Source organism: Lathyrus oleraceus, chromosome 3 (genome assembly GCF_024323335.1).
Source record: "Lathyrus oleraceus cultivar Zhongwan6 chromosome 3, CAAS_Psat_ZW6_1.0, whole genome shotgun sequence".
Taxonomy (NCBI): Eukaryota; Viridiplantae; Streptophyta; class Magnoliopsida; order Fabales; family Fabaceae; genus Lathyrus; species Lathyrus oleraceus.
In genome coordinates, this window is record NC_066581.1 from 15,953,364 (window position 1) to 16,005,642 (window position 52,279).

General features: G+C 34.9%; 2 protein-coding genes and 1 pseudogene across 2 annotated transcripts; 2 read left to right on the top strand and 1 right to left on the bottom strand.

The window, feature by feature from the left end:
* The first annotated feature begins 10,267 nt into the window (after positions 1 to 10,267).
* On the top strand, positions 10,268 to 12,239 carry LOC127132154 (BTB/POZ domain-containing protein POB1). The gene is made up of 4 exons (XM_051061039.1): positions 10,268 to 10,618; positions 10,698 to 10,761; positions 10,861 to 11,140; positions 11,262 to 12,239. Exons 1-4 carry the CDS (start codon positions 10,535 to 10,537, stop codon positions 12,076 to 12,078), a joined length of 1,245 nt encoding a protein of 414 aa, XP_050916996.1. The 5' UTR covers positions 10,268 to 10,534; the 3' UTR covers positions 12,079 to 12,239.
* Positions 12,240 to 20,764: 8,525 nt separating this feature from the next.
* Positions 20,765 to 20,864, bottom strand: LOC127133731 (uncharacterized; annotated as a pseudogene).
* An 18,776-nt stretch (positions 20,865 to 39,640) lies between these two features.
* On the top strand, positions 39,641 to 41,902 carry LOC127132156 (BTB/POZ domain-containing protein POB1). Its single transcript, XM_051061040.1, has 5 exons — positions 39,641 to 39,946; positions 40,102 to 40,226; positions 40,311 to 40,374; positions 40,477 to 40,756; positions 40,887 to 41,902. Exons 1-5 carry the CDS (start codon positions 39,715 to 39,717, stop codon positions 41,701 to 41,703), a joined length of 1,518 nt encoding a protein of 505 aa, XP_050916997.1. The 5' UTR covers positions 39,641 to 39,714; the 3' UTR covers positions 41,704 to 41,902.
* The last annotated feature ends 10,377 nt before the right edge of the window (positions 41,903 to 52,279 follow it).

Sequence of the window (52,279 nt, forward strand, 5' to 3'; positions counted from 1 at the left end):
AGAGCTCCACCTATATTGACGGGTGATCAAATTTTTGAAAAGGTGAAAGATTTGGATACTCAGTTTGGCAAGCCTTTTGCCCACACACTTGTCAAAAGTGGGTGGAAGAAGAGGTCAGTTTTTTTTGAATTGCCGTATTGGAAGTCCTTGTATGTGAGACATTTTCTTGATGTTATGCATATTGAAAAAAATGTATTTGAAAGTGTTATTGGCACGTTACTCAATATACAAGGAAAGTCTAAGGATGGCCTTAAGGCAAGAAAGGACTTGATAGCGATGGGAATAAGAACTGAATTAGGACCCTTGAAGAAAGGAAAACAAACATATCTACCTCCTGCTGCTTATACTCTATCTAGAAAGGAGAAAAAAACATTGTGTAAGTTTCTAAGTGAAGTTAAAGTTCCAGAAGGGTACTCTTCAGATATTAGAAGACTTGTGTCTATAAAAGACCTCAAGTTAAAGAGTTTAAAGACCCATGATTGCCATGTTATAATGGAACATTTTCTCCCAATAGGTATACGTTCTATTCTTCCAGAAAAAGTAAGAAGCTCTATAACTAAGTTGTGTTCTTTCTTCAAGTCAATTTGCAGTAAGGTGATCAATCCTGCGATCTTACCAATGTTGCAAAAAGAAATCGTTATTACTTTGTGTGAGCTTGAAATGTTTTTTCCTCCATCATTTTTTGACATAATGGTACATCTAGTTGTTCATCTTGTGAAAGAGACACAATTGTGTGGACCAGCTTATATGAGATGGATGTACCCTGTTGAACGTTATATGAAAATATTAAAAGGGTACGTGAAGAACCGAAGTCGACCAGAAGGTTGTATGGTTGAAAGATACATTGTTGAAGAAGCGATTGAGTTTTGTACTGAATATTTGTCTAATGTTCAGTCAATCGGACTCCCCAAGTCTCAGCTTGTCGAAAAGAAAGAAGGAAAAAATCTAATTGGAAATAAAATCGTGGCAGTATCAAGGGTCGAACGGGATCAAGTGCATTTGTATGTTCTGCACAATGAGAATGAGGTTGAGCCGTATGTTGAAATTCACAAGGATGTTCTCCGAGGTTTAAATCCCAATAGAAATGAAAATTGGATAGTACGAGAGCACAATCGATGTTTTATACCTTGGTTTAAGGATCATATTTATTCAAAGTATTATTTAGATCCCGCTTCAATAACAGAAAGGTTGAGATGCTTAGCATATGGTCCAAGTTTCCATGTTTTTTCTTATAGCGCATACGCGATTAATGGATACACATTTTATACCAAAGAACAAGATGATAAAAGTACTATGCAGAATAGTGGTGTCACCGTGGTAGCTGAAGCAATGCACATATCAAGTGTGAAGGACTTAAACCCCAAATTTGCAAATCTGTCGTATTTTGGTGTTATCGAGCGCATTTGGGTGTTTGATTATGAGAAGTTTCAGATTCCTATATTTGGTTGCAAGTGGGTTGAAAATAATAACGGCATTCGAATGGATAAGTCAGGATTTTTGCAAGTGGATCTTAATAGGGTGGGATACAAAGATGAGTCTTTTATTCTATCCTCTCAAGCTAGACAAGTGTTCTATGTCAATGATCCGAAAAGTACGAAATGGTCTATAGTTCTTTTTTCCAACAAAGTAATTGATGAAAACACTGGAGATCAAGGTGATATTGATGTTGAGATTGAATCGTTTACCAGAAATGATCAAGATGAGAATATTATATCAAATGATTCATATATTAGAAATGATCATAATGAGGGTATTTGGATCAATCCAACCGTCCGTGTTGTTAAGAGACATGTAGAACATATTCCAACCAAGAAAAGAAAGAGAACTTAGTGAAAAAGGTACAGGTCAAATGATTTTAATTGTTTTCTTTATTACAGGTAAAATGACTTTTATGATTTTAATTGTTTTTACATTTGTCATCTGATTTTAATTGTTTTCTTTATTACAGGTAAAATGGCTATTATGAAGTCAATCATTCGTGCAAGAGACAAGGGTGTAAAATTTGAAGTACATTGGAGTGCTGAAGACCAACTAATTTTTTTTCATCAGGCTTGTGTCTCAATAGAGGATGGGTATCTACCTAAAGTTACTTTTGTAGTGGTCCAAAAGAGACATCACACCCGTCTCTTTCCTGTCAACCCCAAAGAGACCGATAGAAGTGGAAATATTATGCCAGGTTTTTTCAATATATTTCTCAACGCAGCTGGTATATATTATCATTTGAATTTATCACTTTTTGCTGATTTTGTTGTTCTAAATTGTCAAAGGAACCGTGGTAGACACCAGCATTTGTCACCCTAGGGAATTTGTTTTTTACCTTAACAGCCATGCAGGAATTCAGGTAATATTAGCTATGTCATTTAACTTTATGCCATTGTTTACTATTTGTTGCTCAATCGCCTTTTGACAGTTCTGTGTTATTTGCATTTGGACGTGTTCTTTTTGCAGGGGACTAGTCGACCAACGCATTATCATGTGCTGTATGATGAAAATAAATTCACTGCAGACCAGCTACAGAGTTTGACCAATAACTTGTGCTACACGTAATGATATGATTTGCTTTTTTAATCTTAATTAATGTTTTCTAAACTTGTACTGTCTTCATTTAATTTTAGAAGCCTTCTGATACTATTTTTTTCCATTCAGTTATGCGAGGTGTACTCGATCTGTCTCAATAGGTTTGTTACTCGATTCCCTTTGCTTGTTTTTGTTTTAGGCTATACAAAACTTTAGTTTAACAAAAATGTTATCTTGTATGCAGTTCCTCCTGCCTATTATGCACACTTGCTATTATTCATCATGGGTGGATGGACGTTATTTTGTTTAGTATTGGTTAGAACTACTAGACAGCTTTTGGATACAGTGGTCACTGGGTGTTGGTTGCTATGGATCTTTCGAGACTAATAGTATATATTGTTGTTGTACTTTTACTAAATCATGAATATGTTGTTGTATATTGTTGATCAAAGAATCATATATTAATGTTGTATATATGAAGGATTAATGTTGTATATAAATGGATTCATGTTGTATATATCAATGGATTAATGGTGTATAACATTGGATTAAAGGATGAATTCAATATGAATTTTACACTTTTGCAGCATGCGAACAGGTTACCAATTAAATATCCACTGTTTTTCAAACAAATTTTTTTAAAATAACTAACACTTTAGAGGGCGCTTTTTCCTGAAAGCGCCCTCTAAACACTTTACATTGACAACTTTAGAGGGCGTTTTTTCCTGAAAGCGCCCTCTAAACACTTTACATTGACAACTTTAGAGGGCGCTTTTTCCTGAAAGCGCCCTCTAAACACTTTACATTGACAACTTTAGAGGGCGCTTTTTCCAGAAAGCGCCCTCTAAGGTGTCCCTTTATGGACCACTCCAGAGGGCGCTTTTTTCTGAAAGCGCACTATAATGTGGCCACTTTAGACAGCGCTTTCTCCAGGAAAATAAAGCGCTGTCTTTACCTATGCCAGCGCCACTTTAGAGGGCGCTTAAAAGCGCTGTTATAGGCCAAAATAAGCGCCCTCTTTTCCCTTATTTGGCGTAGTGAGAATTTACCTTGGCACCTTGTACTTTTAAATTTTTAATATTGTGTAAGTGATTCAAGGTGGTGGAACAGTGATGAATCTGTTTAAGGGATTTTTTTTAATTGGTGGTGATGGATATCGTCGGCGAGTGCACAGAGGTACGAAGGCCGGTTTGTGGAGGAGGTTTGCGTGACAACATTTCCGGCGTGATTTGCAAAGGCGATGTTGTTGTGGTGGTGGTGTTCGCGGTTTTGAAGGTTAGGAAGGTGATTTCACGATTTTCCTTTTTTTTTATCCTTCTACTCTAATTTCATTTTCCTATTTTTCATATTATGTGATTCGATGTTGATTATCGGTCATTAACAATGTAGAAGTTTTGTTGATGATGTTAGGGTATTGTTGTTTCTTGTTTCTACGGGTTCTATAGATAATTGTTGTTGGCAAATTCAAGGTTAATTGTAAGGGTAATAGAGGATGAAAGTTTTAATGGTTGAAGGATGTAGTATGGAGGAAGTTTTTGAGATAGATGGTAATTCTATGGTGGGTTGTGTTTGAAGCGATTTTAATTGAAACTGGAAGTTTTGAAAGCGAGTTGATTTTGTTGCTTGAGACAAACTAAATATGTTGGTGTTTCTGTGTGAATTTGAACTTGTTGTGATTATGTGGTATTATTGTTGATGCCTATTTGTTAATGTTCTATGTTGTTATGGTTTCAAGGCATGATGGTGACTATGTTAGCTTGTTGAACAAATCTGGTTTGTGTGTAATGAGATCATTAGAGTGTGTAAGGGTTTTGTGATTGTTTTACAAGAAAAAAGTCACAGGAATTAATCCATGTGGATGAGTATGAGTATGTACCACTACAATAAATAATGCTTTTTATGACGAAACTAACACCTCGAACAATAGAAAAATGAGGGTATAGGTACTAGGAGAGTCAGGTTTCATTTTTTAAAATAAATAACCATTTACCTCAGGTTTTAAGAAAAGCGAGGGAATAGAGCTATAAGGGAGCTCGCTTCGACACCCCGGCCTTTGCACTTTATTTTTTCCTAGTTGTTTAGTTAGTATTTCTCACTTGACGTCTTTCCAAGTTCCATTTTTATCATTGTTATTTTTTTTATTAGTATTGAAGGTTTTTTTTATCAAATCTCATTGCAACCGTGGCGCAAATACTTCAAAGCATATGATTAGTCCTAACAACTGTAGCTGCATGATTTTCATCAATCTCATTGCGCATAGACACAAGCCTTTCTACCACATAAGAAGCAAAGGCTTCAAAATTGGCATCTTATGCAGTCATGTGCTCTTGCATGAGACAAAATATCTCCATTTGAGCAGCCTCAAAGGCGTCTCGCCTTAGACAATCTTCCTCATAACGCCTATCTTGCCTAAGTTGCATGTTTTTAAGCATAGTCATGATGGAAGATGGATCACCAAAATCAGAACTAAAGTTATTACCATGAGCATTCTCATGAGCATCATCTTGCATAAAAGCATCACCTTGAGGACCATTATGAGAAGTACCAATTGGTTGATCATCAACCACATGTATCTCAGAAGATTCATCACCAAACTCAACAGGGTCATCAAAATTCTATATCTTCTTACCATTCTTGCCCATACAGAAGTCATACACTCGAGAATTTTCATCCCAAAAGTATCTCATGGTGGTTAGAGTACGTTGGGAGAACTCTTGATCCATACTTAGAGATTTGTACTGAAGATTTGACATCCCAATGTTAAAATAGTTCAAGCTCTTAGCAATCATGGAGACTTAACAGAATGAAGTTCCTTTATTGTAGTCCTTGATGGAAAACATTTGTGACACAAAGTAATTTGCCTAATTAATTCGAATTTTCTTTAGAAGAATATAGACAAGATGAATTTCAGCATTGTCAATTCTTGAGAACCCATTATTCTTTGGGCGGAACACATGAGAAACAAGCCACAACAAAATCCTAGAAACCATCTTCAAATGACTGGTTATTACATGATCATAGCAATCATCAGAACGAGGAGCTTTAAGAAGCTCATTCAAATGAATGTTCCACTTAAAGTCGTGATTAAGGTTGGTATCTGTCACCAACGACTCAACATCACTACCAACAATAATGATACCAAACATATACTTCCAAAGATCATCAGTAAAATAATAAACTGTGTTACCTATTGTAATCTTGAAGGATGAGACATGTCTATCATTCTACTTACCTAAAGTATCTTTTTATAAAGAAAATGAAAAAAAAAATGTTTTGATAATATGTTTTAATATTAAATTGCCTTTTTATTTTAATCTTATCCTTTACTGTATTTTTTCCATTTTTTATTTGTTTCAATCCTTATAGTTTAGACCAATGTTTAAAAAATCCTATCGAACTGGCCGGTTTAATCGGTTGGACTGGAAATCGGAGATGAATCCGATTGGATCAATTTTTTAAAACTGCTAGTGGATCAAAACCGAAAAAACTGGATTGAACCGTCCAAAATCATTCGAACAAAAAAATCAGAGTCGATTTAGTAAAACCGTTTGGTTCAAAAAATGCATCAAATTAACCATTTAAAACAAAAATAATATGTAAATAACAAAACTTAACATACATTCTAAATCACAAAAAAAAAAATCGTATTTTTTCACAATCATACAAGCTTTTATGTGTTGTCACTCCATTATAGTTCGTTCAAGTCAATATTGTTTGTTGTTATCAAGTAAGATTTATTTGTCATAGTTCAACTCAAATTCGTTTTTTTTTATTTAATGAAGTATATTATTTTATTATTTTTGATATTTTATCTTATTTAATTTAGGTATTCTTAATTATTTATACCTTATTTTAGTTATTATATTTTATTATTTTAATTTTTGTTTGAATTAGTTTAACTTAGTTTATTGTAATTCTTTAATTTGATCAAATTATTCTTAAATGAATCTTGAAATAAAATATAGAACTATGTTATATTATTATATGTATTATCAATATTATTGTATTAAATTTGTAATAAATTTTTGAATATTTATTTTATAAAGTTGTGAAGATATGATTATGTATGATATATTTATGAAATTTAGTTTTAAATTATTAGTTTATTTAATAAATGGTTCGACCGTAGGTTTAACCGGTTAAACAAATTGAACATTAAACCGCAAGTTTCACCGGTTCAATCTCCGATCTAATTTTTAAAATATTGGTCTAGAAATATAATCACACACTTGTTATACAAAATAACCTTTATATATATATATATATATATATATATATATATATATATATATATATATATATATATATATATATATATATATATATATATATATATATATATATATATATATATATATATATATTTGTCATCACCAGTGTTCGATCCACTAAAATGACTAATTTGATTCTGGAATAAGTTCTAACATCAAGTAGTTCTTATTCCTTCCTAATCGTAATCGTGTGGATCGAATTGTGATCCTTCCTACTAAGTCTAACGATTAAATATATTTTTAATCACACTAAAATTATGACTTTTTAATTTATTATCAACAAAAAAACTTATTAAATTTTAATCTTAGTTTTGTTAATTTTTTTTTAAATAAATATTTCTAGTTATTATATTTAATACTTATAAAAAAATAGGAACATAATTGAATAAAAATTTGTGTATCTACGATTTTAAATATTTTTGAGAATTTAAAATGTATTCAATTGTATAGAATAATTATGCACTGTCAGTGTAAAAAGTTTTACACTGTCGATTCGTCGCCATCATCTATCTGTATTACTTTATAGATTTTTAAAATAAAAATAAATTTTATTTCAATATCCAACGGCCATGATTAACTCTGAATTACTTATATTACTACAAAAACACAAGGGTTCCGTCTGAAACATTGTTCATTCCTTTATGGAAGCTTCTCCAATCTTGCGTATTGAATTTTTTTAAATAATGTTTCTCGCGTATCTCAAAATTACAACTATGATCTTTCATTTTTTAATTGATTGAAAAACTAATTAATATATATATATATATATATATATATATATATATATATATATATATATATATATATATATATATATATATATATATATATATATTGAAAAACTAATATATTTAGATTATATATAAATCAAATATATTAAATATTTAGTAAATTTAAGAAATAAACTGTTTCTTATAAAAAATATTGAAGATAATATTTTGTTTATTACTAAAAAATAATTCTATCTAAATATATTTAAATTATTAGACGATAATAATTTCTTCCTCTAAATTATATATTTTGAATTTGAATCCATCACTAAAAAACAAATATTTTTAATCTAACCAAGAGACGAATTTTAATTTACCATCAATATAAAACATTTTACATTTCCAAATAATCAAAACTATCATTTTAATAGACCAAGAACTCCAATAAAAAAAAAAGTAAAAGATACAAAAAGAAGGGGGCTAAAACCTGACCCTAAGTATAGTTTGTGAATCTAAACAAAAAAAAAAGCCTATTTTGTTGTGAACAATGAAACGAACAAGAAAAGGAGAGGGAACTCCCCATTGAAGAAGCGATTGACAAGAATAATCATAGGAGCAAGCTTGTCACACAAGCAACTCCTAGCATAGAGAAAAACCAGTTCTAGAGTTTTGTTGTCCGAGAACAATGGAAGAAGAGATTATTAGTGGATTCCTAACTAGAACAATAGATGGTGCACATTGAAGGAAGGTTACAACCTCTTTAGCCAATGATCAGTAGGGATTTTATTCAGATATAATCTCCAAACTAAAAAAGCTTTAGAGGGGGTGAAGTGAGCATTCCATAAGTGGTTAGGCCAATAAAAAATAGGATAAGAGATAGACTTGAAGACCACAACATCCTTCAAAGTCAAAAAACCAGAGCTGGAATGAAGCCAAACAAGAGAGTCAACAACAGGTTCCAAAGGCAGAATGACTTGACTCGCAAGCAAATGCAGATTAGGAACCAAATTTAGCACAATATCAAGGAAGTTCCATCTCCCATCAAGTATAAAATCCGACTATGAAGAAAATGTTGGTGTCATATGTTTTTTTTTTGGGATGTTTTGGATATGATACGAGGATGTGTTGGCGGCATAATTTTTTTATTAATTAATTAATTGTATTAAAATAAATTTAAAAAAACATCCAACACATAGAAGATAGATGAATTGGTGACTGTTCATAAGGATTCTATATTGTTGCCAATTCAATTGAATATATTACTTGCAGTCGTCAATTTGATTGGGTAGGGAACTTACTTTTTCAAAGCTATCTCAAATTAGATTGGCTAATGCTCTTAGTTTTTTTAAGTTGTCACCTATTGGATTGATTAGTTCTTTGCGTTGCTGTTTTTTGTTTAATATTTTGTAAATTTATCCAGAAAATTGGGTATTTTAAAAAGGCTTAGTATACATTTTAGTCATTTAACTTAATTTAATATTTCGCTTTAGTCCCTTAACTAAAAAACGATACAAGTTAGTTACTTAAATTCATTTATGTTATCCTATTTAGTCCATTCCATCAATTTTTAGCCAAAAAACATTAAACTTTGGTGACGTGACGTGACAGCAACGCCATTGACACAAATCTGAGTCAGTATATGTAGTTAAAAACTGATACATTATTTAAATTGTAGGTATTTTATTTTGGGAGGTTAAATTTAATTAGGAGATTAAATCGGAATATTAAATTAAGTTAAAAGACTTGCCGACTAACTAGTCCTTTTAAAAAATTATCTTTCAAACAAACAAAACTATCATTTATATTTTTTTAATGAATTGTAATAATTTCAAATAGTCTTTTTTTTAATTTAACCATTATGCTTAATTAATAGATTTTAACGGTGATGCAATAACATTTAAAAAATATTTTACACTGTCATCCAATAAAAATATATCATTTTGTCATATTATATAATTTAAAATTTTTAATATAATTTAATATAATAGATAATCTTCGTTGATAGACACTGTAAAATTAATTTATCAAATGCATCACCCATTTTCTTAATAATATATAATTTTTTTCTACTATTATTTCGTATTAGTCAAAGATTAAATTTTGTTTACCAAAAGTATAATACCTTTTTAGCATTTTCATTAAATAAAAATTGCAAAAATAAATCAATATTTGTAGAAATAATTCAAAACAATGGTTTGATTCAATGTAGCGGTAAACAAATTCTAGATGAATCAAGTCTAGACCAAAAAAAATGTGAATTATGTCATAAAGTAAAACAAAGTTGTAGACAAAATTTCAGTATAAATAGAGAAACAGTTGAACGTTATTTTCATCACTACTCATAGTTAGAGAGAGTTATACCTTCACTCATCATCCTCTTTCCCATTATCAATCAAAGAATGAACACTATCAACAACAACACCAATTTAGTTGAGTCTTCAATCGTGAATGGAGGTTCTGAGGACGCTGATCTTCGCTTTGCCTTCGACTTTTTCTCAGATAAAATCATTCAACTCGAAATCATGAAGGATCTCATTGATGTTTTCCCTAATGTCGAGAGTTGCTCCACAAGTGTGGATCCGAATAGCCGCAACAAAAGAAGAAGGGAGGACATACAGAAAGACAATGGTATACTATACACTAATATTTTACGAAATTATTTTTGATGTCTTGTTGTTGTTTATATATTTTTATTCATTTCATCTTCTAGAATTGGTAGTCTATGCTTTTTTACCTAGTTTCTCAGATTTATGATTTTTTTTATTGTAAGAAAGCCACAGTTCAAGTCATGGGGAAACATCTTGCAGTTGTTTTCACCATGTTTATCAGAATCTATAATGTTTTGACACCGATTGTGTGGTAGAAATTGTAAATTGTGGTCGTAACTTGATTCAATTGCTTCGGTGGCAACACAGTCTTGAGCTGAAAAACACTTTTCTTTTGCTTGGTAGCTATAAATTTGAAGTTTTCAGTTCTAATCACTGTGTTAATATAGGTGATGAGGCTGCCAATTCCCCGGATGTTGCAGATTATCACATGGACTTGTTTACCGTACTTAAAGTAAGAACACTGCATGTTAGCTCTGCGGTCCTGGCTGGGAAGAGTATGTTCTTCTACAAGGTATGTGTCTTTTCTTTATTAGTTAGATTTGAATATTTTTGGTAATTTTGTTTTCTTAGTTATGCGTATTATTTTGCAGCTCTTCTCTAACGGGATGAGGGAGTCGCAACAGACACACGTCACCCTGAGAATCGAAGCATCTGGTATAACATATATCAAAAGCTTTTTAGATTATTTGCTTAAACAGATTTGTTTTCTCCAATAGTTTGCTTAGTAATGCTGATTTATTTTGCATGTGACAGAGGAAGCTCCAATCATGGAGCTTTTGAACTTTATGTATAGAAGTTCTCTGAGTGCAACCTCCCCGCCTAACTTGCTGGACATTTTGATGGCAGCGGACAAGTTTGAGGTGGCGTCCTGCATGAGATACTGCATTCGGGTATTGTTGAGCATACCCATGACAGTGGAGTCTGCATTGCTCTACTTAGAACTCCCTTTCAATGTGCGAAAGGCTAATGTTGTTCGCCCATTGATTATAGCAGCAAAACAGTATCTCGCTACTCGGTACAAGAACATCACAAAGTATGTTTCATTTTGAGTAGAATGTTCAAATGATTTTTTTTAGGATATAGTTGATATATTTATAATTGTCTCTTGAATTTTTGCCGATTTTTTGAATGCTAATAAGTCTGATTTTGAGCAGGCATCAGGAGGAGCTGATGGGACTGCCAATTGCTGGGGTGGTGGCATTATTATCCAGTGATGAGCTGCAGGTTGCATCTGAGGATGTAGTGTTCGACTTCGTGCTGAAATGGGCTCGAACCCAGTACCCTAGTCTTGAAGAGAGGAGAGAAATTTTCAGATCAAAACTTATCCACTTCATCCGCTTCCCGTACATGACCTGCGACAAGCTGAGGACGGTCCTAACTTGCAACGACGTCGACCATAGAGTGACTTCTAAACTAGTATTTGATGCCTTGTATTTCAAGAATGAGGTACCACACGTGCAAAAGATACTAGCTGCGAAATCGGCTTCCACTGGCCGTCGCTTCGTTGAGCGGTCATACAAGTACCGTCCTGTTAAGGTTGTGGAATTTGAACTTCCACACCAACATTGCGTGGTTTACTTAAACCTGAAACGGGAGGAGTGTGCCAACTTGTTCCCCTCTAGCCGCATCTGTTCACAAGACTTCCATTTAGGCGGTCAGAGGTTTTTCTTGTCAGCGCACTGCAATATGAACCAGCGGAGCTTCTACCATTGCTTCGACTTGTTCTTGTGCATGCATGAGAAAGACTCTTCCAACATCACTATCGGCTATAAATTTGATGTTCGGTCAAGGTCATCCTTAGAATACATCAACAAGCATAAAGGAAACTTTGTATTTACTGGGGGAAGAGCAGTCGGTTACCGGAACTTTTTTGGCATACCATGGACATCATTCATGGCGGAAGACAGCCTCTTCTTTATTAACGGAATCCTCCATCTTAGAGTAGAGCTCTCCGTCTTAGAGCAGAGCTAGCTGGATTTCAATAATCTTGTAGTTTGATATCTCTGATATTTTGTTGCACCTTTATTTGTTTCTCTTTTAACTCTCTGTAATTATTTAGTTGTAAATTTATGACAATTTATTCTTGGTGGCTAGTGATACATATTTCACAGTCAAAAATGTCTTTGCAATCTAGCTATGGCTTGACAAAACTTGTCCTTGTATGATGTATATTTGGACGATTGAATTCAATTTTGTAAATTTGTTTGGTTGAATTTTAATTTTATTTGAAATTAATTTTCTTTTTGATATTTTTATTCGATCAAGAGACTTTTGATTCAGAATTTAGTGTAACTCTTAAATATATTGTAAACTAGATTTAGACTCACATGTTGTGATGTGTGGTTTTTAATTATTTTTAATTTATTTTGTATCCAGTTATAATTATATTAAAAAAATTTATTTAGTAAATATGGACAATAAATTTATATTATAATAATTTTATTATGAATTCTAATTGAGATGTGAACCGCAAATTAAAAAAATATATTTGTAAGTTGAGAATGCCATATATAATTTTATTTTACAATTTTAAATAATTTTAAGAGATATCTTTAACGGTTTATTTTTTATTTTGATTCTAATATTTTTTTATTTTATATTTTTCTCTATTTTAGATACTTAATTATAAGTTGTTAAAGATATATATTCATTTCTAGTCTTAAATAAAAAATTAAACTTTATTTTAAATTATTATTGAATAAAGTATTTAATAGAATTACAAATTTATATGTATAATTTAAAATTTAAATTTTAGAAATTGAGAATTTTGCTATTTTTTTATACTTTATTTGTGTGATATTATAAGAAAGCTATAGAAAAAACATATAGATTCAGTAGAGAGGGTTGTATTCTTTATTATATTTTTAGATCAATTGAGAATAATTTAATTTAGAGAAATTCTTGAATATATACTTTAATATTAAAATTATTTTTCAAGGATTTCTTTTCTGGCTATGATTTTAAGAAAACAAAAAATATTTTAAAGTGTGTGGATATGCTCATCTCTTTTACTTTTTAAATTTTGAATAATATATTTAATTGAAATAATTGTAAAGGTTGAATCCCAAATTATTATATACAATAAAAGAATATATGTAATATATCATATTTAAATTTTTGCAATGTGATTTTAAAATTAAAATATAAAAAAATAATTATATATGTTTGAAAAAATACTTTTAATAATTTAGTTCTTATATTTGTAAATTCATATATTTTTTTTAAATTTAATATTATTTAATTTATTTATATACTTTTTATGTTAAATATATAATTTTTAAAATACATTAAATATAATTAATTTTATCTCTATTTTTATTAATTTTAATTTTATCTCTTTTTTATGCACTATTTTTTTTATCTTATAATATAATATGTTCTATCTATTTTTTAAAGCTTTTTAATTTATTTAATTTTCATTTTAAAATTAAATGTTAAACAAAATAAAATATTTAAATATTTGTATTTGTTATTTTAAAATATATGATGAAGAAGTTCTATGCCATTTATTTTTTTTAATTGAAAAATTCTAAAATTATTTTAGAGATATTAAGTCAAAAAAATTAAAATATGTTTTTTTTTTCATTTTTATAATACAAAAAGTATTGTAAGACAAATATGGATAGTATTTTATAAACCTTTTTAAAATAATATATATGAGAAACTTAGTTGTATATTGAAAAATTATTCGATGAGGTTTAAAAAAAAAATAATATTTATGTTATAATGTATTTTATTAAAAATAATAATAAATTTATTGTGAGTAAATTATATGATATTTTTTGAAATAAACAAATTTAACAATTAAATATCAAACTATTATATTTTTGCATTTATTAAGATTTGAACTCAAGACATTTTATGGAGAATAATAATATATTTTGACCTTTTGAAAATGGAAGATGGATTTTGAGAGATAGGGACATGGAAAAATAAATTATGTGACATAAAAGAAGTTGTAAGATAATTTGATGGACTGGATTTAATAAATATAAACTCTTTTTTTTTAGTAATTTTAATTTTATCTCTTTGTTATGCACTTATCTTTTTTTATGTGATAATATAATATATTTTATCTCTTTTTTTAATAATTAATTTAATTTTTATTTTAAATTAAATGTTAAATAATATTAGTATTTTTAATTGTAAAATATATGATGTATGTCTTTAGTTTTTTTAGATTGAAAGATTCTAAAATTATTTCAGAGATACTAAGTAAAAAAAATTAAAATATTTTTTTCATTCTTATAATAAAAAAATTATTGTAAGACAATTATGAATAGTATTCTATAAACTTTATAAAAACAATATATACGAACAAGTTAGTTGTATATTGAAAAATTATTTGTTGAGATATAATAAAAATTTAATTATATTTGTCTTATAATGCATTTTATTAAAAAATAATAATGATAAATTTATTATGAGTAAATTTATATGATCTTTTTTGAAATAAACAAATTTAATAATCAAATGTCAGATTATTAAATTTTTATATTTGTTAAGATTCGAATTCAAAATATTTTATAAAGAGTAGCAGTATGTTTTGATTTTTAAAAATTAAAAAGAGATTTTGAAAGATACCATGGAAAAATAAATAATGTGACATAAAAAAGTTAAAATATTATAAAATAATTTAATGCATTGAATTTAATAAATATAAATCAATAGAAGTTGCTTTTGATGACTTGTGGTTAAAGGGATCTCTAGTGGCAAATTTAATCCTTATACAAAGATAAACATAGATATTAGCGGGTTGGGATTTTGTGACTTTAGGGAAGAAAAATCACCATAATCCATGAAATCCACACAATCTATTAAGAATAACTACAGAGATTTTAGCAAAGCATGCATGTTAAAAATAAAATCAGTACATATATTATAGATTCAGATATGGCAATGCTTGTCCTAGATTTTACAATCATTTCTTTTCATTAAAATATAAGTTTTAACATGCATTCCGTTTTCTTCCAATATATCATTCTTTAGGCATCCAATCTATTTTTGTTATTTTTCAAAACTGATACTTTGATATCCATAAATCTTTACCTATATATATAAAAGGTGTTAGAAAGTAAAATTGAGTAAAAGTAAATAATTAAGAAAATCATGTTACTTTAGATGAAGAATTCTCGGAAGATTTTGTTTATTGGTGATTTTGATAAACAAATCACGATCAAAAGGATAAAATAAATGAATAAAAATAAAAATAAAATTGGGTAAAATTGCGTTTAATTAAAGTGAGACACAAGTTCATATATTTTTTACAAATTATTTATTTCTTTGACTCAAGTGTGTGAATTCTAAAGAGAATAGAATGGAAATGTCACTACGCCAAAAACTGGAATAGACAGCGCACCTTAGAGGGCGCTTTATTACAAAAGCGCACTCTAAAGTGAAGCGAAAAAATAAGGAGCGAACAACTGGAATAGACAGCGCACTTTAGAGGGCGCTTTTGTAATAAAGCGCCCTCTAAGGTGAAGCGAAAAAATAAGGAGGAGATAGAGGGACAACAATACAGGCCGCTTTTTAGAAAGCGCCCTCTAAGGTTACCCTTAGAGGGCGCTTTTAAAAAAACGCTCTATAAGTCCATGTGCATTTCCAGTTTATAAAGCGCTTTTGGAAAGCCTTAGAGAGCGCTTTCATAAGCGCCCTCTTAGGCCCCCTTTAGAGGGCGCTTTTTTTCCACAAGCGCCCTCTAAGGTCCCCTTTAGTAAACATTAAAATTATAACATACTGCGCGTTTTGTTATTTCACTCTCTGTTATTTTCGTTCTTTTTCACGTTAGGGTTCTCACTGCTATGATTTTCGCTACTTCTAAGGCGTTCTCCTTCCACCTCTGTTAGATCTACGACGTTTCCTCCTTCTATCAATTCGTTGTTAGCTGTTCGATTTTGACACCATAGGTATTTTTCTAATCTTCATATTACACCATAGGTATCTACGACGTTTCCTCCTTCTATTAATTCATATCATATTATTCCGAGATTTAGACGCATGTTTCGAGTGATGTAGCAATATTTGGAGTCGGTGCTGTTCAGGTTCGACCGAAAGGAAACTAAATTTGTAACGTTCCAAATTTATTAGACCATAATCTGAACAATATTTACATGTCATTTAGGTTCTTGCTACGATTTTAACTTTGTGGTTAGCAGACAAATCTGGTCGCCGGCTTTTACTTATTGTGAGTCTGAGTTTTTTCGATAATTTTTGCATTCACATTACTATTTGTTTAGAGGGTAATAAGAGATTAATCAAAATCTCCTATTGCAGGTTTCTTCATCTGCAATGGCTTTGAGTCTTTTGGTTGTTTCAATATCATTCTACTTGAAGGTAATAATAATTTTTTTGTTTGTTATATTTTTTGAACATTTTTTTGTTGTTTATTTTTATATATACATAATACATTAACTAGATATTACACATGCATTCATGCATAAATGTTCAGAAATTTGTAACACAGATTCACAGGATTATATATCAGTAAATTCTTCTTTATATTTTTGGTTTTTTATATGGATAATATATTTTATGTTGAATTTGCTCTCAGGAATATATATCACCAGATTCTGATTTATATGCGACATTGAGCCTCGTATCGGTGGCTGGAGTTGTGGTGTGTAAATACAACTTTATTACACAAATGATGGTTTCTATTGTTTGTTTCCCTAACTTCATTATTATAAACTTTCAATTTCTTTCAGGTCATGGTTATTGCATTCTCTCTGGGATTAGGAGCAATGTCATGGATTATAATGTCTGAGGTACAATTTTCTTCAATAATAATATGCATGACAACCCTATATGAACAAACCTTTGTTGTAATATAATGTGATAGTTGATGTGTTGAATATATTTTACATAATAGATTCTTCCGATTAACATCAAAGGCCTAGCTGGAAGTTTTGCAACACTTGCCAATTGGTTCTTTTCCTGGTTGGTTACATTAACAGCAAATTTGCTCTTGGATTGGAGTTCGGGAGGTTTGTGTGCATTGCCTATGTTAATTTTCTATAAATATCTATTGTTTCTAACCAGAAGCTTCCTATGTTTTTATCAGGAACCTTCACAATATATACTGCAGTGTATGTTTTCACAGCAGGATTTGTTGCCATTTGGGTCCCCGAGACAAAGGGAAAAACTCTTGAAGAAATACAACAGTTTTTCAGATGAAGTTTCCTTTCGAGTAGCACTTCAGCTAGTGTTCACTCATGTATTCACATTCATATTTTTTTTTCTGAATCAACTCAATTCATTTTTGTGCTCTTTGGTCTTGTTAAATATGAAAAATACCAAAACAGTGTGATTTTCTAATCTAGCAGCATACTTGCATTTTTGTTGTAATTGATTGATTATAAACAAATAAATGAAAGAGAGTGGTTATTATACATTTCAATTAGAGTAGCAGTGGTTTCGGTTCATGACATTTCAAATAGCAAGAGGATCATATAAACAATAAGCATATATCAGTATTTGTATTTTAATATTATAAAAGCATAAAAAGAACCTTTAGTTGCTCTTGTGAATTATAACAAGCAGTTGTATGCCATTTTCTTCTGGTTACCTCTTGTGGCTGCAACATAACCTGAAATGAGAATATGGTCACAGAGACATGTGATGCATGTAAATGTTAAATAACCACCCACTTTAGAGGGTGCTTTCCAAAATAAGCGCCCTCTAAACCCTTTAAATTTCCACTTTAGATGGCGCTTTCCAGTAAAAGCGCCCTCTAAACCCTTAAAGGTTCCACTTTAGAGGGCGCTTTCTAGTAAAAGCGCCCTCTAAACCCTTAAAAGTTTCCACTTTAGAGGGCGCTTTCTTTAAAAAGCGCCCTCTAAAGTGGCCCTTAAAGGGCTTAAAGAGCCACTTTAGAGAGCGCTTTCACCAGGAAAAAAAGCGCTGTCTTTACCTATGCCAGCGCCAGATTAGAGGGCGCTTTAAAGCGCTGTTATAGGCCAAAAAAAGCGCCCTCTTTTCCCTTATTTGGCGTAGTGTGTGAACCCTTGTTGGAAAACAAATTTACTTATATGTTATGTACATCAATAATTGTCAGAAATAATCACCCCTCTAGAATTCGACATATATCTTGTTACGTGGGCTTCTGTGTTTTGATGTGTCTTTGATTCTTAAATTGCCTTAAACTTCCAACACACTTGAAATTGTATTCAAGTTCTCTAAGTGACTCTATGGAAAAGTTTTTTTGTCGAATCTTATGATTTGGTGTCGAAAGTCATACCTTAGCTACTGATAACACGAAATTATATCACATTTTAAGACTTAATTCAATTAGATTATATTATCATTTACTTTAGTATATCTCATTTTATCAGATATTATGCAGTATTTCCTTGCTATGTATGTCAGGTATCCATTTTGAAGCAAAAGTGAAAAAGGGAAGAAAAGAAGGTGTAAAAAGGAATAAAAAGGAAACAAATAACAAAGACCAAGCCCAGCCCAAAGAAAGTGCACGTTATGCCTGTGACGGGCGTCACAAGGGTTGTGACGAGCGTCACACTAAAAGCACTCCTGTGACGAGCGTCACACATGGTGTGACGAACGTCACACCAGTCCTCTATATTTTTGGCGCAAGGAACTCAACTGACCACGTTGAAAGCTATTTCCACGCACGCTTAACCCTCGGAACGAGACCACGCACACGGAAACCCTTGAAAAGCAGTTACACCAGCAGCTGTATAAATAGCAGCTAATTGGGAAGTTTCAAAACGGCCGGTTTTTCCACGCTCATATTGCCGAAGCTCTGCCAAATTTTCTTGTCACACCTTTTGCTTATTTTTTCCTTTCCAGCACTTAACATTGTTTATTTTATTTATTTCTTTTGCAAGCTTTACATTCTTTTTTTCCCTTGTAAAATTTACCTTTCCCGTTTCAGCTTCTAGATATTTTTCGCATAATAGTTTCTACACCGGAAACTATTGTGCAACTTTATACTGGATTTAACCTTACGTTATATTCCAGTTTTAATTCCTTGATTTAATTTACTGTTTAATTGAAGAATCCAAGAACAAATCCTACCGGCTTGTGGTGGAGTGTTCAAGACTATTGTATTACGCATTCAGGTTCTTTAATCATTATTTAATATTTTGTTTTATTATTTATCTATATTATCTGCCTGGAATGAGTCTGTTTATGCATGATATAAATTCTTATTTGTTTAGCATGTCTGGCTAATTTGCCTAGGTATCGGTATGTAAAGTAAGCAGAATAAGGGATCAAGACTGAGTCGGTCTATCTAAACTTAAAATCAAAATCAATCTTTTTACGGTCTCAACTTACAGGTTTAATAACAAGATTTTTTACAAAAGTAAAAGACATAAAGAAGTTAAAATCAATAGAGCGAGAGTTTGAGATTTTAACTGGACAGTGTAAGTTAGGCATTAATTCTAGATCAGGGCGAGAGCAAGTTTTAGAGTTAATTAAATTCTGACCTTTTCCAAAAAGTATTTTTAAAGATTGAATGTGAGGACGAGAGTTAAGCATTTGGATTTAATTATATAACCTAAGTCAACAGAGCGAGAGTTTGAGATAAGGGTGTTTAAAACGGTCAGTATTTTCTTAAAAAGAGTTTCTGCAACTTTATTGCTTTCAAAATATGGTTTTTGACTTAATTATAAGTGACAGCAACATTAATATAAAATCATGGTTTATTCAACAGAGCGAGAGTTTGAGATAGAACCTTTAACCAATAAAGTTAACCGAAACGATTCATTTTAAAACCAAGAAGCCGACAAAGACTTGATTCCCTAGTTTTGACGAACTACATACCGATATCCGTTTTATTAATATTTAATCTAGATATTAGTTTAGCCCTTAGTTTTTCCCCAAACAATCAAACATTTTCACCTTAGATTTACGTAGTAACCTTAGATAACGGTATATCGATTCATAAGTCCCTGTGGGATCGATATCTTTTAAAACTACGCGATAGAACTGTGCACTTGCAGTTTGTATCCCATTCTCGACTCACACAGTCGAGCGATCAAGTTTTTGGCGCCGTTGCCGGGGACTTTTATTCAATCGATATCGTAACTCTTCCGTTACGCTGTAGAGACTAAGGTTTCTTTTCCCTCTATTTTCTTTCTTTCGTTGATTTGTATGCCACGCACTCGCTCTCAAGGCGAACCGCTCTATTTACGAATCAACGATATCGAACTATATCTCCGAGTCTTACGACGAATTCAGGAATATCGTGCTGAAAACAATCTCCCTCCTATAGACCTTCCTGATCTCAAAGATTTTCCTTCTTTAACCGAGATGGCAGAACCAGCTCGTGCTCTTAGAGATTACGCCGCTCCATCGCAAGATGAACCGCATTCAAGTATTGCTCCGCCCGCAATCGAAGCAAACAACTTTGAACTTAAACCTTCGTTGTTGCAGGCTGTGCAACAGAACCAATTCTCTGGAAATCTTACCGAAGATCCAAACCTTCATTTATCCGTATTTGTCCAATACGCTGATACTGTTAAAGCTAATGGTGTCACTTCAGAGGCAATTCGACTTCGTCTTTTTCCTTTCTCATTAAGAGATAGCGCTAGAAGATGGCTTCAATCTCTTCCTTCCAACTCAGTCACCACATGGAACGAGTTGAAGAAAGTTTTTCTTGCCCGATATTTTCCACCAAGCAAAACAGCTATGTTAAGAGCCCAGATAAACGGATTTAAACAGAAAGACAACGAGTCTCTTTTCGAAGCATGGGAAAGATACAAAGACATGATGAGACTTTGCCCACACCATGGTTTGGAAGACTGGTTAGTAATTCACACATTTTATAATGGTCTCTTATACAATACAAGGTTAACAATAGACGCCGCTGCAGGTGGTGCACTAATGAACAAACCTTACGCTGATGCTTACCAGCTTATCGAGAGCATGGCCCAAAACCACTATCAGTGGGGAACCGAACGAACAACGGTGGAAAAACCTCAACCGAAAACTGGCATGTACGAGATAAGTAACCTTGATCACGTCAATGCAAAAGTGGATGCTTTGGTCCAGAAAATTGAAAGTTTAAACGTATCACCTCCAGCCGCCGTGGTTGCTGTAACTCAGAATTGCGAGGTCTGTGGAATCCAAGGCCACACTCCTGCGGAATGTCAACTCTTGACTGGAATCCAAACAGAGCAAGTAAACTATGCTCAAGGAAGCCCCTATTCGAATATCTATAACCCAAATTGGAAGAACCATCCAAACTTCTCGTATAAGAGTAATAATGCTTTATACGCACCTGGACAGTCTCCAAATCAAGCCCCATCTATACCTCCGGGATATCAGAAACCGAATCCTAACAATAATACCCCTAGAAAATCCAACTTGGAAATCATGATGGAAAACTTTATAGCTTCCCAACAACAAACCAATAAAGATTTCTTAAACCAGAACATACACACTGGCGAACAACTTAAACAACTAGCAAGCAAAGTAGATGCCCTGGCTACCCATAACAAAATGCTGGAAACGCAAATATCTCAAGTAGCTCAACAACAAGCACCTACTGCTGCACCAACTGGTACATTCCCTGGACAGCCCCAACCCAATCCGAGAAGCCAAGCTCATGCAATTATATTAAGAAGTGGAACGGAAGTGGAAGGACCGTCTGACCCAAGGATAGAAAACCAAAACCCTAAGAAATCTACTGAGGAAAGTGAACCTAAGGAAAAGGAAGAGAGTAATAAGGAAACCCTAGAAAAGAAGGAACCTTATGTACCTCCACCACCTTACAAACCACCTATACCTTACCCTCAAAGGCTTGTTAAAACCAAAGATGTAGGCCAATTTAGAAAATTTGTTGATCTCCTTAAACAATTAAACGTTACAATTCCGTTTACCGAAGCTATTACGCAGATGCCTTCATATGCTAAATTCTTAAAAGAAATTCTTTCTAATAAAAGGAAACTTGAGGATAGCGAAACCGTTACACTCCCTGCCGAATGTAGCGCTATAATCCAAAACATGCCCCCTAAACTCAAGGATTCGGGTAGTTTCTCTATACCCTGTCACATAGGAAAATTTGTCATCGACAAAGCCTTATGCGATTTAGGAGCCGGAATTAGCGTTATGCCTTTATCCATATGTAAGAAACTGGAAATGGGAGAATTAAGACCGACCAAAATGTCTGTGCAATTAGCAGATCGTTCCATCAAATATCCTGTAGGAATCCTTGAAAACGTTCCCGTACGCATAGGTCAGTTTTACATTCCCACTGACTTCACAATTATGGACATTAGAGAAGATGATACGACACCTATTATACTAGGAAGACCATTCTTAGCAACTGCCGGTGCAATCATAGACGTAAAACGAGGACGACTCACCTTCGAAGTAGGTGAAGAGAAAATTGAATTCATTCTTTCCCAATTCTTGAAAGCACCTGCAATAGAAGATACATGTTACTTCATGGATATCATCGATGAATGCATAAAAGAAGCAGAGTCAGGAGAAGACAAAGCATCAGACTATCTTTTAGAGGACAAATCTAAACAATGCCTAGCAATAACACCGGATCCTACGCAGTGTCTTAACAAACCAACCCCTGATTTGAAAACACTTCCCAAAAATCTGAGATATGAATTCCTAGACTTAGAACTTGAACGACCTGTGATAGTTAATGCAGATCTAGGAAGACTCGAAACAGAAAAACTCCTACATATCTTAAGAAAATATCCAACCGCACTAGGATACCACATCACCGATCTTAAAGGAATAAGCCCTTCTATTTGTATGCACCGCATCATGTTAGAAGAAGACTGTAAAACCTCTAGGGAACACCAGAGAAGACTAAATCCGATCCTAAGTGAGGTAGTAAAGAAAGAAATAACCAAGTTATTAGAAGCAGGTATTATATATCCTATATCTGATAGCAAATGGGTTAGTCCTGTACACGTTGTACCAAAGAAAGGAGGCATAACCGTTATTGAAAACGAAAAAGGAGAAACAATAACTAAACGAATCGAATCGGGATGGAGAATGTGCATTGATTATAGGAAACTAAACAAAGCAACCCGAAAAGATCATTTCCCTTTACCATTCATTGACCAAATGTTAGAACGATTAGCTAAACATTCACATTTCTGTTATTTAGACGGTTATTCAGGCTTCTTTCAAATACCAATTCACCCTGATGACCAAGAAAAGACAACATTCACATGCCCTTTTGGTACCTTCGCGTATAGACGAATGCCGTTTGGTCTGTGTAATGCCCCTGCAACTTTTCAAAGATGCATGATGGCAATATTCGCCGACTTTCTCGAAAACATCATGGAAGTATTTATGGATGACTTTTCTGTATACGGACAAAGTTTCGAAGAATGCCTTGAAAACCTGGAAAGAGTTCTGGAGCGATGTGTAAAAGTAAACTTAGTACTTAATTGGGAAAAGTGCCACTTTATGGTACAAGAAGGAATTGTTTTAGGACACATCATCTCGAACAGAGGAATCGAAGTAGACAAAGCCAAAATAGAGGTAATCGAAAATCTTCAACCCCCAAGAACTGTGAGAGAAGTACGAAGTTTTTTAGGACACGCCGGTTTTTACCGACGATTCATCAAAGACTTCTCTAAGATAACTAAACCCTTAACCGGACTGTTGATGAAAGATGCTGAATTCATATTCGACGATAACTGTTTAAAAGCATTTCAAACTCTTAAACAAGCATTGATCTCCGCACCCATTATGCAGACACCAGACTGGAATGAACCATTCGAAATAATGTGCGATGCCAGTGACTATGCTGTAGGTGCTGTTTTAGGACAAAGAAAGGATAAAAAGCTTCACGTTATATACTACGCTAGCAGAACCCTGGATGAAGCGCAAATGAATTATGCCACAACCGAGAAAGAACTCCTAGCAGTGGTATTTGCGCTAGATAAATTTCGTTCTTACCTGGTAGGAGCCAAAATAATAGTTTACACCGATCACGCTGCTATCAGGTACCTTTTAACAAAAAAAGATGCTAAACCTAGACTCCTAAGATGGATCTTGTTACTACAAGAATTCGACTTAGAAATCAAGGACAAGAAAGGAACTGAAAACGTAGTAGCAGACCACCTCTCTAGACTTGAGAACCTTGAACCGGAAAGAACATCCATTAATGATGATTTCTCGTATGATAAACTCATAGCTACTTTGGAAGAGAACAACTCCGACATGCAAGTAGAAACCACCTTAGCTATATCTGTCACACCATGGTACGCTGATCTAGTCAATTATTTAGCTGCCGGAATAGTTCCACCTACTTTATCTTACCAGCAGAAGAAACGATTCTTCCACGACATAAAACACTATTACTGGGATGACCCCTTACTTTTCAAAAGAGGCCCCGATGGTATTTTCCGTCGATGTATACCCGAAGAAGAGGTAGAAAATATAATCCAACACTGTCACTCTGCGCCTTATGGTGGACACACAAGTACATCCAAGACCTGCTCTAAAATCCTACAAGCTGGCTTTTATTGGCCTACTATATGGAAGGACGTACATGCGGCTATTAAGGAGTGTGACAGATGTCAACGCACGGGAAACATATCTAGACGTGACGAGATGCCACAAAAAGGTATTTTGGAAGTAGAGATTTTTGACGTGTGGGGGATAGACTTCATGGGACCCTTCCCATCCTCTTTCGGTAACAAATACATACTCGTGGCAGTTGACTACGTATCAAAATGGATCGAAGCTATAGCTTCTCCAACAAATGACACCCGAGTAGTAACTAGACTCTTTAAAAATATAATATTTCCGAGATTTGGCATCCCAAGAATAGTAGTCAGTGATGGTGGATCACACTTTATATCCAAGGTACTCGAAAAACTACTACTTAAATATGGAGTGAGACATAGGATAGCAACACCTTACCACCCTCAAACCAGTGGACAAGTGGAAGTATCTAACAGAGAAATCAAGCAAATACTAGAAAAAACGGTCGCCACTTCAAGGAAAGATTGGTCATTGAAATTACCAGAAGCTTTGTGGGCATACCGAACTGCTTATAAAACTCCCATAGGGACGACCCCATTTAGGCTCATTTATGGAAAATCCTGTCACCTCCCGGTAGAATTAGAACATAAAGCCTATTGGGCTATTAGAAATTTAAATTTGAATTATAAAGCCGCCGGTGAAAAGAGAATCCTTGACATAAACGAATTAGAGGAACTCAGAAGAGACGCCTATGAAAATGCCAAAATCTATAAAGAAAGAACAAAACAATGGCATGACAAGCGTATATCAAGGAAAATCTTCAAGCAAGGCGACGCAGTACTTTTATTTAACTCTAGACTAAAGTTATTCCCGGGAAAACTACGATCCAGATGGTCAGGACCTTTTCATATCACTAAAATCTTTCCCAGTGGAGCGGTAGAAATAAAAGGACAATCTACAGAACCGTTCACCGTAAACGGGCAACGTCTGAAACATTATCACTATGCGGAAACCAACGAGGATTCGCAAATTCTACACTTAGACGAAACGCCCCCAGGACTCATAGACTATATTTAACAGTTTATTTGTCGAGCTTGCGACATTTAAACAAAGCGCTTAGTGGGAGACAACCCACAAATTAATTTGTTATTTTATTATTCTATCATTATTATCATTTCCCTATTTTTCTCTTAATTATTCTTTTAATTTCTATTTAGTATTCATTATTGATTTATTAAAAAAAAGAAAAAAAAATATATATATATAATAATAATAATTCTTTTCTTCTTTCGGCATTTGGCCAAATCCTGACTTAAACTCATGTTTCTTTTCTCTAGCTAACACTAACCAGATGGGACATTCTGATCGTATGGGTATCAAGTTCAGAGGAATGGCTCAGAAACAAAAGTTTGAAGAACTAGCCGCTAGAGAGATGCTACCTAGTTTATATGCTGATGATTGGGCTATGACTGCCCTTGGACTGAGACAGAGTGTCCTGTTTTTACTGAATCAGATAGGATGGGAGACCTCCCCTATCCTGAGACATTTCACCACCTACCGGAGACTCACACTAGAATTCCTTAGTTCATTAATCTATCTACCCAGCCACGGAAAAGGAATTAGCAGAGGTTTTATCCAGTTCAGAATGTTCAATATGGAGTACCAATTTAATATTAGAGACTTCACCAACCTTTTGGGTTTTCCTACCTCCTTTGATACATTCACTGTAAGCCAGGAAGAACTTTTTGAATATAGAGAGCTTGAACACTTTTGGGGTAAGCTGACTGGAAATGATGAGCCCGAAGAACATGAGTTTCTCTCTGGAAACATACATAACCCGGCTTTCCGCTATTTCCATAAGATCCTGACCCACACTTTATTTGGGAAGAAGCCAAATAGTACTTCAGTTTCACGTGATGAACTCTTCATCATATTTTGTGCTTCCCAGAACCGTCCAGTAAACGGTGCTACTTTTATGTTAGCTAATTTGGACCACCTTATCCAGGATGAGCGAGCACCCATTAGAATAGGCGGTTTGATCACTATGATAGGTAATGCTATTGGATTACGTCAGCCTATGCTTGACCTTAGCCCTTTTTGTGGCATTACTACTATGAGTATACCCTTCCTCTTCAACACTATGTTTATAGCAAACATAGGGTCTGATGAGTTTGAGCTTATTATTGATAACCAGGTTCTCTGCCTATTCACCATGCCCGATCCTAGAACTAGTGTTCATAACCAAAGGAACTGGCTCTATAACCTGAATGAAACCCCAACTCCTGCTGGATCCACTGAATCCATCCAGGACTATGAGATTTGTGATGACTATGAGCACTATGTTGACCATATCTCTCAGGCTGAATCTGACCCTCAGACACCTTCCGGCTACTATGATATTGATCCTCCTCCTCAGCCTGTCCTGACCGAAGAATCGGCCATGCCTGATCTCCGACATCATATGCCAGGAACAGATATTAAAACCGTCATTGAAGCTTTGATGTCAGAACAAGACGCCCTCAGGGAAGATTTCCACAACTTGAGACATGAAATCCTAGAATACATGAGCAGCACGGCAAGTCAGTTACGTATGTTACGGCATCGTGTTAACTCTTTTGCTCCTCCGGCCAGAGATCCGAAGATAGATGGAATTTAGTTATTTCTTTCTAAGTTATTTAGTTTTAGGCTAGATTTTTCATTAATGTTATTTGAATTCATGCTCGCATTTATTTTCCTTTCATTTCATTGTTTTCCCTTCCTGTATTACATTATGTTAATTTTATTAAAGCTTTTATTTTATGCAATGGCTATGTTCTCTACTGTCCTACTGTTACTCAGAATGAATTACTATTATGAGAAATAGAATAGCATGCAACACAAATTAATTAGCTAAATTAAATAGAACAATCTAAAAACCAAATAAAACAAAATAATCAAAATAAATTCATCCCCAGATTAATTATGTGAAGCGCTGCTGAATGCCCTGCCAAAAAGAAATGTGTGACGAGCGTCACACACTCCATGACGAACGGCACGCATAACTCCTGTTACGACCGTCACACCCTTGTGACGAGCGTAACGCCCTTCAGACATGTGAACGTTAGGGAGCCGTTGGAGACGAACGTTACACCTTTAATTTTTTACCTTCCCCACTCACTTTTCATTTAACCACACTTAATTACTCTTCAACCACTTTTTCTTTCTATCTTCCAACCCTTCTCCTATAAATACCTACCAAAACTTCCTTCATTCACCACAAAACAATTCTCTCCTATCAAATACACTTCTTTTTCTTTCCAAATCACCCCTTCAAAAATTCATCACATGGCGGGAAATCAAAATTTCGGAAATATCATCTTCCGATCCGGAGATGACAACTATCAGCAAGAGCAATTCGAACGTTTCCAACAGCGAGGCGTCGCTTCCACCAGGTACCCCGATTTAACTTGTTTACAACAATTAGGATTACTCCAAGGTATCGAATGGATGCTCCGCCTAGCCGACTTAACCTTCCTTTGCACTCATAATCAACCCACCTACCCATCCCTAACCTTAGAATTCTTAAGTTCATACGACTACACCACTCCCGCCGGTGAAGACGAATTTTTAACCGGTACCGCAACCTTCCGTATGTTCAACACTGAGTACTCCTTAACCCAAAACCAATTGAGTACCATGTTACAATTTCCCATAGAAGGTCAGGTACACCCCATAATCCCTCCAAACTCAAACTGGAACACAGTTGGCGTTTTTGGCCTTTTTAAGAAAATTACCGGTATAGATACCTACAACTGGGAAGAACTCCTTCTCTCCCATATACATAACCCCACTATCCGGTACTTCATCCGCATCTTGCAAAACACAATTTTTGGAAGACCAAACAACAGCAAGGTCAACTCAAAGGAGCTATTTTTCCTCCAATGCGTCTTCGAACCGGATACTCAGGTAAACGCCGCCTCTTTTCTCTTTCATCATATCCGCACCTTGTGTGCTAGAGGCCGGCAACCCTTTATAATTGGTGGATTAATAACATCCATAGCACTTGGCCTGAACCTAGGGGATAAACTCCAAACTTTAGAATCCCTACCTCCCCTGTCTATGGATATCAGCTATTGCCGCTCCAGCCGCCTGATTAAAAACAGAGTAGGCGGAGGATATTATCTTATGGTGAACAACCAGGTTGTCCCAAGCGTTGTTCTACCAAATATCGCCCTAACTGATGTCACAAACCCCGACCGCCACCTCTATGATTTAAACGCTCCTGAAACCACCGAGCCTTTACAAACAAACCCACAAACAGATGAGTTTGAAGAAATGGAACAAGGTGATCATCCTCCTACACAACATTCAGCCCCGCTCAACCCTTCCGGTAATGCAACTGGCCCATCCTCCCAACGTCGTCGACGAAGAAGGCCTGCAACCAACGACGACATTATGGATGCTATCGATGGTATGCAGGCACAGAATGCAGAGATGATGCAGATGATGCGTCAAATGCAACAGCAACAGGATGCCCGGAATGCCATAACCGACCAGCGGTTTACTGAATTGTTCAGCAGGTTCGACAACTTAGACATACGTCAAAGATCACCAGGTCCTAGAACCAGAGGCGGAAGGCAGCCTTAGTTGTTATTTTCTTTGCATTTCCATTTTGTATTTCTTTCCCTTAAAACATTGAGGACAATGTTTAGTTCAAGTATGGGGGGGAAACAATATTCTTCCTATTTCCATTCTTCAAGTATGTTATTTTCCCTTTCATTGTTATTTCCCTTTCTTATTATGAAAAAAAATAAAAAATTATTATAATATATATTTATTTTAAGTCAAGTCCCTAGTGTGAAAAATTCTATTATCTATTCCCCTCAATTTTCTTGAGCCATAACAAAAAAATTTTTTTTAACACACCCAATAAGTATAAAGGTTGCTTACTTTATAAAACTTGAGTGAAATCAAAACAAAATCATTACCATAACAACGCTCTGAGAACCTCAATATGTTAGATCAGGATAAGTACCTATTATACCGATTCCTTGAACTTTTAGTTCTATGGCAACCCCAAGTAGTTTATACAGAAGTCAGCACCGTCTTAATAGCAAACTACGTGGAGAGCCGATGAATATAAGTGAATGATCCCCAAAGTAACATAAAATATATGAATATATCAAGAAATGCACTAAGTAAATTAGGTGATCCTTACCAGATCATTTAATCTAAAGGTTGCAGATCATGCAAAAGCACAATACGAAAGATCCATTATGAGTTGGTTCAGTAGGAATCTGGTACTGAACTTGGTAGGGCGGACTACGGTTCGATCCCCCGCAATTTGCAATGGACTGAATAATGAAGTTATCCGACTTATGTACCAGAACTTCTAGCTAAAAGCGGATCATAATCACTAACCGGTTACTCCACTATGTGCGCGAAAAGATAAAGGGCTTAATGTGATTTCGCTAGAATGAAAACGGGTAAAAAAAAAAAAAAAGACCAAAGGAACCAGGATAGCTATCATAGGGTACTTGAACTGATTTACATAAGGTAGGGTTATCTAAGTTGTAACGGTAGTTGTTGATGTCAAGATTAAACTCAAAGTCCTCCTAAACAAAAACCCATTTGCAACCTAGTACGAATTGATGTGTGCTTTGAAATTTCATCTGGCTAAAACTTTTAACAAGTTCTATACTGAATTTTGCTTGAGGACAAGCAAAGATTTAAGTATGGGGGAGTTTGATAACACGAAATTATATCACATTTTAAGACTTAATTCAATTAGATTATATTATCATTTACTTTAGTATATCTCATTTTATCAGATATTATGCAGTATTTCCTTGCTATGTATGTCAGGTATCCATTTTGAAGCAAAAGTGAAAAAGGGAAGAAAAGGAGGTGTAAAAAGGAATAAAAAGGAAACAAATAACAAAGACCAAGCCCAGCCCAAAGAAAGTGCACGTTATGCCTGTGACGGGCGTCACAAGGGTTGTGATGAGCGTCACACTAAAAGCACTCCTGTGACGAGCGTCACACATGGTGTGACGAACGTCACACCAGTCCTCTATATTTTTGGCGCAAGGAACTCAACTGACCACGTTGAAAGCTATTTCCACGCACGCTTAACCCTCGGAACGAGACCACGCACACGGAAACCCTTGAAAAACAGTTACACCAGCAGCTGTATAAATAGCAGCTAATTGGGAAGTTTCAAAACGGCCGGTTTTTCCACGCTCATATTGCCGAAGCTCTGCCAAATTTTCTTGTCACACCTTTTGCTTATTTTTTCCTTTCCAGCACTTAACATTGTTTATTTTATTTATTTCTTTTGCAAGCTTTACATTCTTTTTTTCCCTTGCAAAATTTACCTTTCCCGTTTCAGCTTCTAGATATTTTTCGCATAATAGTTTCTACACCGGAAACTATTGTGCAACTTTATACTGGATTTAACCTTACGTTATATTCCAGTTTTAATTCCTTGATTTAATTTACTATTTAATTGAAGAATCCAAGAACAAATCCTACCGACTTGTGGTGGAGTGTTCAAGACTATTGTATTACGCATTCAGGTTCTTTAATCATTATTTAATATTTTGTTTTATTATTTATCTATATTATCTGCCTGGAATGAGTCTGTTTATGCATGATATAAATTCTTATTTGTTTAGCATGTCTGGCTAATTTGCCTAGGTATCGGTATGTAAAGTAAGCAGAATAAGGGATCAAGACTGAGTCGGTCTATCTAAACTTAAAATCAAAATCAATCTTTTTACGGTCTCAACTTACAGGTTTAATAACAAGATTTTTTACAAAAGTAAAAGACATAAAGAAGTTAAAATCAATAGAGCGAGAGTTTGAGATTTTAACTGGACAGTGTAAGTTAGGCATTAATTCTAGATCAGGGCGAGAGCAAGTTTTAGAGTTAATTAAATTCTGACCTTTTCCAAAAAGTATTTTTAAAGATTGAATGTGAGGACGAGAGTTAAGCATTTGGATTTAATTATATAACCTAAGTCAACAGAGCGAGAGTTTGAGATAAGGGTGTTTAAAACGGTCAGTATTTTCTTAAAAAGAGTTTCTGCAACTTTATTGCTTTCAAAATATGGTTTTTGACTTAATTATAAGTGATAACAACATTAATATAAAATCATGGTTTATTCAACAGAGCGAGAGTTTGAGATAGAACCTTTAACCAATAAAGTTAACCGAAACGATTCATTTTAAAACCAAGAAGCCGACAAAGACTTGATTCCCTAGTTTTGACGAACTACATACCGATATCCGTTTTATTAATATTTAATCTAGATATTAGTTTAGCCCTTAGTTTTTCCCCAAACAATCAAACATTTTCACCTTAGATTTACGTAGTAACCTTAGATAACGGTATATCGATTCATAAGTCCCTGTGGGATCGATATCTTTTAAAACTACGCGATAGAACTGTGCACTTGCAGTTTGTATCCCATTCTCGACTCACACAGTCGAGCGATCAGCTACCCGCATTTAACACTTATATTTATATAATATCCACATTATTTATCTAACAACCTGTACACCTTTCTTTCTTCGCCTTGTTTCACAAACCCAGCTGCTTGTGCAACATAAACTTCTTCTTCTAATGGGCCATTCAGGAATGCACACTTCACGTCCATTTGACACATCTGCCAGTTATTCATGTTTTCTAGACCAATAACCAACCGGATTGTTTCGATCTTAGCAAGAGGTGCAAAAACTTCGTAGAAGTCGATTCCTTCTTTCTGAAGAAATCCTTTTGCCACAAGTCTCGTCTTGTGTCGAGTCACTTCTCCTTTGGGATTAAACTTCACCTTGTATACCCACTTCACATTGATTGTCTTCTTGTCTTGGGGAAATTCGATAGATGACCAAGTGTTGTTGACTTTGATTGAATTCAGTTCTTCATCATTGCTTTCACCCACTTTGATTCTTTCAATGTCTCAGTTGCATTGACTGGTTTAGCATCTGCGTAGAAAGCACAGTGTACTAACTCACCTTCTTCGTTGACCACATCATCTGATGTAATCACACATTCTTGCAAACTTGCAGGAATATGTCTTGTTCTATGAGGTCCGCTTGAGCCTGCTTCACCTTTGACTTCTTGTCGAACTTCTCTTTCAACTTCACTAGTTGGTTCATTGCAAAAGATTCTAACTGAATCCTTCTTAACATTCTCAGTCCAATCTCATTCCTTAAGATCATATATGACCAGGTCCCTGCTGATCACCACTTGTTTGTTCACTGGGTCAAACAACTTGTACCCTCTAGTCGAATGATATCCTATCAGGATCATCTGATTCGACTTGTCATCAAGTTTTCTTCTCAACTGATCTGGCACATGTATATATGTTATAGATCCAAACACCTTCATATGAATTAATCTAGGCTTGACACCAGACCAACATTATTCTGGCGTGATTCCTTCTAAATATTTCGCCAGAAATCTGTTCAGGATATATGTTGCAGTCGACACAACTTCTCTCAATAATTCTTTGGGTAAATGCTTGACTTTCAACATACTTCTCACCATATTCATGATGGTTATATTTTTCCTTTCTGTGACTCCACTCTGCTGTGGAGTGTAGGGTGGAATCACCTCATGCATAATCCCTTCTTTCACATATAATGCATCGAAGTCTTTCGACATATATTCTCCACGGCCATCACTCCTCAAGAATCTTGAGCTTTCGACCGCTTTGTCTTTCGACCATCGATTTAAACTTGGAAAATACCTCGATCACTTCACGTTTCTTCTTGATCAGGTAAGCCCGCAGATTTCGACTGAAATCATCTATGAATGTAATAAATCATATGTTACCTCCAATCGAATCCACTTGGATAGGACCACATACATCAGAGTATATGATTTCAAGATTTGCCTTCGACCTGCTTCCTCTGAAGTTGTTCTTGTGCTGCTTCGCTTGTACATATTCTTCACGCACTTTGTTTGGAGTGTCGATTTCTGGTAATCCTGAAACCTTATTTATTCTCTTCAAATCTCTGATGTCTTTGAAATTGAGATGGCCAGGTCTATAATTCCATATCCATTCATCTCTGTTGGTTGTTGTTGTAAGGCACTTATGCTCCATCACATTAAGCTCAATCTTGAAGGTTCTATTCTGAGACATTGGAGCCTTCAAGATTAACCTTCCATTTGAGTCGGGAAGTTTCATCATCTTGTCTTCGATCGATACCTTGTAGTTATTTTTGACTAACTTCCAGATGCTGAGAAAATTGCTCTTCATGTCTGGTATATACAACACATTTGAAATTACTGACCTCTTACCATCTTTCCTCATAATCAGAATATCACCAACACCTTCAGCTGCTAGAGTGTCGTCGTTTGCAAATTTCACCATGTTCTTCATTGAGGGCTTTATGTTGACAAATCAATCTTTCCTTCCAGACATGTGTGATGAGTATCCCGAGTCAAAGTACCAATGGTCCTGGAATCTCTCTTCATCTCTCGTTGTAACCATCAGTAACATCTCTTTTTCTTCATGTTTCACCAGCTTTGCATCAATTTCTTGATTCTTCTACTTTTCTGGACAATCACTAGAATAATGATCATGCTTCTATCAATTGTAACATTAAATGTGACTCTTGTCTGACTTTTGACCAACACCTCTTCCTCTACCTGCAACACCACCTCTTTGGTTGCCTTGGTTCCATGGTTTTCTATGATTCGACCAGTTTCCTTCTTGCTGATTCAACCAGTCAAATTGTTGTAGCCTCTTCTACTTTTGTTGTCATTCCAACTTCCTTTGCCTTTCCTTTCTTTTGTTGATTACGCCTGCAAAGCCACATCACTATTCGACTTTTCTACAGCTCTTTCAGTCATTCTTTGTTCATGAGATTCAAGCGTCCCTTGAAGCTCTTCCTTTGTCATTTTTGACAAATCTTTCGACTCTTCTATGGCTACTACCACGTAGTCGAATTTTGGAGCTAACGACCTCAAGATTTTTCCAACAACTGATCTTGATGTCAACACTTCTCCACATACCTTGATTTGATTCACCAATTTCGTAACCTTAGTGAAGAAATCAGTTATGCTTTCATTGTCTTCCATCTAAAGCAATTCATACATTCTTTTGTGAGTTTGTAACCTCACCTCTTTCACCTTCTTTGCGCCTCCAAACGACTTCTCCAGAATTTCCCATGCTTCTTTCATTGACTCTACATCACTAACCTTTTCAAAGTTATCTGGATCTAACATATTGATGGATTATAAAGCGGGCTTTATAATCTTTCTTTTTCAATTCTTTATGCGCAACCATTTCTTGATCCGTCGCATTTTCTACAAGCGTTGTTACTCCTTCCATCACAAGATCCCAAAGATCTTGATAACAGAACACAACCTTTATCTGCTTGCACCAATTCTCATAATTATTGTTCTTGAGAATCGGAAGATTCGCTGAAAAATACATGTTTGGATGATTCATTGTCATCGTGATTTTCTTCCCACGAAATGCTCAAATCGAAGTTCTAAATACCAGATGTTGAAAATCCATCACAACCTATGAAAAATTTCTATCAATCTTGATTAACAAGATTGTTAAGAAAAGAACGTTGGAGAAGAAGAAGAAGAATATTTTCTGCAGAGTTTTCTCTCTACCTATAGCCTATGGAAAACTTCTTTATTCATTTTAGAACCGTAAAATTCTATAAATATAATGTTATGAGTTCTTCTTATAAGTATAAAGGTTACATCTTATATTTATATATAACAAGTAGAAAAAATAATAACATATCAACGTACCATTTTAATTTATATACTGTTCCGTTCGGTATAGTAATGTTTAAAATGTGAACCTTAGTAATCATGAACAATTCAGCATTTTTGAAACACTTTTAATTATGATTACATTTATCATAAGAAGAATTTCCTTTTTAATTTGTGGAAACCCTAACATTGATTCATTTAATCTGAGTAATAAATTTCAATTCATTCTCTTTGTTTACCTCACATTTATAGAGAAATATGAAATAAACAAAAACATTTGGTTCAAGCATGCCCTACCAACTCTAGAGGATGAAATGAATATAAACAATTAATCAACAATAAGATTTATACATACATTTCTGGCTATCCTTCATGACCTCAAGTATAATGATTCTATCTGAGAAATCAGAATTGTTGAAGGCAAAGGCAAGATCGTCGTTCTCAGAATCTTCATTTTTAGAGGAATATGAGTCCATCATGTTTAGAAACTCAACTTCATTAGTGTTGTTGATACTACTCATGTTGTGATTAACTTTACAAGAAAGAACAAAGAAAATAACAATGAGGATGGAGAAAGATAGAGAATGTATTTAGAAGAAGACAATTGTAATGAAAATAACTCAGACGGCTTCTCTATTTATTCTGAAACTAAGATTGTTTGAAAAAGTTAATTTATAATTTTTTTCAATAATTCTTTTATTTTCTAACTTAATTCATAGATTTTACTTTGTATGGATTGAAAATCTTATATTTATATATTGATACATTTAATAAAACAACTTTTTAGAATTATTTTTACAATTTTGATTTGATGGAAATGTAAAAATAAATATGCTTTGGGTCAATAAAAATTAATTTGAGATGAATATCTAATAATAGTAGAGATTAATTACTATACACTGTCAGTGTAAAAAGTTTTACACCGTCGATTCATCACCATCATCCGTTTGTATTACTTTATAGATTTTTAAAATAAAAGTCAAACTTCTTTTAATATCCGACGTCTATAATTAACTGATAGTGTAAAATCTTTTTACACTGTCAGTGTATTTCAATTAAACTCATAATAGTATTATAAAAGTATTTTATGTTAGGATTTAATTGAAATACACTGACAGTGTAAAATGATTTTACACCGTCAGTTAATCATAGCCGTTGGATATTGAAATAAATTTGATTTTTATTTTAAAAATCTATAAAATAATGCAAACGGGTGATGATGATGAATCGATAGTGTAAAACTTTTTACACTGACAGTGCATAGTAATTAATCTCTTTATGTTATCAATCAAATATAATTGCTAAATTAATTAAACTATTTAAACAGCAATACAAATGATAATGAACAATTGTCCGAGAATGAAAAAAAAATCAAAATTGATTTTTAAATTCAAATATTTTTTTTTTAGTGATGTTCTTACCATTTCATCCAAGTATTTTTTTTTTATATATTCATTAACTTTTGTGATTAAATTTTCTATTAATTCTATCTTTATCATATGATAAGTTAGAAAAACTTATATTTTTTTTTCTAGAAACTATTTTTTGTTTAAAATAAGAATTTAATTGAAGTACACTGACAGTGTAAAAGAATTTTACACCGTCAGTTAATTATAAGCGTTGGATATTGAAACAAGTTTGACTTTTATTTTAAAAATCTACAAAGCAATGCAAACAGATGATGATGATGAATCGACAGTGTAAAACTTTTTACACTGACAGTGCATAGTAATTAATTTCTTAAAATAATTGTATATTTTAATATTTTTCAATTTTAACTATAACATTTGATAAAAAATGTAATTATTTATTAATATAAATATATATTCTATTGATGCAGACATTACGCGTACTCGACGGTGTTAAAGTTAATAATTATCTATATATTAAAAATGAAAAATATTATAGTTTTTGATATTATTTAGTATTTTTTTTAAATAATCAATTTTTTAATTAAAATTCTAAACTAATCAAATTTTCAAGATATTTACCGAAATAACCATGTTTCATACACATCTCTAAAGGATGCGCCAGTTGAACTGACGCATCCAATTTATAATTTAACATAGATATTAATGGTGTTGGCGCATGCATGAAGTAAAGTCAATGTAAATGACACACACTTAATTATATCAAGTGTATGTGACATTGAATGTGGCGCATGCTTTATATAATTTTTTTTAATTTTTAATTTTATGTGTTATACTTATAAGTAAATAAAATAAACAGGTAAATGAAAAATAATTATTAATATTATGATATAAAGTTAAAATACAGTACAATTGATAAGAAAATCAATGACCCGTCCGATTGAAATGCCCCCATGTTCCATATCCTGGTACTTTAGTCTGTCTTCGAGGTCTTCCACGATTTCCTTGAGGTGTTTGAGGTCTTTGAGTGCTAACATGATGCAATGATGGCTGGTGTGAAGATCCGGTGGAAGGTCCAACGATATTTGATAAATTTGTCATCATTTCTCCTCAATAGTTGAGGGTGTTGCCGTCAACGGCGCTGCCGTAATTGAGTTTGGTGCCCATGTTGTCGTAGTTGGATCGTTGTAGTTGGGTTATTTGTGGACAATATGGTTTCCCGAATAGGGACATTGGATCGTTTTGGAAACGAAGCAATGATTCTTATGATGTAATAAAGTCAAACAATGGTTGGGTGTTGTGACGATGAGATGTTTGGATGTTCATAAGTGGGGGCTATGATGGCCTGAGGTTTAATCGTATGAATCGTCCGGGCAATAGACAGATGTGGTGGATGCGTATGATTATTGGTGGTTAGGGTTTGGTTCCTGGTTTTGAGTTTGGGTATGTGGCATGAATTGGTTGCGAGGTTGAGTGTTTGGTGGTTGGGTGTATATGGTAGGGTGATGATGTGAGGTTGTTCGTTGGGTTTGGGTAGGTTAACATTGTTCTTGGGCGGGGTTGTTGGGCGTTTCATGACGAAGATCGTTGGCGTGGATCAATCAAATACGTTGGCTCATACACAAACCGTGACGTTGTAACCGACCTAAACTATGTCATATAATGTTGAGTTGGTCTAGCATAATGTATGATTGGTTCGTTTAAGATGTGTTACTGTTGATTCCTCCAATGACGGCACATCTTTTTTGCGAAGTTTCTCTAATCAGAATAATTCCATTGACCATCGACTCTTTGTTGATGTCAATCTCCCAAACACGTCGGAGGTTCTGGAATTTGTTGTTGCTTGCCGAACTGCAGTTTTACACGGTCACTCTGGTGCATCTCCACAATAGTGATAATGGTTGGAAGGATCCTCCTTCGATGCATGTCTACTGCATTAGACATATCACTCAAAATTTCATGCGGAAGATCAAAGACAAAATTTCATGGCGTCATATATATATATATATATATATATATATATATATATATATATATATATATATATATATATATATATATATATATATATATATATATATTATATATATATATATATATATATATATATATATATATATATATAAGAGAAATATTTGCTTTGCTATTTTTCCAGCGTGAAATCCAGAGAACCATTGGATGCGTTGGAGGTATGGATCTCTTGCTTCTATATCATTGAAGGTCTAGTGGTTAGGCAAATATCCAAGAAGCTTGACAGATACATGATTTGAAACTGGGATATGACGTTTAGTTATGGTCGAATTGAGGGGAATATGACCAGCTCAGACTTTTTCCGGGTTCTCTTTTTATAATAGTCAGATCTCTATAACAACTATATATTTTGAATTTGAATCCATCATTAAAAAAAAATATTTTAGTCTAACTATGAGACTAATTTTAATTTACTATCAATATAAAACATTTTACATTTTCAAACAAATCAAAACTATTATTTGTATTATTTTTAAATGAACTTTATTCCAATTAATCGATCCTTAATATAAGAAAATATTATTTTTTTAGATTAATTGAAGAATCAACGTCTGACTACTACGTATATAGTCCAAAACTATCATTTGTATTGATTTAAAATGAATTTTATTAATTTAAAATAATATTTGGTAATTTTAACATTATGAGTAATATATAATATTTTTGTACTATTATTACGTATTAGTCAAAGATTACAGTTTATATACCAAAATTGCAAAACATTTTAACATTTTCATTTAATAAAATTGCAAAAATAAATCAATATTTGTAGAAATAATTTATAAACAGTTGTTTGATTAAATGTACCGATAGACAAATTTATGATTTTAAATATAAACAAAATAAATTCTATGAATTAAGTCTTGACCAAAAAATGATTCAATAAATTAAGTCATAAAATAAAACAAAATTGTAGATAAAATTTCATTATAAATAGAGAAACAGTAGAGCGTTATTTTCATCACTACTCATAGTTAGAGAGAGTTATATCTTCATTATCATCCTCTTTCCCATTTTCCTTGTTCTTCTTTGTGTCTCTTTATCAATCACAGAATGAACAGTATCAACAACAACACCAATTTTGTTGAATCTTCAATCATGAATGGAGGTTCTGAGGACGTTGATTTTTGCTTTGCCTTCGACAGTTTCTCGGATAAAATCATTCAACTGGAAATCATGAGAGATCTTATTGAACTTTTTCCCAATAATGCTGAGGGTTGTTCCACAAGTGCCGATCAGAATAACTGCAACAAAAAGAGAAGGGGAGACATGCAGAAAGACAATGGTATACACTAATATTTTTTCTTCAAAACTCTTCACTTTTTTCAATTATACTATACAGAATTCAGTGTTAAAAATTGTATGCTGAAAAACACTTTTCTTTTGCTTGGTAGCTATAAATTTGAAGTTTTCAGTTCTAATCACTGTATTAATATATAGGTGATAAGGCTGCCAATCCCACAGATGTTGCAGATTCTCACATGGTCTGTTTTACGGTAATTAAAGTGAGAACACTGCATGTTAGCTCTGCCATCCTGGCTGGGAAGAGTAATTTCTTCTACAAGGTAGATAGACGTCTTTTCTTCTGCAAGTTAAATTTGAATACTTTTGGTAATTTTATTTGCTTAGTTTTGTGTACTATTTGTCAGCTCTTCTTTAACGGGATGAGGGAATCGCAGCAGACGCACATCACCCTGAGAATCGAAGCATATGGTATAACATATATCAAAAGTTTTTTAGATTATTTGCTTAATCATATTTGTTTCTTCCCATAGTTTTCTAATTACTAATGCTGATTTATTTTGCATGTGAAAGAGGAAGCTTCATTCATGGAGCTTTTGAAGTTTATGTACAGTGGTTTTCTGAATGCAGCCTCACCGCCTAGATTGTTGGACGTCCTGATGGCAGCGGACAAGTTTGAGGTGGCGTCCTGCATGAGATACTGCAGTCGGGTATTGCTGAACATACCCATGACAGTGGAGTCTGCATTGCTCTATCTAGAGCTTCCTATCAATGTGCGAAAGGCTAATGTTGTTCGACCATTGATTATAGCAGCAAAACAGTATCTCGCTGCTCGTTACAAGGACATCACTGAGTACGTTTCTTTTAAACGGACTTTTCTTTATAAATTATCATAGAAAAAACAATAAACTATATTGTATTTTATACACTATCAAAGAATTGTTGTCGATTTTTTGAATGCTAATAAGTCTGATTTTGAGCAGGCATCAGGAGGAGTTGATGGGACTGCCACTTGCTGGGATGGTGGCACTATTATCCAGTGATGAGCTGCAGGTCGCATCTGAGGATGCAGTGTACGACTTTGTGCTGATGTGGGCTCGAAACCAGTACCCTATTCTTGAAGAAAGGAGAGAAATTTTCAGAGCAAAACTTATCCACTTCATCCGGTTCCCGTACATGACCTGCCGTAAGCTGAAGACGGTCCTAACTTGCAATGAGTTCGACAATGAAGTCACTTTTAAACTAGTATCTGATGCCTTGTACTTCAAGGCCGAGGTACCACACGTGCAAAGGATACTAGCTGCGAAATCAGCTTCCACTAGTCGCTGCTTCATTGAGCGGTCATACAAATACCGCCCTGTTAAAGTTTTGGAATTTGAACTTCCACATCAACATTGTGTGGTCTACTTAGACCTGAAACGGGAGGAGTGTGCCAACTTGTTCCCCTCTGGCCGCATCTGTTCACAGGACTTCCATTTAGGTGGTCAAGGGTTTTTCTTGTCGGCGCACTGCAATATGGACCAGCAGAGCTCCTACCATTGCTTCGACTTGTTCTTGTGCATGCATGAGAAAGACTCTGCCAGCATCACTGTCGACTATGAATTTGAGGTTCGGTCAAGGCCAACCTTAGAATACCTTCACAAGTATAAAGGCGACTTTACATTTACCGGGGGAAGTGCAGTCGGTTACAGGAACTTTTTTGCTACACCATGGACATCGTTCATGGCGGAAGACAGCCCCTTCTTTATTAACGGTGTTCTCCATCTTAGAGTAGAGCTCTCCCTCTTAGAGCAGAGCTAACAATCTAAAAGTAGTTGGATTGGATTAGTCTTGTAGATTGGTATCTATGATTTTCTGTAGCACTTTTATTTATTTCTCTTTAACCATTTGTAATTATTTAGTTGTAAATTTTTGGCAAATTATTCTTGGTGGCTAGTGATACATATTTCACAGTGAAAAATGTCCTGCAATCCAGCTATGGTTTGACAAAACTTGTCCTGTATGAGGTATATTGGGATGATTGAATTCAATTCTGTAAATTTGTTTGGTTGAATTTTAATTTGAAATGAAAATGTTTTTCTTTTAATATTTTTCTTCTATTAAGTGACTTTGATTCAGAATTTAGTGTAACTCTTAAATATATTGTAAAAGTTACTTTTGATGATTTGTGGTTAAAAGGGTCTTTAGTGGCAAAATTATTCCTTATACAAAGAAAAACATAAATATTAGTGGGTTGGGCTTTGGTGACTTAGAGGAAGTTACCAAGAGATTTGACTCAAGTTAAAGTTGGGAGATTGTGGGATTCAGTGTCAGGTAGAAGAAGTTACCAAGAGAAGGTTCATAGATTTGATGGATTTGTTGGTTTCTTTCTCTCCTGTCAAAGACGTCGAGTGTGTTGGGAATTCGAGATTACTTCATCTCAGTAGAAGGAACATGGGATATATCGTGGGAAGGGGAAACATTGCTTCTAACATATACACGCGGTTTCTTGGAGGCAAAGATCTCTTTCTCGTTGGAAGAGGATAAAAGGAAAGCTCTTAATATTCTTTGGAAAGTTGTTGTCTCGGATAAAATAAAAGTTGGAGGTTATTTCTGGGTCGTTTGGCTACTAAAGACCAAAGATCAAGAGAGGTATTAGTTTTGTGTCTAACGAAGATGTTTGTGTGTTGTGCCTTAACGAGGAGGATGACCTTAATCACTTGTTCTTCCACTGTCCGATATTAAATTTAGTTTGGGATCAAATAGGTCCTTGGATTGACTTCAAGGTTAGTGTTTTTGGTCCCTCTTGAATGTTTTTCTTAAGATGGAACTCTTTCTTTAAAAGTTTTTCTAGTAAGGGAAAAACTTATAACATTTGGTTGCCGGTAGTTTGCTGCGTGTGGAAATCTAGATACGATATTACCTTCAATGAAGCTAAATGTGTTTTGAATAACATAGTATGGTTCATCAAGTTTTTGGTTTGGAAATGGTCGATTATAGGAGATATTCCGTATTCCAACGTAAATTACCTAGACATGTGTATGAATCCTTTGCACTGTTTATCTTAGTAGTTGGTGGTGGGAAATTTCTCTTTGGTTTCTCTTGTTTTCTTTTGGGCTTGAGTACCCCTGATGCCCCCTTAATTAAATTGTTTTTTTTAAAGTATTGAGTGCAAGATTTTTATTAGAACCACCACAGAAACTTTAAAATAGTAATCAACATTGAAACTTAATACATTAGATAGAATTAAAGTAGTTAAACAAGACTAAGACAAATGTGAAATCCATACATATAAATCACCGAGACAAATCAACAACCAAATGAATATAATCTATTATTTGGAGGTAATAAATATGCGTATTAAAGAAAATATCGGTAAATTTTGTGTTAATGGAAGTATATTAGATATAGAGAAGATCTAAGAATATTATAAAAAAAATTATTAAAAAAGATTTCAAAATTAATAATTTGAATAAAAATATAGTCTTAGATAAAATATTATAATTGAAATTATCATGTAACTTACCTCATACGATAAGATAAAACATGATTGTTGTTGTTATACAATAGAATCTCGAGTCTTTTCACTTTTCAGTAATCATTCAAATTCTTTCTTCATAAATCAGGCCCAGACTAAGCTTTAATAAAAATAAGAGAGCCTTATCAAAGTTGAAAAGAGAAATAAATCCACACAATCTTATAGATTCAGATATGGCAAGGCTTGTCCTAGATTTTACAATCATTTCTTTTCATTAAAATATAAGAAATGGCTTTAATAATCCCTATATTTCAACATGCTACACATCAAAAGATCAATGATTTTGCATGAAAAAACACATTTGTTTTCTTCATTGCATTCGGTTTTCTTCTCATATATGATTCTTTACACATCCAATCTATTTTTGTTATTTGTAGTCTATATAGACCCAAAAATGGTAGTTGGATATCCATAAATCTTGACCTATATATCTTATAAGAGAAAAAAATCTCCTAAATATAATATTTTGTTGAGGTGATATGAAAAAAAGATAGACTAAATATTAAATATCAAACAGTTAATAAATAATAGAAATTAAAAATATCTAAACTCAATCACTGTTTTCATCTAAAATATTTTTACATATTCTTGACTGACGTGCTTGTCCCCAACATATGTGAATTCAATGTATAAGTTATCTTTGTTGTTCTAGTCCTACATATTATTTCTATTTGTTACTTACCATGGTTTTTATTTATTTATGTAGTATAACTTTCATTTCTGAGTCGCACTTGAAGTTTTATTGAACGTCCGTAGGGATTGTGCCCGACTAAGGTTTAATACCACAGCTGCCAACTCTAAATCGTGTGTCGGATAGTTCCTCTCATGAACCCTCAGTTGTCTCGAAGCATAAGCTACAACCTGCTTATTCTGCATCAAAACACCACCCAAACCCAACAATGAAGCATCACAGAAAACCTCAAATAGTTCTGACGGACTTGGTAATATCAAAATAGGAGCAGTAGTTAACCTTCTCTTTAACTCTTGAAAACCTTCTTCACACTTTGAGTCCCAAACAAACGCTTGCCCCTTTCTAGTCAACATCGTCAACGGTAACGCCAACTTAGAAAATCCCTCAATGAACTTCCTATAATAACCTGCAAGTCCAAGAAAACTCCTTATCTCAGAAACTGACTTCGGAGCTTCCCACTTAGATACCGCTTCTATCTTAGAAGGATCAACAGCAACACCACCTCTGGAAATCACATGACCAAGAAAACTAACCTCTTCTAACCAAAATTCACACTTGGACAGTTTAGCAAATAACTTCTTTTCTCGCAGAACTCCCAAAACCACTCTCAAATGTTCAGCATGCTCTTCTTCAGATTTCGAATACACCAAAATATCGTCAATAAACACCACAACAAACTGATCTAGGTACGGATGGAAAATCCTATTCATATACTCCATAAATACTCCAGGCGCATTAGTCACACCAAAAGGCATTACAGAATACTCATAATGTCCATACCTTATTCTGAAAGCAGTCTTCTGAATATCCTCAGTTTTCACACGTATCTGATGATACCCAGATCTCAAATCTATTTTGCTGAACACACTCGCACCAACCAACTGATCCATCAAATCATCAATCCTCGGCAAAGGATACCGATTCTTGATCGTCACTTTATTCAGTTGCCTGTAGTCCACACACAACCTCATAGTACCTTCTTTCTTCTTAACTAATAACACTGGTGCACCCCACGGCGACACACTCGGACGAATAAATTTCTTATCCAACAGATCTTCCAACTGACTCTTCAATTCAGTTAACTCAACAGCAGACATACGGTACGGAGCCATCGATATCGGCCTAGTACCAGGTACCAAATCAATCGAGAACTCAACCTCACGCTCTGGCGGTAATTCATTCACTTTTTCAGGAAACACATCCGGAAAGTCACACACCACGGCTAGATTACCAATCACCAGTTTATCTTTAGCTTCCAAAGTCGCTAACAGCATAAACAACTCTGCCCCATCTGCTACTTCCTCATTCACCTGCCTTGCAGATAGAAACAAACTCTTTCCTTCCTCAATCTCAGGAAAGATCACAGTCTTATCAAAACAGTTGATAGAAACTCGGTTAAACACCAACCAGTTCATACCCAAGATAACATCAATCTGTACTAGTGGAAGACACACAAGGTCCATTCCAAAGTCTCTACCAAAAATACTCAAAGGACAATTCAAACAAACTGAAGTAGTAGTCACTGAACCCTTCGCAGGAGTATCAATCACCATACTACCCAGCATCTCAGATATCTTTAACTTAAGTTTCACAGCACAATCCAAAGATATAAAGGAATGAGTAGCACCTGTGTCAATAATAGCTACAAGAGGAAAGCCATTAATATAACACGTACCTCGGATCAAACGATCATCTGCAGAAGTCTCAGAACCCGATAAAGCAAAGACCTTGCCTCCCGACTGATTCTCCTTCTTCGGCTTAGGACATTGTGGACTAATATGACCCAACTCTCCACAGTTGAAACAAGTCACAGTCTTCAACCGGCAGTCTGCAGCCAAGTGACCACCTTTTCCACACTTGAAACACTTCTTCTCATTACTGGTACACTCATGGATACGATGTCCAGCCTGACCACATCTGTAACACTTAGCAGGGGCACTGGAGTCTCCCCCACTAGGCCTCTTCATCCCACTTTGTCTCTGGAAACCTTTGCCAACTGCATACGGTTTCCCACGATCATTCTGATTCTTGCCTTTCCTATCAACCCTTTGCTGATAGCTTTCCGCTCTGGCCTTGGTATCCTGTTCAAAAATCCTGCAACAGTCAACCAAATCAGAAAACACTCTAATCCGCTGATACCCAATAGCCTGCTTGATCTCGGGACGTAACCCGTTCTCAAACTTCACACACTTTGAAAATTCCCCAGTAGCCTCGTTATAGGGAGTGTAATACTTTGACAGCTCTGTGAACTTAGCAGCATACTCAGTAACAGACCGGTTACCCTGCTTCAATTCCAAGAACTCTATCTCTTTCTTTCCTCTGACATCCTCTGGAAAATACTTCCTCAGGAATCTCTCTCTAAACACAGCCCAAGTGATCTCAGCATTCCCAGTAGATTCCAACTCAGTGCGGGTAGCAACCCACCAATCATCTGCTTCTTCTGACAGCATATGCGTACCGAACCTGACCTTCTGGTTATCGGCACACTCAGTCACTCGGAAGATCCTCTCAATCTCCTTCAACCACTTCTGAGCACCATCTGGATTGTATGCTCCCTTGAACATTGGAGGGTTGTTCTTCTGGAACTCACTCAGTTGACGAGCAGCTCCCATTCCCACAACATTCGGATTCCCTCCAAGTACTCCAGCTAGCATACCCAGAGCCTCAGCAATCGCAGCATCATCTCTGCCTCTTCCAGCCATCTCTATTCTGAAAACCCAACAAGCTAAACAATAAGTACTGATAGGGTTACACAACACCTATCCCGTACAGGGAAACAGAATAATTACGACTCGACTCGACCGACCAGGCTCTGATACCACTAATGTAACACCCTTCTAAAATACCCCAATAATTTAAATTATTATCAAAATACAACATCAGAGTAACTATGCAGTTAAGGGTGTCACATAAACACTTCACACCATGTTCCGAAATAACAGTCATACTCTTTATTTAATCAAATAAACATTTGCATAAATCGCAGCGGATAGAAATCAAATCAATCAAAACATGTAACACATTACATGTAAAATGGTTCACAACCAACATAAAACATTTAAAACATCCCTTCCCGATGTTACATCTATCAGAGCATGACCCACTAAGGAACTACTCTAGACTCCAAGTACTAGCTCCTACTCAATCACTGCTCGTTACCTGAAAAACAGTTGTAAGGGTGAGTTCCTCAATCGATATAATAAGTATTATAAAATATCATGTCATGTTAAGTAATCTAACACACTTCATCACCCTAATCCAAACATATATTCAGTAACAGCACATCAACTCAACAGAATACTCAACACCAGCACAAACACACGTATAATACTGGAATACATCCATTCATATTATACGCCATACATATATTATGCAATGAGACTCCATGCATGCGGTACCGACTATTTTGTGAACATATAGTTCAACCTCACCGTCCAAATCCAGGCACGGCTACCAAGCTCACTAGTCCCACTCATTTGAGACATAGTGACTCACTCACTAATTCCTCACCATGGGAATTAGCTACCACCCCAAATGGGCCATGCTATGCACGCTAATTCACCTAGCATGCAAACATCAACAACAGTCCATAATGACTAACTCACTAATTCCTCACCATGGGAATTAGCTACCACCATAAAGGCCACAATATGCATGCTAATCACCTAGCAATGCAACAACAACAACAACTCAAGAATAGACATATGCTCACACTCTAAGCCATAAAACAGTCTATTCACAAATGCATACCTAACTGATACATTCACAGGATCATGCATATCATCACACATCATCAATATTTTATCACATAAGCATATCAGATCATGCCAAAGAATAACCACAGTATTAGCACACTCTACTAATACCTATACCACTCAAAACAACGGGAAATGATCCCTAATATATCGTACATCAGCTAAATCACATTACTCAGCTGAACAACCAAAAACTGCACAACAACAGCACAGAAAAATCACAATCCTGCCCATACGCGTACTGCCTAGTCCCATACGCGTATGGCCCATTTCTCAGCCAAATCCCATACGCGTAACACCATCTCATACGCGTATGCTACGCGTATCACTTCCCCTTACGCGTACCAACAGAGACCAAACTACGTTCAAAACATCATCTTCCTCATCCATACGCGTATTGCCTAGTGCCATACGCGTACCAGACCATCTCATACGCGTATTGCCTAGTGCCATACGCGTATGACCAGAAACCAGACTTCCAGATCTGCTATGGCTTTCTCTGCTACGAGATCTATCCAATCCAACCTTCCACAGTCCAATTTTACATATTATTCGTTCATATCTTCTAACACAATTCATACTCTATTCGATTTCACAAAATCTAACATTATTACATCTAATTCCTACGAATTTCCTCCATTTATAATCCAAATTTCGTTCATCCAATATTTCACAAATTTCATCATACATCATTCAATCAGAGGCAAATCAATGGTTTCTCACTACCCATCACATATTATCCCATAATACCCATTAATCGATGATAAACCCCCCTTACCTGAGTTAATCCGGCAAATCCTGCAGCTTCAAGTTCTTCCTCTCTTCAACCCTTGTTCTCTGGTTCTCTTTGCCCTTTTTCCACTTTTCTGCCCCTTTTTCCTTTTCACGTGAAAAATAAACCTTTTTACTAAATGGGACCTTTTCTAATTCCAACTTTTATTCCAATAAAATAATAACCCAATAATAATAATTCCAATAATAATCCAATTATTTAATTAAATTAATAAATATATTATTAACTTAAATTAAATAATTATCTTATTTTATCGGGGTGTTACAACTCTCCCCCACTAAAAGAGTTTTCGTCCTCGAAAACATACCTCAAGCGAATAACTCTGGATAAGACTCCTTCATCTGACTCTCAAGTTCCCAAGTCACATTGCCACCTGCTGGTCCTCCCCAAGCTACCTTCACCAAAACAATCTCTTTACCCCGCAACTGCTTCAACTCTCGATCCTCAATCCTCATAGGTGATGTTTCAACAGTCAGGTTATCTCTCACCTGGACATCATCTACTTGGACCACATGCGACGAATCATGAATGTACCTCCTCAACTGAGACACATGAAAAACCTCATGCAAATTCGCAAGTGACGGCGGTAAAGCGATACGATAGGCTACCTCCCCTATCCTCTCCAAAATCTGATAAGGACCAATAAATCGAGGTGTCAACTTCTTCGACTTCAAAGCTCGACCAACCCCAGTTATCGGAGTAACACGAAGAAACACATGATCTCCCTCTTGAAACTCAAGTGACTTCCTCCTCTTGTCGTGATAACTCTTCTGACGACTCTGAGCAATCCTCATCTTCTCCTGAATCATCTTAATCTTTTCCGTAGTCTGTTGAACAATCTCCGGTCCAACCACAGCACTCTCACCGGACTCATACCAACATAAAGGCGTCCGACATCTCCTACCATACAAAGCTTCAAATGGTGCCATACCAATGCTCGAATGAAAACTATTGTTGTAGGTAAACTCAATCAAAGGTAAATAACAATCCCAAGCACCTCCCTTTTCCAAAACACAAGCTCTCAAAAGATCCTCTAGTGACTGAATCGTCCTCTCATTCTGACCATCAGTCTGCGGATGATATGCAGAACTCAATCTCAACTTGGTTCCCAAAGCCCTCTGCAAACCTTCCCAGAACTTCGATGTAAATCTAGGATCTCTGTCCGAAACAATACTCGACGGAATACCATGCAAACTTACAATTTTCTCAATATACAATTCAGCTAATCTCTCCAATGGATAGTCCATTCTGATCGGAATAAAATGAGCCGATTTTGTCAATCTGTCAACAATCACCCAAATAGCTTCAAAATTCTTAATCGTTCTCGGTAAACCAGAGACAAAATCCATACTGATACTATCCCACTTCCACTCTGGAATAGCCAACGGTTGCATTAGCCCAGACGGCTTCTGATGCTCAATCTTTGACTTCTGACAAGTCAAACAAGAATAAACAAAACTCGCAATTTCTCTTTTCATTCCCGGCCACCAAAATAACTTTTTCAAATCATGATACATCTTCGTAGCCCCAGGATGAATACTCAAGCCACTACGATGTCCTTCCTCAAGAATACTCTTCTTCAGTTCGGTAACATCCGGAATACATACCCGATTACCAAATTTCAAAACACCATTCTCATCAACTCTGAATTCACCACCTTGACCTTGATTCACTAGAGTCAACTTATCAACCAAAAACACATCGGATTTCTGACCCTCTCTAATCTCATCCAGAATACCACTCGTTAACTTCAACATTCCCAATTTAACACTATTGTGAGTACTCTCACACACCAAACTCAAGTCTCTAAACTGCTCAATTAAATCCAATTCCTTAACCATTAACATGGACATATGCAATGATTTTCGACTCAATGCATCAGCCACTACGTTTGCTTTACCCGGATGGTAGTTCAAACCAAAGTCGTAATCCTTCAGAAACTCTAACCATCTCCTCTGTCTCATATTCAGCTCTTTCTGATCAAACAAATACCTTAAACTTTTATGGTCACTGAAAACCTCAAATCTTGACCCGTACAAGTAATGCCTCCATAACTTCAGAACAAATACCACAGCTGCCAACTCTAAATTGTGTGTCGGATAGTTCCTCTCATGAACCCTCAGTTGTCTCGAAGCATAAGCTACAACCTGCTTATTCTGCATCAAAACACCACCCAAACCCAACAATGAAGCATCACAGAAAACCTCAAATAGTTCTGACGGACTTGGTAATATCAAAATAGGAGCAGTAGTTAACCTTCTCTTTAACTCTTGAAAACCTTCTTCACACTTTGAGTCCCAAACAAACGCTTGCCCCTTTCTAGTCAACATCGTCAACGGTAACGCCAACTTAGAAAATCCCTCAATGAACTTCCTATAATAACCTGCAAGTCCAAGAAAACTCCTTATCTCAGAAACTGACTTCGGAGCTTCCCACTTAGATACCGCTTCTATCTTAGAAGGATCAACAGCAACACCACCTCTGGAAATCACATGACCAAGAAAACTAACCTCTTCTAACCAAAATTCACACTTGGACAGTTTAGCAAATAACTTCTTTTCTCGCAGAACTCCCAAAACCACTCTCAAATGTTCAGCATGCTCTTCTTCAGATTTCGAATACACCAAAATATCGTCAATAAACACCACAACAAACTGATCTAGGTACGGATGGAAAATCCTATTCATATACTCCATAAATACTCCAGGCGCATTAGTCACACCAAAAGGCATTACAGAATACTCATAATGTCCATACCTTATTCTGAAAGCAGTCTTCTGAATATCCTCAGTTTTCACACGTATCTGATGATACCCAGATCTCAAATCTATTTTGCTGAACACACTCGCACCAACCAACTGATCCATCAAATCATCAATCCTCGGCAAAGGATACCGATTCTTGATCGTCACTTTATTCAGTTGCCTGTAGTCCACACACAACCTCATAGTACCTTCTTTCTTCTTAACTAATAACACTGGTGCACCCCACGGCGACACACTCGGACGAATAAATTTCTTATCCAACAGATCTTCCAACTGACTCTTCAATTCAGTTAACTCAACAGCAGACATACGGTACGGAGCCATCGATATCGGCCTAGTACCAGGTACCAAATCAATCGAGAACTCAACCTCACGCTCTGGCGGTAATTCATTCACTTTTTCAGGAAACACATCCGGAAAGTCACACACCACGGCTAGATTACCATTCACCAGTTTATCTTTAGCTTCCAAAGTCGCTAACAGCATAAACAACTCTGCCCCATCTGCTACTTCCTCATTCACCTGCCTTGCAGATAGAAACAAACTCTTTCCTTCCTCAATCTCAGGAAAGATCACAGTCTTATCAAAACAGTTGATAGAAACTCGGTTAAACACCAACCAGTTCATACCCAAGATAACATCAATCTGTACTAGTGGAAGACACACAAGGTCCATTCCAAAGTCTCTACCAAAAATACTCAAAGGACAATTCAAACAAACTGAAGTAGTAGTCACTGAACCCTTCGCAGGAGTATCAATCACCATACTACCCAGCATCTCAGATATCTTTAACTTAAGTTTCACAGCACAATCCAAAGATATAAAGGAATGAGTAGCACCTGTGTCAATAATAGC

Coding starts and splice junctions, on each gene's coding strand:
- LOC127132154 (XM_051061039.1), top strand. CDS start 10,535: ATGGACTTGTTTACCGTACTTAAAGTAAGAACACTGCATGTTAGCTCT. Junction 10,619..10,697: donor AGAGTATGTTCTTCTACAAG/GTATGTGTCTTT, acceptor ATTATTTTGCAG/CTCTTCTCTAACGGGATGAG. Junction 11,141..11,261: donor CGGTACAAGAACATCACAAA/GTATGTTTCATT, acceptor GATTTTGAGCAG/GCATCAGGAGGAGCTGATGG.
- LOC127132156 (XM_051061040.1), top strand. CDS start 39,715: ATGAACAGTATCAACAACAACACCAATTTTGTTGAATCTTCAATCATG. Junction 40,227..40,310: donor AGAGTAATTTCTTCTACAAG/GTAGATAGACGT, acceptor ACTATTTGTCAG/CTCTTCTTTAACGGGATGAG. Junction 40,757..40,886: donor CGTTACAAGGACATCACTGA/GTACGTTTCTTT, acceptor GATTTTGAGCAG/GCATCAGGAGGAGTTGATGG.